Source organism: Gavia stellata, chromosome 16 (assembly GCF_030936135.1).
Source record: "Gavia stellata isolate bGavSte3 chromosome 16, bGavSte3.hap2, whole genome shotgun sequence".
In the NCBI taxonomy this organism is placed as follows: Eukaryota; Metazoa; Chordata; class Aves; order Gaviiformes; family Gaviidae; genus Gavia; species Gavia stellata.
This window is the reverse complement of record NC_082609.1, coordinates 8269558-8330585: the sequence shown is the minus strand read 5'-3', so window position 1 is coordinate 8330585 and position 61028 is coordinate 8269558. Positions and strand designations below refer to the sequence as shown.

General features: G+C 53.1%; 2 protein-coding genes and 2 long non-coding RNA genes across 8 annotated transcripts; 2 read left to right on the top strand and 2 right to left on the bottom strand.

The window, feature by feature from the left end:
* Positions 1–23274: 23274 nt before the first annotated feature.
* Positions 23275–26605, top strand: LOC132318357 (uncharacterized). The gene is made up of 3 exons (XR_009484321.1): positions 23275–23326; positions 25117–25331; positions 25778–26605. It is a non-coding gene; the product is annotated as an uncharacterized LOC132318357 (long non-coding RNA).
* Positions 26606–26656: 51 nt separating this feature from the next.
* LOC132318356 (uncharacterized) lies at positions 26657–32786 on the bottom strand. Of its 2 annotated transcripts, XR_009484320.1 has the most exons (4): positions 32603–32786; positions 31713–31774; positions 30434–30615; positions 26657–29054 (listed from the first exon to the last, which is right to left on the bottom strand). It is a non-coding gene; the product is annotated as an uncharacterized LOC132318356 (long non-coding RNA). The 2 variants fall into 2 exon arrangements; XR_009484319.1 differs by lacking the exon at positions 32603–32786 and having other exon boundaries at positions 31713–31983.
* A 1611-nt stretch (positions 32787–34397) lies between these two features.
* Positions 34398–36137, top strand: HAND1 (heart and neural crest derivatives expressed 1). 2 transcript variants are annotated; one of them, XM_059825445.1, is made up of 2 exons: positions 34398–34929; positions 35482–36137. In XM_059825445.1, the coding sequence occupies exons 1-2, from the start codon at positions 34426–34428 to the stop codon at positions 35578–35580; spliced, it is 603 nt and encodes a 200-aa protein (XP_059681428.1). In that variant the 5' UTR covers positions 34398–34425; the 3' UTR covers positions 35581–36137. The 2 variants fall into 2 exon arrangements, with proteins under 2 accessions (XP_059681428.1, XP_059681427.1); XM_059825444.1 differs by having other exon boundaries at positions 35479–36137.
* A 9979-nt stretch (positions 36138–46116) lies between these two features.
* SAP30L (SAP30 like) lies at positions 46117–57187 on the bottom strand. 3 transcript variants are annotated; one of them, XM_059825382.1, is made up of 4 exons: positions 57002–57187; positions 54979–55101; positions 53160–53258; positions 46117–51203 (listed from the first exon to the last, which is right to left on the bottom strand). In XM_059825382.1, exons 1-4 carry the CDS (start codon positions 57185–57187, stop codon positions 51075–51077), a joined length of 537 nt encoding a protein of 178 aa, XP_059681365.1. In that variant the 3' UTR covers positions 46117–51074. The 3 variants fall into 3 exon arrangements, with proteins under 3 accessions (XP_059681365.1, XP_059681366.1, XP_059681367.1); XM_059825383.1 differs by lacking the exon at positions 54979–55101; XM_059825384.1 differs by lacking the exon at positions 54979–55101 and having other exon boundaries at positions 53160–53243.
* Between the last annotated feature and the right edge of the window lie 3841 nt (positions 57188–61028).

The window sequence follows — 61028 nt, the reverse complement described above, 5'->3', positions numbered from 1 at the left end:
TCAACAAAATCGCCTACCCCTGTAAACAGGCTCCTCTGAGCACCCTGGGGAGGGGGTGTCCTTGGCCCCCTCTTGGCATCGCCCTGGTAATGGGTGCCAAGGGAGAGCTCCGCCTGCCTTGGTCAGCCATGCATCCCAGTGCACTCTGGCTGTGCTCCCAGCCATCAGGGCAGGTGCCACGCAAAACCCACCAGAAACCTGTTCATGGCTCTCACAGCCTTGTGTTTTGCCTTTTTTTAATTTTCCCAGAGAGGGTTATTTTGGGGGGGGGGGGGGGCGCCTTTTCCCCTTCTCCCCATCCCCCAGGGCTCTCTCTCAAGGGATCAGAAACCACTGGTTGATGCAGTGGGAATTACTTATCCTTCCTGGGAGGGATGAGACCCCAGGATGGGGAAAGGAGAGAGATGTTTGGACTGTCACCGTGCCCCACGAAGCCCTGGCGAGGTCACGATGGTGGCTTTGGGATGGATGGGGACAGGGAGCAGTCCAGAGCCGGCCTGAATTTCCTGCTGGGAAAGGAGCCAGGGCACGGCAGAGCTGGGGAAAAAGTCCCTTGCCCTTCAAGGAAAATCAGGAAAGGCTGCTGTTGGCTTCTTCCAGCCCAGGCCTGGAGCGGGAGAGCCGCGGTGCAGCCCCAGCCCGGCTTTGCTGCCATCTGCCGCCCGGCGAGCCCGGGGCCAAATGCCGCCCGGCTCCGGGGAGAACCCAGAACACCGATTTTCTCAGCTGGCGGATATCCCTTTCATCCAAAAAACATTAAAACAAACCCTTTCCCTCTTTCAAAAGGGAGGCGTTTGACCTGTGGGGACAAAAGGTTTGCTTGAAAAGCAGCTAGCCGGGGGCAGGGAAGCTCTGCTGGCAGGCAGCTGCCTGCAGAAAGCCTCCTCCTGCCTGGCTTTGGCCCAGAAATAAAACTAAGGAACACGTCGGGATGTTTGCAAAGTGTCCTCAGAGCAGTATGTGTTGATACACCCTGGCTCTGGCTGGAACTGCCAGCTAGTCCCCGAGATAGCATCTCAGCTCCCAGAGCCGGCATCCCACAGCACCGGTGCCAGGCGAAACAATGGCGCTTTTGCAAGAGCAATAGCCTTTGTGTACATATAGATGCAAATATCTATATATGCAATAAATTTATATAGAATCCCATTTTCCACAGGTTCCCAAAAGAGGCAATTTTTTGTTTCTGTGTCCTCTGCCAGTGAGAGCTGATTCCTTCCCCCCATTTCCCCAAATCTCAGCTCCACAGACACCCCAGCTGCCACCAACCCCAGCTACACCCCAGAGGGGTGGGCTGGCAGAAACGCAACGGTGAAAAAGCCCAGAGGTTTCATGCTCTTTGCAAATTTGGAGAGAATTTAATGGAACGGTTCATAAACCCCGCTGCTCCCTGCGGTGCCCTGCACTCCTCAGGGACAGGAGAGCCGAACCCCCCCCAAAGCAGTGAGAGCCTGGCCGGGAGGATGTGCCGAGTGCTGGCGGGACTGCGGGGCGGCGTGGCTAAGTCACCCCACGGCACCCCTCGTCCAGCAGTCTGTCTCTGAGCCCTGGTGCCCCTTTGGGACCCGCCGTGCTGGGAGGTGAGTCCCAGGGGTGCCAAACATCTGGTTTCCCTCCAATGGCAGCCAGGCCTGGAGCTTTCTGCCACAGTGGCTTCCAGTCGTTTACGCCGAGTGTCCAGGGGGTGGCACATGTGGACTGTGGCCAGTGGCTCCGCTCAGGGCTTGGCCCAATCCAGCCCTCCTGGCTGGGCCCTGCGGCCGGTCCTGGGTCAATCCCTGCCCAGGGGTGCTGCTGGCCAAAGTCCCGGTTGGTGACGGTCACCCGTGGGTGGGAGGTTCCTGCAGCACCGGCAACACACGCCTCCCTCCTTGCTCCTTTGAGTTTTCCCTGCTGCGGACGAGCAGGCATGCCGGGCTTACCTGCTTGGCCTTCAGCTCCCATCACCTGTGGGTCTGGCACTATCCTGTGGATGCATTCTGCTCCTGGATGCATTCTGCTCCGCAGGCATCACGGAGGGTGAAGCAGAGCCCTCTCCCTGCGTCCTGCCTTCCCACCACCAGCCAAGCAGGCATGTACATGAAGGATGTGCTTGCTGCCAGCCTGCCTGCACTGCCTGTGCCCCGGGAGCCGTTCGCCTCCTGCCCTACACAGTGCTCTCACTCCAGCGCTGGTTCTTGCGGTGACTGGCGAGGATGAGCTGCCAGGATGATGTACCGAGTGAGGCGGGGGCTCTTCAGGGGTTTGGCTGTCACCGAGCAGCTGCCTGAAAACATGCTCAGCTGGCAGCTGCCAGACTGGCAGCACAAATCCTCGATGCTGGGTTGGTTACTCCCCTCCTGGCTGCCATACAGGTCCCAAGGATGTTTCCCTTCTAACGGAGGGTGGCTGTGGATTACAAGAGCTCAGCCTGGAGCATTCGTGCTCGACTGCCTCCCACGGGACAGCTCATCGACAGGGCAGGGATGGCCATCTCCTTCCCTAAGGAAACTCTTATGGCTGCAAAAACAGGATCTCTCCCCATAGAAACTCCCTTGAGCTTCTCTCCAAATATCAAACTACTCCACTTGTTCAGGGACCACTCACCTGCCAGACAGATGTCATAACCCCTCTTGGTTGTTGTGTTCAGCAAGGCACCAGGGTGTTAGCTAAGCGCACTCTTGTCGACAAGTCCATCCAGCTCCCAGGGTCACTGTCACTCTCCTCTGAAGTCCTGGTGAGGATAAATCTTTTGGGGGGATCTGTGTGGCATGGTGCCATTTGCGGATGGTGGCATTGCCCAGGGAAGGGCTGTCCCCAGCACATCACGTTGCCGCCAGCCTGCAGCAGGTGTGATCCCACTCTCGGCACTGGAGGGAAAGGGCTGGGCTGGGGTGGAGGACGTGCAGGTTGGTCCAAAAAGAAGTGGGGAACCATACAGGTAGCAAGCTCACAAACATGCCAGATTGTGGGGTTTGTGCTGCAAGCTGCTGCCTCTCATGGTAATTGGGAAAAGCTTCAAATGGATCATCAGCAATAAGCATTAGCCCATGGGATGGAAATCATATGGGGGGAAGCCACCTGTGGGGACACAAAGTGAGGCCGAGGAGGCTGAAGGGCAGGTCCCAAGGTGGCCTCACAAGCCACCTCAGTCACAGGGTAAAGGGATGTGGCAGCCTCCCTCCCAACCCCTCTCCAACGCACCACCTCCAGCCAGGGAGTCAAGGGGTGCGTGACAGGGCTGTCCCCAAAGCCCATCCCCTCCGAGCCCCGCAGGGCTCCGCTCCCACCACCCCCCCGACACCTCCTGCGGGAAGCTGGGTCACCCCACCTTGGCCTTCACCACCACAGCTTCTGCTCCCGTCGGCTCCTAAAGATGGCTGTAATCCCAGGGAAGCGCTCCGGTGCCAGGGGAGACTGCACCCCCGCGCTGCACTGCCCTACATTGCATTGCATTGCACTGCACTTGCCCTGTGTTGCACTGCACCGCATTGCAGCCCAGCACTGCACTGTCCCGCCCTGCATCGCATTGCGCTGCCCTGCGCTGCATCGCATCGCATTGCACCACACAGCACGGCACGGCACTGCAACCACACACCAGCAGTGCGGAGAGCAGCTCTCCCAGCCCGCCGCTGGTGCTGTTGGCTGTATTCACCTGTCCTGCCTGGTCCCCCGGCCACCCTGCACCTGACCCCCGAAGTGGTGGGGCCAAGGCCGGGACAGGGCTGCGGGAGGGCTCGGCGGGCAGCCGAGGGCCTGGAGCTGCCCGCGGCCAGGCGGGATGGGAGACTCGGCAGCCGGAGTGGCCGCATCCAACACCTCATCCCCAATCTGTCACACGGCTGCGGGATGAAACATCCTGTCGGGCTCCTTTTGCGTGAACAGCAACGCCAAATGGACCCCCAGCCCCAACGGGGTCTAGCATGGGAGAGCTCGAGAGAGCAGCCCAGAGGAGGGTGATGGGCGTCAGCGGGAGCCACGAGGCCGGGCCAGGCTGGGGGTGCATGGAGGGTCCCGTGCCAGCCCAGCGGGGGGCTGGAGGAGCCAGATCTCAGGTCTCCTCCGTCTCAAAAGGTCGGGCTCCTCCGTGATTAACTGCTGGGCCACGCTGCAGATTAGCCGCGGGACCGCTGCGTTTGATGTATGGGGCAGGAGGCCGGCAAGGGATTTTCCTCCCCTTCTGGGGTTAATCCTACCCTGCCTATCGCAGCCCTTTGATTGCAAAGCCCTGCAGATAAACCTCCTTAGTCACCAGCAGACAGCAGGCACCAGCCAAAAGGATGCAGGCAGGAGCGTGGGCTTGGGGAGATACAGGATTTGGGAGTTTTCCTGCATCAGCCGGTGGCTACGGAGCGTGCGTGCTCCTTGCAGCCTCAAAGCCACCCTCCAAAAAGGGAGGAAACTGCTTTTCTTTTTACTAATCTTGATTAATTCTGCTTATTTAACCAGAGATCTAACTTCAGGTGAAAAGAGCCATCGAAGCCCCAAACATGCACAGTTCCCCACCCCCTCTGTTTGAATGAAACCTTTCCAAAGTCGGAGTGCTTCAGCAAATCACTAACACACCCGTGAACATGCGGTTTGGGATATGGCAATAGCCACACCACTCTGCTGCTAGCCCCAGCCAGTTTTTATCACACACGTTTAACAGCCGTAAAAGCCCGCCTGGAACAAGCAGGGTTGTTTTTGCAGGAGTGGTCGAGTTTTGGATTTTAATAAGCCTCAGCTCCCTCATAATTTTTCTCTTTAAAATGCCAAAAGGCACCAGCCCAAAACAAGGCTTAGAAAATTCCTGTAAAATAGCTTGTAAGTGTCTAAAAGCCTCCGAGCTTCCCTCTCTTGGGCTTAGAAATGCCACCTCTGGAGCAGTGCCACGGGGCAAGGGAGGGCTTGGAGAGGTCTCGCCGGTCCCCATCCCACCGCAGGGCAGGAGCTGCCAAGGGAACACTGAATGGTCCAGGCTGTGCTGTGACGGAGGGTTGGATGGTTTGGGTCAAGCCTGTCCAGCCAATTTGGAGACAAATGGAGCTGCTGGAAGCGGGACAGCCAGGGATGCGGGACAGGGATGCCCTCTGCTCACGGCACCGCTGGCTATCCCCTGCCTGGCCACTGAGCTCAGGGGATTAAAGTCCTTCCAAGCCCCACACCTGCACCTGACTGCTCCCCACACAGTGTCATCCAGCTCAGTTTTAAAATACCCCTCATATAACCTGGCCCAGGCTTGACTGTCCTCCTACAGTGCCTGAATCATTTGTCTTAATATCTAACCTTTGAGCTTTCTCATTGCAAATTAAGTTGATTACATCTTGGCCCAGCTCCAGCAGACCCCGAGACCGATTGATCACTGTTGTCTCAGAGGTCTTGGGAGACTCTTATCATGTCCCCCTCCATCTCCAGCTTTCCAGAGAAAACAAACTCCATCTCTTTGGCCACGACAGGCTGTCCCCTTCACCATCCCTGCCACTGCGCTGACTCCTTGAGCCGTCTGCATCCCGCCCTGAGTGAGCAGCCCCGAGCCCCGCAGGGCTCACTTTGATCGGTGTTCAAAGGAGGAACCCCAGCATCCCAAAGACCACCCTCGGTCGCTTGCTTTGCCTACACACTCGAGTGCACACGTGAGTTGAAGCCAGGCAGATGAGTCTCAGGCTTCGAGCGAGGTTTGGTCACCTGGGCTCCCCATTCGGCACACGCTGGCCCCAGTGTGCCTCTCCATGACGAGGTTCATCTGCTGCTGGATGTGGGGCATGGGTTCCTCAACCCTTCAAGCCTTGAAGTTGAGGCAGGACATCACGCTGCGTTGCGGCTGGGGCTGGAGGGACCAAGCTGCCCACGGGCTCCAGGCTGGGGGGGTCTCGGACCCTCACCCTCCCTGCAAGGGGCCACCAAATGCACATGCACATCTGTATGCACATCTGCACACCCAGAGCCACGCGCTGCCTGTCCAGCTTTTCAGCCACGGATGCTCTAACCTGAAGGTGGAGTGAGCTAACCCAGCCTGATGGGAGAACACTGTGCTTTGCCCAGCTGCCTCTTGGCTTTACTTTTCCCAGTGATCAACACCCCAAATCCCTCCGCATTTGAGGTCAGCAGAGACCCCTCTCCAGCTGCCCAGACTTCAACGCCGGGAATACAGCATTTTTCACCCACCCCCTGTCAATCATCCTCCCCTTCCCCCTGCTCTAGGATTTAAAGAAAGAAAGATCCACCGGGCGAACAGCTCGAAGCCGGCATCTGAGCAATTAGAAAAGTGCTTTCTGCCAGCTGCTAGACTCCTCGTCACCAATCTGATCAGTAGACTAAACAGCGAGGACCCGGGCTGATCCCCCCCTGCGCCACTCCAGCCTGGAAACAGGGGGGGCTCAGGGGAGCGCAATGGTTAGCATCAAAACTGGCAGCAACGTCCTAACAGAGAAGGCCAAGGGGATCCTGCGGCTGCTTAATGGAGGCTGGAGGGAGGAGGCGGAGGAAGGGCTGAAGGGACCCTGCAGGATGGAGCCCAGGCTGTGGGAAACAGGGACCCCCCGGGCTGGGGGCTCACTCCCCCTGGAGTGACCTGGCTCTCTGGCCATCATCCTCCAGCTTTGCATCATCCTTCCTCCACTGCCAAACCTGCATGTCCAAGCCTGGTGTGCCAGGGCTGGGGTTTCAAAGGTGGTTTTTTTTCCCCTTCAGTTGCCCAAACCCTCCTCTTCCTCTCACTCCCCGTGCTCTGCTGACGGATAACACAGACGGTTTTCCCCGGGGCGCTCGTACCGAGCAGCTGGCGCCGTTATCTGGGAGTCACTCCCTTATCTGGCCGCTGATTTCGGCTCTGGGGAGTCAGCACCTCTCAGGTGAGGAAGGCTGGGTTACCAGCTGCCTGCGCCGGGCGCCGGGCACCCACGGCGGGGATTATCAGCCTGACCGCCTCCTCGTCTGGCCAGGCCCCATCAGATAGCGGCACTCGGACATCCCTGGGGGTGACAGGGTGGAAATGGGACATTGCAGCCAGGGAGCCCCGGGAAAAGCCTGCTGCTTCCTAAAAATAAGGAAAGGAAAAAAAAATTGGGCTTGGGTTCCTCTTTCTATCTGTTAGTGGCAATGCGTGATCACGCCAAAAAAAATGAAGTGGTAGTGGTGCTGGAGAGCGAGCTGCGGCTTTTATTGCTCTTATCTCCCAGCTTCTGGAGGAGCGCACTGCCTGCGTGGGGGTCTGGGCAGGGACACGGTGCACACGCCACAGGGAGACCAGCTCCCCTCTAAATCACGGCTTGCCATGATTTACGCAGAGGCTCACAGGTTAGGTAACTGCAGTAAACAGAATAAACAGGCCTCTCTCTGGATTTATGGACCGACAAAAGGACCTTTAACCACAAAAGAAATGTGCTTTCCAGCCCTCTTCTATCACCAGATCCCAAGCAAAGGCTTAAATGCTTATGTCAAGCCCACAGAGCTCAGGATTTGGGCTGGATTCAAACTACTCCTCCATCCTCCCTGCTACTCGGGTAAGTCATCTCACAGTTCATCTCCCGTTCACCTCTCCGCTGCCCACCGACACACACGCACACATGATGCCAGAGGAGCCAGAGGGAGCAGGGAGATGATATTTCTGTTACTTGGGCTTAAAATAAGTGACTAATAAATGCACAAGCAGGAAAAGGGGTGCAAGTGCTCTGCAAAGAGGTTGCTTTCTCCTGGAGCTTCCTAAAAGCAGGGACATCTTTTTGGGGTGCTGCTGGGCCCTTCCTCCCGAACAGCTACCCATGGTCAAGTGAGGAGCTTTGACTACTGTCACTGAGATAAACCTTCCCAGCAAGAGAGCTGCTGTCTAAAGAGCAATTAAGGGTTTAGTTTTCTTTTCTTGGAGTAAAAGAGGTGTTACATTTTCATGTGGTTCTCAAATATCTGATGTGTTTCTCTCCATAGATGTGGAAACTTGTATGATGATGATATTACCAACGTTTCATGCCAAATCAAAGGGTGTGTATAAAGGCACGGTGCCCAAGGAGTCCTTTGTTATCAACCTTTACACTGTTATTTTTAATGTGGCAAGCCAGCAAAAAGGCAGCTGGAGAAGAGGAGCCTGTCCATCCCCAGACAGTCCCGGCTTGCGCTCGGGGAGCCGGTCCCACCGGTGCAAGAGTATGGTAGGGAGTGCAGGAGATGACCGTAAAACCAGAAACCAGGCTGAATAACTTCGGAAAATTTGGCATTAATAGGACTTCTTGCTTTCCTATACTCATCAGCTGAGTCAGCCACAGCATCAGCCGCAAGAGCAGCCCAGGGAACACACTGCTACCAAACAAGTTCTCAGAGCCCAGTGTTACCCCTTCCCTTGATAGACGGAGAGGGAAAAGCATCCAGGAAAGCTCTGCCTACCCTCCATGTTGCACATCTTTATTTAATTCCATTGAAAGCAAGCACACATATTTGAAATGGAATGATTTAAATCCATGAATTCTTCTAAATCCAGGAGAATTGCCAAACCCCCTGTTTTAATACATTTTCAAATTGCCTTTTTCTCCTGTCTTTAGGAGCCAAGATATGGCTATTTAATTACAAGCACAACCTCCATTTAAGAAACCCTCGTAATGAGGCTGGCGTGGAAAGGCATCCGATTTTTCCATTGTCTGACCGAGGCACTGCAATTAGCGTGTTTTATCCCAGGTTTGCATTTGGCACAGCTCGGTGAGCGATGCTTTGGGGACATGGGCTAGCAGTAATCTCCGTGCTCTGGGCTCTTCGTTATCCTGCATGTTAGAGGGGACCGAATCCAGACTCCTGCCTGGGGAAGGGGATTTGGGCTGGCTGCTTTCTGCAGCTCGAACCTGGAAGCAGAGTTGTTTAGTCCCCCATGGAGCAGGTTGGGGGAAAGGGAATGGGAAAGAAATATAAAAGGGAGGGAGGTTTGGATCAAATGGAGGCAAAGAAAAATCGTGGTAAGGGAGAGAAGCAAGAATGGCATTGCAAAGAAACTACAACGTGGTCCGTGTGGTAGCTGCACAAAAATGTTTCCCTTGGATCAGAGGGTGCAGAGCCCGCTCAGCCCTGCTCCACCCCCAGGAAGCCTAATTTAAACAAAAGCACCTCCCTGGCATGACAAGTGAGGACCATCTGCTTGCAGGTCTCCCCATGCCATCAGGCTGTAGGTGCGGTGCCACCCTGGCAGCACGGTGGCTGTCCCCCCCATCACCTGCCAAAGCCACCCACTGCCCTCATACCACAGAGGGGACCAGGGTGGGCTGCAGAGCCACCCTGGAGGTGATGGAGCAGGGTGGGGGACATCTCCGCCCTCCACCTCCCTGCCAGGCTGTGGATTTGTGTCTGCGCTGCTCACCCTGCTCTGTGGGCAAGGGGGTACAGAGAGGACCCCGGCTGATGTGTGGGTACCCACGTGTGGTACCAACACCCACTGTCAGGGCTGGTGGAGGGCTCAGCTGGGCAGGGAGCCGCTCGCATCCCGGGCTGGCTCTCCATCCCTCAAACATGCATTCCTCTGGGCTCAGGGAGTGCTGGGCTCGGCTCCGGCTCCCAGGAAGCGGCTGGGCCATGGTGGAGCCAGCCTCCTCCCCATCCATCATCCTTATCAGCCGGTGCTGGCAGCCCGACGGTCCCTGGCAGCGGGGCTGCACGGACGGCGGGCCGGGGCCGTGCGGCAAGAGACAGGCAGGAGGCATCGCGGCGATAAGCCACGCCGCAAACAAAAACAACAACTCTCCTTCTTGGGGACTTCAAAGCGCTGAGCCGAAATTTATGCAGCCACAGAGCCCGCATGGGTGCTGGGAGGGTGGGGGCAGCCCAGGGTGGGAGACATGGGCAGAACACGGTACCGGGTCCACGGTTTGCCCACATGGAGCCACGGCTCCGACAAAGTCTCCTGCGGGATGTAAATGGGATGTACACAAGGAGCAAAGCAGGTTGCCCTGCACTGCAATGGGCACAGTACGATAAAAGCAGCAGCTCAGCCCCAGGCGGGGCTGTGCCCCGTGGCCGTGGGCTCTCTGCACCGTGAGCTCCCAAAATGTCCCATAAAAATGTATTCTGAGTGATTTGCCAGGAGCAAGGAGGGCCATTTGATTTTCACATGCAACTGTCTCACCAGGCATAAAGTAGCTTTGGAGACCAGCTCGCAGGCTGTCAGGCAGAAGATTTAGGGCTGTTCCAGAGGAAAGTAAGATCCCAGACACAACCACGCTCCACCTGCCTTGGAGAAGTCCCACGAGCGTTACCCCTGCTTGCATTAACGGGGATTTTATTCCTCTGATGGTCCCAATGAAATCCGTGAGACCTCTTGTGGCACGAGCTGAAACTCCACACGCGTCCGTCAGACATCGCATCGGGGCGTCAGGGCTGTAGGATTGTTGCCATCCCATGGGCACTGTCACCACGCCTTTGGGGACGGCATCTGGGCAGCACCAGGGGAAAAGACATTTCAGGACTAACTGGAAGAAGAATTGTGTTGCGGTTAATGCAGGGGTGAAAGCATCTCACACCTGAGATGGTGTTTGGATGATCTACTGCTGCAAGCTGTGGGGCAAGAGACCCGGAGAGGAGATGCGAGGCAGGTTAAAGCCAGGCTGCAGCACAGCAGTGGCCTTGGGGAGAACAGGAGTGCGGTACGGGGGGGATGATGTGTAGCAACATATATGCACTCACAAACATGTACACATATATTTATATGTGTATTAACTTACAGCTGTACATACACATATCTTAGTTTTCAAGTGTAATAATGCTATTGAAACAAAATGACACACACCTTTGCTGGTAATTGCCTCTTTTTCTCTTTATAGGATTCAATTTCATTGAGCTTTGTCTGTATGCCGAGTCATGTTGAAAAATTAATGATCATTAATTTTTTTTGAAGTCTCTTAAATTTATATAAGAATCATTCATCAATGATTCTTATTTATTTGTCAGCAAAATGACTCAAAATTAAAATTGTTATCTCAATTTTATTTAATTTTCTTTCCCCCACATTTAAGAGCCTGTTCTTTCTGTTTCCTTTCTCTCCTCCCTCCTCATTTTTAATAAATGAGAGGAGACTTAAGGAGTAAGGACATCCCCATCATTTCACTTGAGTTGCATTTAATTGAATTTAAAGTGGAAGGATTACATATTTATTTTTTTACTTAGTTCATCACAAATCAGACCCATTCCAGGTGAAGGAAGGAGTGTACCTTTTGTGGAGGAAAGGCCGCCACAGAAAGTGTGGAGGAAGGGTCCTGTCAGATGCACTTTGATGAGACACATCCTGACGTTGGAAGAACCACATTCCCTACTACATCTGTTGCATTGGGGCAGACCTTCTTTTGCCTTTCTCTTCCTACCATGACTATGGCCTGGGCCTTCCTTACCACACTGCTGCCCTTCCAGAGTCCTCCCCTTTGCCTCCAGCAATGACACCACACACTAGCCCCATGTGTGGGCACCAACCACCACGCACCAGGATCATGGATGTGACCAGCCACCACGCACCAGGATTATGGACATGACTAACCACCATGCACCAGGGTCATGGACATGACCAACCACCACGCACCAGGGTCATGGACATGACCAACCACCACGCACCAACCACCACACACCAGGGTCATGGACACAACCAACCACCACACACCAACCACCACACACCAGGGTCACGGACATGACCAACCACCACACATCAGGATCATGGACATGACCAAACACCACACACCAACCACCATGCACCAGGATTGTGGACATGACCAAACACCACGCACCAACCATCACACACCAGGATTGTGGACATGACCAACCACCACACACCAGGATCATGGACACATCCAGCCACCACGCACCAACCACCACACACCAGGATTGTGGACGTGACCAACTACCACATACCAGGATCATGGACACATCCAACCACCACGCACCAACCACCACGCACCAGGATCATGGACACAAGCAACCACCATGGAGCAACCACCACCCATCTACAGCAGAGCTCACCACCTTCACCTTTTATAGCAGAGCTGGTGATGTCAAAGCTGCCTGCCACAGCCTGATTGGCTGGCGAGTGCTGGGGGCGTGGTCTCCCTGCTCAACCCCTCTTTAAAGGGGGCAGAAGCCCCCACCCCAGTGGAGATGGTTCAGTTTTTGCTGGGAGCAGCCTGGCAGCATCTTGCTCCCTCCCTGCCGCCCTGCCAGGAGAGAGCGTGCCTGCACATATACATACTTACATACATTATGATATCTTGTTTTAATTACATTAGAGCAAATGACTCCTTCCCCTATGGTTTATATCAGCGCTTCGGGTTTGTAATTTATCTTGGCACAGTCTAGACTGGAGCCACTTTGAAGCTGTTTCAAACAGGATGAGAACAAACAATTTCTCCGAAGTGGCTGGATTAAGAAAACTGGCAGCCATTCATCTTTGGGGGAAGGCTTGTGGCAGCGCCGTGTCCCCGCTGGAGTCCTGCCAACCTCCTGCTCCCTGCCCTGCTGGGACAGAGAGGTCCTACCCCTGCGGAGGGTGGGAAATAGCACCGCCAGCTACTGTGTGCGGGGGGGTTGGCAAAGGGCACCGTCAGGGGGGGTCTGTGCAAGGAAGACCTGATTTATTGCTAATTATTTGCACTTAGTTTATCCCCAAGTGTTAGAGACGAGGCGGTTGTGCTGAGCAGACGGCACCGTGGCGAGAGATGCAGCGTCCAGCATCAGGGAGCATCGGCTGCGGCCGGTCCTGCTGCTCCTCCAGCCCGAGGGGCCGTGGTCACCCCATCCCACACCCACCGCGCGGCTCCTTCACCCACTCACCAACCCCTGCACAGTTCTTTTCCTATAAACCTTATTGACATCTTTAATGCAGGAAATCTCTCCTTATTTTCTTCAGATAAAAGTAATCCTGAAAACATCTTTACTAACTTCTATAGTTTCCCCAAGATATTTCTTTCTTTAAAAACCCAAACCAACACCAAACTCTTTCACTGACTGGGAAAGGTAGTTTTATTCTAAATCACTGTCTTCAAGCACCCCAGAAGTTGGAGGGCTCATTTTAGAAGCACAGTGTAGGGAATATGTCTCCTTGAGCCCTGCACTGAGCTTATACGGATCTTCCGCCATGGGCAGAGTGGGGGTCCCAGGAGGTCCTCAGGGCCACGCAGACCTATTAGCGCCCTCGGGCCCTGGTCCCCCATCCCTGCCGGGGATGGCCCTTTGTCACCTCGGGACCTAGCAGGGACCTCTCCCCCCATTGCCACAAATCCAGCTCTGAGCAGCAGCAGAACTCTCATGGAAACACATGTGTTTTCTATATTTTTCCACCCAAATGCTGGGTTTTTAAATATTCTAGCAGCACTGTTTGCTCGGCAAAAGCTGCCAGGGTTTATGACAGATCCCTCCTCCTTAAGGCTTTGAAATAAGGCTGTAAACATGCTCGCCAGGCTAAAGCGTTGCCTGTAAAGGGGGTTGCTCCCCTCATGATGTGCCTATTGGCTCCAATTAGCACTGGCAGGAGTCAACCGCAAAGAGAAGGCAGAGCTTATCCCTGGGAGTGAATTGATTTATTTACAGCATTTTCAAAGCAAGATGAATATGGCCTTTTTTTTTTTTTTTCTTTATGAAGCTACCCATTTGCAACAGGGAAAAAAAACCCTACCATCTCCTAAATAGCTGGGAGCGGGAGGACGCTGTCTGCTTTCCTCAGGATGGAAATTCAGCTTTGTTTAATAAAAGGTGGGATAAGATCGCCTGGCATTTTACTGAAGCCTTGCCCTGGCCATCACCAGAGTGGGGGACCGGGAACCTCCCAGCCATGCCCGGAGCAGGAGACCAGCACCTCGGCACTGCAGGGTCAGGAGCCGAGGGCTGGTTTTATCTTGTTTTGGGTGCCTCAGCGAGAGGAGCTGGGTTTTCTTGGGGTGCCGTCTGGGTGCCACTGAAGTTTACTTGGGCAGGAGCTGGAGGAGCTCAGCCTAGCTGGATTTCATACCCATCTCATCCAACCGTCCCATCACAGCCCAAAGGTCCCTTCTCCAGCAAAGCAGCTGCTTTCTGTCACGGCACCGTCGGGAAGGAGCCGGGACGAGGAGGTGTTGGTACAGGCAGGAGTTACAGCCATCGCCTGCTACCGACCGTGTGCTCTGCTTAGCCAGCAAGAGCTAAGCGGCCCGGCCATAACTCAATGCCGAAGCTGCCCGGGCGAGGTGGCAGCTGACAATGGGGGGTTTATGGACTTTGGAGGGGACTTTGTTAGTGGTAACCTCAGGGGACTTTGCTGCCTGGAAATGCTGGAAGCTTGTTGTGCTCATTAAAGGAGGGGAGGCGATGCAGTCGGCAAAGATGGAACTGTGCTGCCGAGCTCTGCCCCCGTGGCACATCCCCGCAGGACCCCGTGCCATCGTGGTGGGCGGCAGCTCCGGTCCTCGCTGGGGCCTGGGGTCCTCCGAGGGGACCGAGCCCCCCGCGTGCCTCGACCCCCTTTCTCACTCTTGCTGGTGAAGGGAAAGGGAGAAGCATTGCGGGAAGATGAAGGAGGATAAAATCACGACTCCTTCGGGTCTACCCAGGGATAACGCGTGCCTCAGTTTCCCTGCAAAACCTGCTTGCGACACGCTGCCGCTCTCAAGGCAGAAGGGCAGCTGGGGCTCGGGCACCGCGCTCGGCTCTGCCTCTGTAGAGAAAAGAGGCGACGCCGAGCCCTGAGCACCCCCAGTGCTGACAGCAGGCGTGGGCCAAGGCCCCGCTTTGGGGCTGGGCTCAGCTCGGCAGCTGAATCAGCAAATAATTAGCAGCGGCCAGAGCCGGGGGGATTAGCATCCCTCTCCTCTCCAGCCGTCCAGCCCGGCTTAACCCTTTCATCCACCTCTCTCCGAAGCCCCGAAGCTTTGGGGTCCCCCGGGGGGAGACGCTGCCCTGGGGCCGGCGCCGCTGGGGCGAAGCCCGGGGTGCTGCAGCCGGTGTCCCCGCGCCCGAGCGGCGTCCTTGCCGCGGTAGCAGCCGGGGAGCCGGCGCAGGGCTCGGGGCGAGCCGTCAGTCCCGCGCTTGGCGGCTCGTTTGTCCACCTCCGGGCAGCCCGATGACAGCGCTTCCCTTTACTACCAGCTGCAAAAACCTGGCAGCTGATTTAGGAGAGCTCCCGGGGCCCAAAATGTAAACCGTTTTTCACCAGGAATGTATAAGCAAGCCATAAAATAAGGGATTTGAGTCTGGTCACATGGGACAGGCCTCCCATAAAATTGAAGCATTGATCTGTATTTTAGTGAGCAGCTTCGAAGCTGCCCGGATGATTGAAGACCTGAGCTTTAACAAACTCTGTAATCTCCCACCATACATCTGAAGTGGCATGTTTGAAGTCCGAGGACGAGTTATTTATATTATTTGTATAATACACGGTGAAAGGACATTAGCCACAGCTTGAGCACCAGTGGCGGGTATTGCTGCCAGGCAGAGGGAAGCAGTGGCTCTGCGGTGCATCGTCAGGGCTGCCACGCATGCGGGCACACACGTGTGACGGCCAAGGTGACCCGAAACCACAGCATCCGGCCATGCTACTGCACACCAGTGCCATCCTGGCTGCCCTGTGCCATCTGCAGCTGCTGGGCTGGGACATGTGGTCCTGCCCTGCTCTCTTGGTGGGGGTCACCCCCTTCCTGGCATGTGTCACCCCCTTCCTGGCATGTGTCACCCCCTTCCCAGCAAGTCACCCCCTTCTTAATGTCTGTCACTCCCTTCTTGATGTCTGTCACCCCCTTCCCAGCAAGTGTCACCTGTTGCTGGCATGTGTCACGCTTTTCTCAGCACGTGTGCCACCACCATCCTGGTGTGTGTCACCTCTGTCCCAATGTATGTCACCCCCATCCTGGTGTGTGTCACCCCTTTCCCAGTGTGTCACACCTTCCTGGCATGCATCACACCTTTCCCAGCATATGTCACCCATTTCCAGCATGTTACCCCATTTCCAGCATGTCACCCCCTTTCTGGGATGGATCACCCTGCTCCCGGTCTGTCCCCACTGCGGGTGCCGGGCTGCGCTGGGACACACCACTGCTCATGGGGTCCCCCCGCCTTGGCAAAGCCATGCAAGGAAAAAAACCCGCTGCCACCCTTTCATTTCCATGGCCCAAACTGGCCTCACCCATCAGCAACAAAAAAATAGTTGGAGAAGTATATATTCACTATAAAAACTGTAATTTTGGGTGTAAATGAAATTATTTATAAATTCCAATCAAACTCCGAACAGCTCTGGCGAAGCTGGAGGGATGCCTGGGGCACGGGCTGAGAAAGGCCAAGTGCCATTTAAAAACATGATTTGGTTTTCCATGTCTGGGAGATGTTTCCTCTGCGCCCTAAGTTTACTTTCTGTGATTTGAAGGGGTTAAGCCAAGAAAGGTTAAAAGCTGGAAAGTGTCTCCTCCAAAACCAAACCAAATCAGAACTATTGGGGTCACCTAAAGCACATTGCAGCCTTTAAATGAAGCTTCTTGGTAGTTTTCCTGCGCCAAGATCTCCGCATTTCCCCATTATATATTTTTGGGGACAGCTGTGAACTCAAACCATTCAGTAAGAGTGTGGGAAAGGGGAGCTCTCGGTTTTGGTGGCAGCTCCCAAAACACAGGGCTCCGTGAGATGCAGCTGCTTCCCCGCCATGCTGGAAGCCCCCCGGGCGCTGCAGGGGTGCCCAGCACGGGGCTTCTCCAAAATCTAATTTTTCTACTTCCTGCTTCTCTCTCTTGGAGTCTCACTAATCACAATAGTTTGCCCCAGGACGTTATCATCCAAATAACGAATAACCCCTGGTAAACCCCACAAGCCCCCCACCATGTGAGCCACAGTCGGGGCAGGTGCAGCAGCTCGAGCTCAGCCCGAGTTTTCCACTTCAGGCTTCAGGGGTAGGTGGAAAATTGTGCAATACTCAGCCTCCAGCAAGTATTTTCCGGCAGCCAGAGCCTGGCTCCCATGCCCTTGGCGGGACGATGGGAGGCTGCGATTACTAAATCCCTTGCCCACTTAAGGCAGGCTCGGTGCTCCAGCCCACGGTGAGGCATATTTGAAATGCTTCGGGCCAGATTCGGACTCCTGTGCCATTCAAGCTTTCCAACGGCGGCCCAGAAAAAAACCCTCCCCAAAATAGCCCCTGCCCGTGCCGCTGAACCCGTGCCGTCGGGGGGTCCTTGGGCTGGGTGCTGCTATGCCCATGGGAGACCTGGGATGGGGAGGACAGGGGGGAAAAGGGGAACGGGGTCTGCTTTGTCTCATGGAGGCAGCCCCGAGCAGAAAAGCCAGGACGAGACGGCCGGGGCCGGCTGCTGCCGGGGCTTCGGCAGCCTCACACCGCGGTCCAGGATGGAGGGGCCCAGGTGGGACACCACCACCCTCATGGGGTGCATCGCTCCTGCCCGAGCAATGCCCCTGGAAAGGGACCCAGTTAACTCGGTGCCACTTAAAAGAGGGATTTAGCGTACAAACCTGATAAAGGATTAGGAGGGTTATTTCTCACTCCTTCCCCAGTTACCAGGCAGGATAGGGGCTGGGGCTGCTGGCGACGGGGCCGAGCTGTGGGACGGGCAGGATGCGCAGCCCCCCATGCTTTCTTCGGGGGGAAGGCGGCAAAGCAAAGCCACCATAAATGCCCGGCGTTTCGCCCTGTGGAGATTAGGATGGATTTTTGGCAGGGGTCAGAGCATCGCTTTAATAGCGCTGGCTTTAAGAGAGAGAGAGAGAGTGTGTGTGTGTGTGCGCGCGTGCGTGTGTGTGTGTGGTGGGTGTGCGTGTATGTTTGCAAGATGCCTGTGAAGTTCCCTCCAGTTACCTGCTTGGCTTTCACACACTGGGAAAGTAGGGGTCTGGAAAGGACCGAGCCCATCGCTTCATCCATCCCGATGACCAAAACTTCCCACAGTCACTTGCTGCTTGGTCAGAGTTAAGTCTCAAACCGCATCTTGCAGGGAAATAAGACAAATCAGCTCCTGCTTTGAACCCTTCTGCAGTAAGGCACAGTCCAGCCTCGGCCGCCCGGCATGACCTGCCCTCCCCACAGCCGGCTGCGGGGCAGGTTTTACACCAAAACTGCCAGAGTCCTGTGACTGCGTGAAAAATCAGCTTTTGTTAAAAAAAAAATACATTTTGAAAAGCTTTAGACGCGATCACTTAAAAAGGGGGGGGTGTGTGTGTGTGTGTAAATAATTTTAAGTTAGTCTCAGGAGCTTTTCTTGCCTGCCTCATGATTAGGGTTTTTTTATATATCACATCAGAAAATACTGTAAAACATAGTTTCAAAGCCTCAGAGGACCCCGGCCTCCTTGGAGTATTCAAAAGCATCAATTACATGAGCATTACGGGCAGGATAGTTTGTACGAACCCTGTTAAAAAGTCAACCTGAGACTTGTGCCTCTAAATCCCCTCGCTGCCCCCAGGGCTGGAACTGATTTCTGCCCGAGCTTTGGCACTAGGAAATGTTTCAGTTTAAAAAACATTGAAAAACATTAAAACCAGGCCGTATGCACTTATTATTGAGAAAATCCCACACAGATGGACTGCATTGAACCGCGAGCAATTATTTTCTGCCGTTCTCGTGAGTTAATGAGATGATCAGAAGTCCCCGGAGGCCTTCCCTTGCCTGCAGACCTGTGCATCAACCTCCTCTTCTGCAGCCTGGGGCTACGCGGCGCTGGCACCAGCCCCTTTTTGCCAGCCCCGGGGCTCCCTGCCAGGGGAGTAAGGCGGCAGTGAAAGCAGACCCTTGGTTTTTACAGGGCTGGCAGCTATAAAGCCCAGGACCCAGCGTTTTTTGGTCCTGAACGTGTTTGGGTGTGCCTGCGCATCAGAGACCCCCACGCTGGCAGGAGCTGGTATCCTATGGCAAACCCACGGCTGAGCGGGGGCTGCTGGGGTTTGGCACAGCACGGGAGGCCAAGACGAGAAAAAATAATTTTTTTTTCCCCGTACTAACTCAGGTTTGACGTTACACTGCCAGCGGGGACCTGCTTGCCACGACAGGCTGAGCGCATCCCCCTTTTGCCAAGCACGGGGTGCCGGTGCCGAGCCGGGCTCCGGCTACAGCGGCTGCCCCCGCTGCCCCTCCGGCCAGCGTTAGCCGGTGTGGCGGCGATGGAGAGCCCTGGCCCGGCCAGACTGCGGGTTGTTTACATCCCCCCGTGCCTCTGCGATGTGGGAGCCCTGCAAACAGCCGGGCGTGCTGCACACTCACTCCTCTGGCATGAGCAGAGCAGAAGGTGGCTGAGGTCTGCACCCTTATCAGCACCAGAGCCCTAATTACTGTCCTAATGTCTAATACTCCAGGCTTGGCCGGTACCTTACGGGCCTGATTCCCTTAGACAGAAGCTGTTATTGTCCAGATGAGGGGTTTGAAGTCTTGCAAACACAAACCTATCCTCAAAGGGAATTTCTTTCACTGACACTTCCCAAGACAAAGAAAGATTTCTGCCTGTGTTTTCGCAGATGGATCTGGCCTTTTTTTTTTTTTTTCTCTCTGGATATTTCCAGGGCTGCCTGCTTCTGCTTTCAATAAGGAAGGGATACGGGCAGGGGTCGGGACGACCACCTCGGTGCGGGGCAGGGGGGGAGATCCCGCTGCTGGTGGGGCTGCAGCCTGTTTTACCGGGATGCTGGGCTCCATTTACCGGGACGCTGGGCTGGGCTCCATCCCACAGCTCTGGGCCGTGAGCCCTGCAGCTGCAGGGAGGACGCGATGCCATGGCGGGGGCTGCAGGCTCGTCGGGGTAGCAGGCGTAGGACGGGGCAGGCGGGCACCGGGCAGCTGCCAGGCACGGCACAGGGAGCCGCTACAGGCTGCTCTTTGCAGGGCGTGGAGCTGGAAGCCCCAGCGCTGTTCGCATGGACCTGGGCTGGATGTGGCCCCGGGCAGCCACTCGCCAGCCCTCTTCCAAAATCTCTATTTATAACTGGGAAATGGCCGGATCATTTCCTTGTACCGGTCACTCGCCTCCATGCCTCCAGCGGGACGCGAGGCCGCCTTCTCCGGCTGGGGTCGGCTGAGCAAAGCCGCGAAGGGAAATCCCCTGGCCTTTCTGCAATGTGAGTTAATCAAATTGTGCCTTGTTAGCGGCGCGCAAGGCGAGAGCCCGGCACTCGCCGAGCCCAGAGCAAAGCTCCCGCTGCCTGTACTAGGATAAGAGCAGGCTCTCATATGCCAGTGGAATCAGCGATTTAAAGAAGTAATCTGATCAGATGTAGCTAGTTATTATAACGGACTCGGTGACTTTAATGAGCTCCTGCACAGACTGGATTACCACGGTCACTCATCCATAGTTCATTAGAGCTTCAGGAAGGGGATCCACGAGAAGTCATGAAATACGATCTCCTAATCTCGCCTAAGAGGGAGAAGCCGAGCTATAAAGAAAATACCTTTTAAAAATACCCGCGGAGAGAATAAATCTCCCTCGTCCTAAAAGGCAACGAAAGCAGACCCGCAAGAGAAGGGGATCTGCTCACGGGATGCGTTTTCCATGCGCACGGTTAAAGAGACTTTGCACAAGGGTGGTACGCTTGGGTGGAGGAACAGTGGTCCTTCTGGTTTTCATTGATTGAAAAATATCTTTCTAATGGTTTTCTTGGGGTTCCTGGGGAAAATAAATAAATAATGGCTGGGTGGAGGAATGAGACGGGCAGACCTGCTGTCCCTGTGGGCGGCAGCAGGCAGAGAGCCCAGAGGAGGAAGGTCTGCCTGTCCTGGAAAGATGCCCAGTTTCTGGTGTCCTCAGTCCCAAAAGCCCTCACCCAGTCTGGGGCTGGAAACATCATTTATGGCCAGTGAATGACAGCCAGCTGGCACTCACACCCCTGAGGGTGTCCCCGACCGATCCCTTTCCCAGGAAGGGCGGGTTTGGCATCACCCCGGGTATCTGCCCACCAGGACAGCTCGCCGGGGCGAGGATGTTCCTCTGAACGTGGCATGTCACCTGGTGCCATCGGGCCGTGTGTGCGCATCCCTGAGGCTGAGGGCATCACCCAACCCAGCTGGCAGGGCAGGATCCTCTCTGGTGGGATGAGGTGGTGGCCCAGGGCTGGCTCAGGGCTGGGAGGACAAGGTGTCCCCTGGGACCTGGAGAAAGTGGGATGGGGCAGCTGGGGCTGTGGTGTCCCAACAGCTAGCAGTGATTTCAACAGCTGGTTCTGCAAGATGAGCCACGTCCGGCCCCACCCCATGGGCGATGGGAAGCGGTAACATCCCTATGAATGGAAGAGAAAGCAGAGCTCCAGAAAATGCGGGGCCAGATCCACGACCCCTGCACGATGGGTGCAGGCAGCTCTCTTAACTGGAAAACCCACATCGCTCTGTGGGCGAAGGAGGTCGCATGGCAGCGACGATGCTGGCACGAAGGGATGCCCACGCAGGACTTCCTGAGCAGGACACGCAAAGAGAAGCCCCAAGAAAATCCTCTGTCCCCTATAAACCACCCTGGCCCTTATCAGGGAGAGCATTCAGCAAGCGATTAACTGAAGACTTCATTAATACTGCTGCAGCTGGGACTGCTCAGGGGCTTAACCTGAAGCATGTGCTCCTCTGGCTGAGGGTCTTAATGCACTTAGCGAACATCTGGATACGGCCCGCCCCTTCCAGACCTTTCTTCTCTCCACAGGCAATCGGGTTATCTGGAGGGGAAGGAAGCCTGAAAGCTGACTCTGTCCTCCAGGGCCGCTTTCATTCCTCGGCAGCCCCGGGGGACGATTTGGCAGTAAGGAGCGTCGCGTAAAGGAATGTCCTGTGATGGACAGCGCTTAACAGGACACCTCTGCACGCACCCCTCGGCAGAGTGGCCGCGGGCGCAAACCCCGACCCATCCCCAGCAGCCTCTTGGTGTGCAGAGGTGCTGCCGAGGCTGAAGGATGCCCGTGCTCACCCTCACAGCGGGGCGGACGCTCTCCCTCCAGACACCTCCGCGCAGGCACTGGTACCTCTGGACGCGCAGGCTCTGCAGACTCCAAACGCCGAGAAATGTTTGACAGAGCAGCATACGTATTCCAAACATTGTTTGATTCATGTTTTAAAGTCTCACTTGCAAGCATACTTCCCCAGCTCAGACATCAATCACTGCAAATATGTTCTTATAAACAAAGCAATACAGACTGACTGTCTCTTCCACCCCTACCATATGCAGGTCACCGGGCAGCACCCTGAGGAGAGGCGCTTCCCAGCACATCTGAGCCCCCCCGGAGGACACCAGCACAGGTAGCTGGGAAAAAGCAACGGGAAACCTGTTACCAGTAGCATGGTACCACCCAAGGGCATGTATCCCAAAGGAAGGCAGCCGACTCCTTCATCGCTGCACCGAGGATGACTCGCTCCTGCTGCACAGCCGAAGGGTCTCTGTCCTCGCGGTGACCAGCCATCCCTTTGGCTCCTTATCTCCATCTCTCTGCCCCCCCAAACACGTATCCCTGCCATTACAGCGATGAGCTCTCGCCAGGCAGGGACGGGGATGCCACGGTCAGGACAGAGTATTTCCCAGCACCCAGGGTTCCTGCATGCAGCTTCACACTTACATGGGTAATGAGAGGAGGCACCTGATTTACTTTTATGTTTTAACCCTGAATGTCTGATTATCACATCAAATACCTACAAGAGAGCCCCCTCCTCAGCATTAGAGACCTGCTGCGCGTGGTGTGGGCATGAGCACGTCATGGCTGGCTGCTCCCCATTATCACCACACTGTCACAACCAGCGCTTCCCTGCCTGTGCTGCCTGCAGGAACATGGGGCCATGCTGGGACGTGGTTGTACGTGCTTCCTCCACCACCATGGACATCCCAGACCCTACAAGCCCCAGCCCTTACCACGACACTGCAGGGTCCCAGAAGTGCACCCAGCTGTGGGGCCATCCCTGCCACTGGCTGGGCACCCCAAGAGTCCTTACAGAAACAGTGAGACAGGGCAGGGAGGATGGTAAAAAAAGTCTGCTCCAGACTCATGAGTTTTGGAGACTTTTTAAAGCAAAATTCCTTTCCTTAGGACGCTCCAGCAAAGTGCAGGATCCTGCTGGTAGGCGACTCTTGCACTCCTCAGCCCTCTGTTTAGGAAAAATAAATAGGAAAGAATCCAGCAGCGGCGCTTTCCTCCTGCTGCACGAGATGGATCGGCGCTCACCACCGCAGGAAAACTGTCCCACCGTGATCTAACCCAGCACTTTGTCCTGAAATGCTCTGCTACGGCTAAATAAATGACTCCTCTGGCGGAGGGTGACACATTCCAGCCCCAGACAGTGACACTGACAGATGCAATCAGCGGGCAAGGTTTAATGGGAACATGGCGCTGGTGGAGCCGGCAACGGGAAATTTATGAGGGATTTGGGAGAGGAAGAGGGAAACCAACCACGTTTGCGGGAAGGAAGAAGGTCCTGACAGGGCAGCGGCCAAGCCGTGGCACGGTAGTATTTATTGTGGGCGATTCAGTGGCAGGGGCCTGGCTGCGGGGAGGGTACCGCAGCGTGGAGGTGCAAAAAAGGGTTCCTGGCTCTTTGTAACCCATGAGAGAGCAATTGGGAGGTGATGTTGTGGCCATCTCGTGCATGGGAAATGATTAGCCCTGTGGTCCCACCACCGCTCCCGAATTGTGAAACACCTATCCCGCCACCGAGCACGCACAGAGCTGCTTTTTCAGAGCAGCAATGTTGCATCCCGCCCGGGTTTGAGCAGGCTCAAAGTCTCCCAGGTCAGTGCCGTGCATCCAGCCACAAGCCCCGAGCCACATCTAGCAGGTGACTTGGGTTTGTACAGCCCAGCACTGAGCACCAACCCACCGATGGGATCTTGCTCACCACCCAAGCTCCCAATTTCTGCCAAAGCACTAAGGCGAGGGAGGCTTTGGACAAATATACTCCGGGTTTTCCTCCCCCGCCCTTCCCCTGCATCCCTGCCGGTGCGGGGCAGAGGGGCTGTATCAGTCTGCATCTCACCTGAGTCAGCCCGGCACCAGCCGCCATGGCCCGAGATATCAGCAAGTGCCTCGACCACAGGGCTCTGGGGGGACAACTAGAGAGGAGACAGCTCCTGCCTGCACCCGGCTGCCTTCCCACACCGCAGGGCAGGGCTCAGGGGCTGCCGGAGCCTGCCAGGACGCTCAGGGGGCTGCACTGCTTTGGGGTATTTCCCCGCAGCGAGGTGAGGAGGGCACCCCTGCCTTGGCTCCCGCAGCCAGTCCCCTCCACCAAGGCGCTGCAGAGGAGGCAGGAGAGGGGAGGAAAAAAAAAAAAGTCTCACTGCTGTAGGGAGATTTACGGGGCTCGTTATCAGCACAGGAAGAGCGGAGCTTAGGGGCAAATGGGAGATGCTTTGCCTATTGCGGTATTTTTTCCTACCGTGCTCTGAGCCTGCCGGCTCGCGCGGCACAGGCAGGCGGCACGCTCAGCTCCGCTCATGCCAGCAAGCTTCGCATGAGCCCCTTCGCCTCCAGCTCTCTGCTCGCCGCGGCAAAGGCTGCTCAGAGCCCAGAGCAACCACGTTCGTTAAAAAAAGCGCTTTGTGTTCAGGTGCCGTTGTCCGTAAGCCCAGTAGTGTGGCCAAACGCTGCAGCCCAGCTCGCCCGGTCGGGGCTGCTCTCCGCATCCAGCACGCTTGGGTGTCAGCAGCTGCTTTTAACTGGGACCGTGGTTTGTAACCACAGCTGGGACCAAGAGATGGGTGGTTATGTGGCTTTTGTGAGTCTTCCCTGTCCCACTGCCCACCTGCAGCTTGCACCAGCCTCACCACACTACCCCTGGGTCAGATCCTGGGGCTTATTCCCAGGAGATCTCAAGGCTGTGGCCAGCTTGGAAATGAGAATTTTTCTCCTGGCAAGACGGGATGCTACCCGAGGGTCAAACTTTGTGCTTATTTGAACCCCCTGCAAATACTTGGGGAGCACAAGCGTGTTGGGGAGCTGGTGAGTTACAGGGGGTACATTCACTCACTATGAACAGATGTGCAAGAGAGGGGTAGAAATGACTTCCTCGTCCCCTGTGCTAAATAATAACATCCATACAAAGAAAAACAAGGTCTGAGCGAGGGAAATGCACCCGCAAAGGCCTTTATCTGGCAGAATCGGAGAAAGATCAGCTGCAGCGCGGGAAGCAAGCGCACTGCACACAGGAGACCCAGCCCATCTAGGGTTTCGGCTCTGGTTAATGACACTGCAAATTAAGCCTGTCATCTTTAGACATGATGTTTCTTGTCGTTTCAGATCAAGAAAACAACAACCAGTCTCCAAAACTGTGGTTTCATAGTGGCGTGCCCCCTTCTCCCCCCCATCCCCTCCCAAGGAAAGGGGGGGGTGCACTGGCCCTTGGGGCCGTGGGGACGCTGCACCGGGCGCTCGCTGCAGAGACCCTCTGCCCTGGGATTTCAGCATCGCTTGGAGTGGATGAGGCTGAGACAGCTTCCTCCCGGAGAGCCGCGGTGAGAAGTGGTGCCCATCCAGAAGGATCCCAGTTCCCCTTATAAACTGCCAAGTTCTTGCAAATCCACTAGTAATAATTTTTGCCCAATTGCACGAGAGTCGGGCTGAGCACCTCAGCAGGGTCTCACTGGGCTGCGCTTTCTGCATAAGGGGGGCAGCTGCACATCAAAAATTCATTGCCAAAACCCTGGGATAGAAATATTTGTGCCTAAATTGCAGTCTGATGCCACTAGCAGAAAAAGCAACACCATATATATACACACACACCCCATATATATTTTTAACATATTTTAAACATATTTTTATTTATTTATATATACAAATATATATTTTATATCTATAAATAGATAATATATATAAATAGATAATGTATAAATATCATATCAGGTTTGCTGGTGTATACTGCTGGCTTAGGAATTACTGGGATTTTTTTTCTGTGCTTTAGGTGTAATATGGAGTCAGTGAAAAAAAAGGACTTTACAAAGGGCCTTGATACCTCATTGGGGAAAGGTTTTCATTTGTCCTGGGGTGAGTTTCCTCAGCTCCTGCATGGGATGGGCCCTTTGGAGAGGCCACGGGAGCACTGCGGGGCCAAACACTGGTCCAAAACCTTTCCCTGCCACAACTCACCCTCTGCAAGCCTTCATCCTCATGGAAAATACACGGTGCTGAAGTCGGAGATACTCCACCGGCCGGGACAACTGGCGGTGAAACGCTGGTGGTGGCCCTCGCCTCGCCAGCGCCCGCCGGCTTTGGCCAGCTCCTGCCAAACATCTCCGGAGCTGCTCCGTCACCAGTGCCGGCGGGCAGGTTCCACTGCGCTTCCCTGGGAGCTTTTGGATTTATGGTGTAAAACAAACTTCTTTCTTTGTCCAAATGAGATGCTTCCTGCAGAAATAGCTATTTTGGGTTGGGTTTTTTTATTTTAATGGCTTCTCAAAGGGCAAAACTGGCTCACACGAAGCTGCTCCAAATGTTTCCAAGCAAAGTTTAAGAGAAAACTGGAGTTTCGCTTAAGCGTGTTTTAATAGGGAAGGCTTGTTTTTCCTTCATGTTCACTGCTCTTCTTGGAAAACAGAGCCAAGAGCAGAAATGTCTTCAGCTCAAAGCAAACTATTTTGTTTCAGTTTTGAGAACTGGGGAGGGATCAACATTTTTACAGGAGAAATTTTTTCCTTCCAATAAGCTCCATTTCAAACATTTTTTTTTCTCCAGAGCATGTTAGGAAGAGTCGCGTGTTGACATACAATAAATAAAGTTGTTATTCTCTGCAGGTCTGGATTCACTTTTCACAGCATGTCCCCACCCTGTGACCCCCCCCAAAAGCAATGCAACACCACAGACCACACTGACATGGGACACCGGGGCCTTTCCCCCCACTCCGCAACATCCCCGCTGTGCCCCTACCCTCATGGGTGCCCTGGAGGCATTGGCACAGCTGCACCAGGTGCTGTGTCCCAGCTCAGGGGGGGGATAACAAGCCTTGGGGAGGCAAAGGGCTGGCAAAGTGCCACCCTGAACCCAAAACCCGAGGCTGCCTGGAACTTGGGGAGCGGGACGGCTCGGCTTTGAAGATTTCATCAAAAAGACGTTTTCTCGCCCCAAATCACCTGCACTCGGAGTGCTTCGCTGCCGGATAAAAGGACAGAGCGGAGGGTGGCAGGTACAGGGGGGTGTCCCCCAGCGCGGCGTGGGGCTGGCAGCTCTGCAATGCGTTTGCGATTGTGTATTTCGGGAGCACATTCCAGAGCCGGCGGACGGGCCGGTGCTGGGACAGCGGCAGCTCCCATTGAAGAGCTGGGTGGCTCAACCACCCCTCCCAGCCCATGCCATTCCCCCCATACAGCATGGTCTTGCACGGGCTGTGCTTATAAAAGCCGGTGTGATGAGGCAGAGGGCTGGATACGACCTGCAGCCGGCAGCAACTTTGCGTGTGAAAATGTTTTTAGCTAAAGAAACAGCTGCCTTATGGATCTCCAGATTCCCCTTCTTCTCCCTGTTTTTTTTTTGGGGGGCCATAAAGCAAAACCCAAGGAAACAACACAAATAACTGATCCCTAGCTCCCTGTCATCTCCTCTCCCCAAAACTTGCATCCTAAAAAGGAAAATATTTGCAGCCCCGGTCTGATGCCAGCTGCACTCCTGCTTCTGCCACCTCCCATTTATAAAACAGGGGAAAAAAGGGTGGAAAAAAGCACTAAAATGGTTTAAAACCCCCAGCCCCCAAATAATTTTCAGTTGCAAAAAAGTTGTAACAGACGCTTGTTATTTTTTAAAACCATCTCAATCTGCAGAAAACGAACCCAAGCTTGAAAACACCATCTTGCAACTCTCGCCGTAACCTGACGGCCGGCTGGGTGGCTGCACGGACCTCTCGGGATGTGGCAGGGGGAACTGGGGGAAAACCAGCCCCTCTGCTGCCCTGGGAGTGGAGCAGCAACTCCTGAACCCAGGGAGAGAGAAGCCCTGGGATTTTGGGAGAACTGAGGATAACCAGAATAAGGCACCACTAATTGTCCTTATCCCCCTACCCTGGCAGCGCTGGGAAGGCACAGCCGGACCTGGCACGAGGCACTGTGCGATGAGAACTGGAACTGCCCCGAAAAACTTACAGACAAAATGAGTTAAAAACCCCAGGTGGATCTGCATGGAGAGGAGGGTGGGAAGTACGGATACTGGGACATGGTTCCACCTCAGGGAAACATGGGCAGGATGCTGCTCCCCGGCTCTGGCTGCTCCCCGGTGCCAGCACACCCCACTGAGCCTGTGGCACAGCACCGCCACGTTAGAGCATCCCAACCTATTTTGGTAGCCTGGGACACTGTCACCAGCCTTCCACTGCAAAGCCAATTACCTGCAGTGTTACGCAAACATGGTGCAAGCTAGGAGGAGCACCCAATGCCCAACCAACAAGCCAGGTCAGTCCCTGCACAAGGCGCGGTGCCGACGGGACAGGAGGGAAGACCCTCTTCCAAGGAAGGCTGGATGGCGGCGTGACCAGGGACCAGGGGAATCCCTCATGCACGTGGGGCATCATGGTACTTGGGGTACCTGGGGTGGGAAGGGCACCGAGCTCAAACCATGACTCCTCCTGCTGAACATTGCAAAGCAAGAGCTAATGGAGCAAAAGGTGTGAAGACAAGTCCCCGCGGTGGCACCACCGGGACCGGAGGGAAAGCAGAGGGAGAGGGAGAAAGACACATCTCATGTCATGACCCACCTCCCTTTTCCCCACTGGCACGTATGAGATAACCCAAACCTACAACCACGTCCCAACAAGGGGAAAGTTGGCAGCAGGGAGCCCAGCTCTACCCCATCCAGATCCAGCAGTTTGTCTCCAGCCGTGTCCCAAACCAGATGCTTTAGATGAAGACGCCAGGAGCAGCCTTAATAAGCGCTTATGCAATCCTTCTTGTGCGGAGGAAACGTCTTTCCCAATCCCCAGCCACTAGCAGCTGGCTGATGCCCTGGAGCAGGACATTTTAGAGCCCTTGTAAATTTGCTTCAGGAGTGGAAAGTGGACGGAGGAGGGGAAGGTACTGGTTTTCATCAGGGACCTGCATCAGCCGGGAGCTCTTTTCCGCTTCTCCCCACGGGCGGGGACCCAAACCCTGCCCAAGCCAGGGGATCGGGGACAGGGGGATGATGGTGGCACCTCCTGCCTCGGGGTTGGCATGTGGTCTCCGGGGCTTCGGGGGTCAGTGTTGGTCTCAGCAGGGAATCTGAGTGGGGAAAGAAGAGGATTTAGGGCAGAAGCATCACTCCTGCTTCAGTGCAAAAGTTTCTTCTGGATTAAGACAGGTCAGCCAGGGAGCAACTGGACCAGCTCTCCGTGCACGTGGGTCACCTGGGCTGCCAGTCGGAGCTCATGGACTCATTTTTTAGCATCATCTCCAATTGCGTGTCCATGACGGGTAATGTAATATAAACAGAAAATTCCCTTTGTGGCAGGTAAAGCGTCCTTCCTCTGATTTCCGTGGCAATCAGATGGGGCAACAGCACTGTTTTAAGTAAGACTCAGGGCACCCACGCCAGCTTGGAGGAATGATTTTGGGGCTGGGTCCAGCGGTGAGCTGCGAGGCTGCCGTTACCTTCCCTCTGCCTATTGTTTGCACCCAAACCTAATTGCAAATTGACATGAGCCGTCTTTGGGGAGCGGCTGCTCCGCTCTGCTCCGTCAGCACAATGAGCCGTTGTTGATACGGCCGCAGCAATTTTCCAGGTTAATTTATGGCCGCCACACCCCATTAGCGGCAATAAATGTGGAGCCCAGTTTTGCCGAAATTGTGAGTTACGATTTTTCAAATAAATACATTTTCCTATAAAACAGCGCTCTGTTTAGTTTGAATGTTCCTCACAGACACATCCATCTACATAAAATACACAGGAGAGGAAGCTGAGCTGTGACTTTGCTCTGATGACATAAAAACTTTTGTAAACACAATGTCATTTACAGTACGAGCAAGGAGAGAGGACAAAAAAATAAACAATGAGTGCCTGGCGCATCCCTTCAGGAGCACATGGAAAATTTAATAATCTTTTTTCCATAAAGCTTTGTTTTCCTTTTGATTTATCCAGACAGGGCAGTGGCTGCTTGGCCATAAATAGATTGTATTTCTTGAGAGGCAATGGTTGCAGTCATCCTTTATGTTGCTGGAGGAGCAGCGCGGGAGGTGTGTGTACAGAGAAGATGCCGCGGATTGCTGCTGAGAACAGGAGCATCCTGTTCTGCCACAGCGGACACCGCCACAGCGGGTGCCCCGCTCACCCCAAATTCCTCCTGCTCCTTTGGTGGGGCTTTGACAGCTTGAACCCCACTTGGGCTTGTGTGTGTGATGTTGTAGGATCAAGCAGCCCAGTGACATAGCCTGGGGGACGCGGGCAGCGTGTGGGCGCAGGAGTGCCCGAGCACCAGCACGCATGAGCTCCCCAGTGCCCCAACGCTCCCCCCGCACCTACAAGACCTATGCTGGCGCAGCAAGACGTGTGGCAAACCCTCCCGGGGAGGAGGGATGCCCCAAGTGGGCTTTCGCAGCCGTGGCACTCGTAGCCCAGCCTTGGCCATGACCGCGGGGCTGGGGTCATTGCCAATCAAACTGACCTGATTTCATTCACTTCTGCAGGTTCTCTCACTCCTCACATCACCGGGAGGAAAATAATCCCCCCAGAGCAGCAACACGCATGCAGCCAGCCTGATGCACCTCTCCTTGAAGCAGACTCTGCTCGTGCCTCAGTTTCCCAAGGCTTTTCGCAACCATTCCCTCCAGGCCTCCAGGAACAGAACTGCTAGGAAGGTGCTGAGTGATTATTATTGCATTATTTCAGGCGAGTGCTATAAATACCCAGGGGCACCTTTAGACACAACCCAGCTGCCCAGGGGAGCTGGCTCAGCCCTGCGCTGTCGGCAGCTGTCGGAGGGGGGGATCGAAGGAAGCGACTGGGTGCAGAGGTACCTCGGGGCACAACCTGATGGGGGGACACGGTGGGGGGCTGCAGGGTGTTGGGTCTGGGACCGTCCCGGCTGCACCCCGGGGCTGCGGTGGAGCCCGGGGCAGGGGGGATGCGGGAGCAGGAGGGTGCCGGGATGCTAGCAGGGAAGACAAGGGGAATATTTTACGGGGCTGCAATATAAACAGAGCTGGAGCAGAGCCCCTTTTTATGGAGTCCCTGTCCTGCCAGGGCATCTGCCAAGGCCCTGATTTACGCTCCTATTTAGATAAGGGAGACGGAGGGGGGGTAGAGCTGGCGTCAAAGTCACAGGACACCCCGGGCTGCCGCTGGCTGGGTGCTGATAAGGAGGTGGCCGAGGGGCCAGGACCAAAACTGCAGCCCCGTCCCAGGGCAGGGGATGGGTGTGGAGCTGGGTGGCTCCTGCTGGGGTTGGGGTGCTGGGGGCTGCGGAGACCCAGGATAACCTCACTCCCCACCCCAACAAGCAGCACCAGCCCCCCTTCACCATCGCCCGGCCATGAAGGCAGGAAATCTTTCTCTGGGAAGGATTTGAAGGAAAACAGGTGGAGAGAAACGTGGTTCCGCCCGCCATGCCAGCCATAAATCGCCTAATCCGAACAGCTCGGCGTTTCCCCCCTGTGCGAGCAGGGAGACGTGAAATTAAAGAAACTCGCCAAAAGTTTGAGAAGTGCTAAATTTGGATGCCATGACAAAGGCAGTCTGGTTTGATTTAGAAGGTGTCGGCGTGAAAAGGGCTCCGGTTTTATTATTTTATTAAAACACGAAAGATTAGAACAATTTTCCAAAGGAAAATCAACCCGCCGGTCCTACTATTTGCTCAGCTGAGCACTTCCAAAGTGCGCAGGGTCCAGGGACCTCCGGCGGGGGGGGATAAAGCAAGATAACGCCCAGGCTCGGGCTGGTCTTACCTGGCTCCGCGGCCGGAGGCTGGAGGTGGCTCTGGTGCATGGCTCGAGGCGACGGCACTGAGCTGGACAAGGCTGTGAGTGGCCTGTGCAATACCAGGCTATGGGGATGGAAAGCTTTTTTTTTTTGGGGGGGCGGTTTCTAGGGCTGGGGTTGGGTGGCACAGACCCCAGCCTGGAGGTTTGCTGGATCAAGGCTTTAATTGGGTTGGGGAGAGGCTCAGTGAAGAGCCTGGCTGGTTTGTAAGAGGGTGCAGGGCGTTGCAAGTGATGCTGTGATGGCATGGGGGGGGGGGCGGGGGGCAAGGCATGAAGCGGGACCCCTGCCCCCTCTCCCAGGCGGGCACTGGCCCCCACCGGCTCCAAGCCGGGCTCAGAGATCCCACCCAGCCCCGGGTGTTTTGGAGGAAATCAGGGACACGACGCCCTACCCAAGGCCTGACTCTAACAGGAGAGTAATCACTAGCAAATGTTTGCAGGGCGCTTGTTTAAAGGGGGTGGGGAAGGGGGGGCTTTGCAGCAGCTAAGAACAAAGCCGGGGGGAGCAAAACGGGGCAGATCCGGTACGGCAGTCCCCCACCCCGCTACCAGGGCGCAGCAGAACTGGAGACCCGCTTGCACCCTGCCCCGGCCCCCCCCCGGTCTCTTGCCTTTGCAACTCGCCTTGTAACAACTAACGATGGAAAATCCGAGGCATTTAAGTGGCTCCCGAATCCGCCCGGGAACCGTGATTGAGAGAAGTCAAATAAAATTTGTCATCTTTAAAATGCAGGAGGACGTTAATGGTGTGTTAGCCCGGATGATTAATACAAGCGCCTGCAAACAACCCTCCAACGTTTCCACCCTCCGCTGCAAGATGAATCGCTGGAAAGCGCCGTTAATCGCTAACATACCTTGGGCCCAAAGCCCCTTCCTGCCCCGCCGCGCTGTGATCGCCACCGCCGTGCCCAGGCTGTCCTCACTGGGAGTAACTGGAGCAAGAGCAGAGGTCGGCCCCAATGTCACCCGGCCGGGCTGGCGGCGAAGCGCGGGGTCTGGGAGCCATCGCTCTGGGGATCTGTCTCCCGTGGGTGCAGAGGCGAGCGGGACACGCTGTCCACTGCAGGGCCCCATGCTGGGCTTGGGTTTGGGGGCTGCGATGAAGTACAAGATCCCAGCCCCAACGAGAGCCGCCCCCCGCCCCCCCAGCCCTTTTGTGGCCAGGCTGGGACCGGGAAACGCAGGGCAGGTCCCCACTGTTTGTGTGTATGGATGGCATAATTTTTATATATTTATATGTATGTGTGTGCAGTGTCTGTGCATGGATGTACAGCATTTGTGTGTGTGTGTATGCAACGCATGCAATGTATATCTCCATATATACAGTATGTGTGTGCAGCACGTGTGTGTATGTAAAATATATATGGTGGCATTGTGTGTGTAGCATATGCGTGCTGCCAGTGTGTGTATGTAACATATATGGGTGCAGTTAAGTGCATGTGTGTAACCTATTTGTGATGCGTGTGTGTACAGCACAGATACGTGTGTGGTGTATGCAGCATCTGTACGTTTGTGATATGTATAGGCAACATGTCCAGCATATCTATGTGAGCAGCATATGTGTGCGGTGCAACCGCGTGCGGGTGCAGCATACCTCTGCGTGTGCAGCTTATGTCTGTGCAACGCATGTGTGCGCTGTACATGCATGCAGCGCGCCTGAAGGCGTGCAGCACACATCCGTGTCCAGCGTGCATTTGTGCAACGCACGTGTGCGCCCAAAGCACGCGTGGGCAACGTGCCCCATGTGCAGGGAGCCCCCGTGCCACCACCGCCGCCCCCGCCATGCCCAGCCTCCCTCCAGTGCCTTCTCCTCCTCCTCTCCCGCACCCCCCAGCTCCCTCGGCGGGGGCTGCCCGTGCCCCGGCTGCGGCACCGAGCACCCAACACCGCCCGGCCGGCCCCGCCGCCTCCCCGCGCTCCGCTCCCACGGGGCCGAGCCCTCCCCGCGTGGGGACGGGAGGCGCTGGCCCCGGGGCCGGGCGCTCCCCCCGCCAGGGACTCCGGCTCTTGGGAAGCAGAAAGCCGCCGGGTCACTGCGGCCCCGGAGCGCCCGCACGGCCCGGCCCGGCCGTCGGGGCTCCGGGCACCCGCGGCTCCCCCGCACCCGCTGCCGCCCCTCGTCCCCCCCGCCGGGCGCGGTGGGTCTCCGTGGGGGCTCGGACACCCCCCAACCGGGAGCGGGGAAGCGGAGGGGATCGAAGCGCGACGGGGCGGGGCTGGGGTCCCCCCCTCGGGTCCCTCCTCACCCCCTTCTCCCTGCGAGCAAGGAGCGAGCGGGAGGCGAGAGCAAACAGCGGAGGTGTGAGCCCAAATAAACCGAGTCAACAGCGCGGCGCACGCCCCCTCCGCCGCCCCGCTCCCCCCGGGGCCCCCGAGCATCCTCCCCTGCCCATTGGCTCCGCAGCGGGGGGGGCCCCGGCCCTATATAAAGGCAGGGTTGGGAGGCTCCAGAAGGGGTTAAAAAAAAAACCAACCCAACCAACAAACGCAAAACCCCAAACCCCAACCGCACCAACCCAAACCCCAAAGCCAGCCACCACCATCGCAGCCCCACGCCGGAGCCGCGCTCCCCGCCGCCGCTGCCTGCCGCGCCCGCCCGGCCGGGAGCGCTTCCCGGGCGGCCGCCGCGGCCATGGTGCGCTGCTGAGCGCGGCCCCCGGGGCCAGCGGGGCGGACCATGAACCTGGTGGGGGGCTACCAGCACCACCACCACCACCATCACCACCACATGCTGCACGACCCCTTCCTCTTCGGGCCGGCGGCGCGGTGCCACCAGGAGCGCGCCTACTTCCCCGGCTGGGTGCTCAACCCCGCCGAGGTGACCCCCGAGCTCGCCGGGCAAAGCCCTAGCTACGGCCCCGCCGAGTACGGCCCGGCCGGCCAGGGGCGGCTGGAGGCTCTCAGCGGCCGCCTGGGCCGGCGGAAAGGGGTCGGGGGACCCAAGAAAGAGCGACGGAGGACGGAGAGCATCAACAGCGCCTTCGCCGAGCTCCGCGAGTGCATCCCCAACGTGCCCGCCGACACCAAGCTCTCCAAGATCAAGACCCTGCGCCTGGCCACCAGCTACATCGCCTACCTGATGGAGGTGCTGGCCAAGGACAGCCAGCCCGGGGACACCGAGGGCTTCAAAGCCGAGCTCAAGAAGGCCGACGGCAGGGAGAACAAGAGGAAACGGGAGACGGTAAGAGGCGGGCCGGGACCCCGCTGCCCCGCTCGCACCGGGCGGGGAAAGCCCCGGGGCTGGGGGGAAAAAAAACCCACCCAACCCTTCTCGGCGCCGCTAGAGCCTTTTTTTCCCAGCCGAAAAATAAAAAAACCACCCGTGGGGGGCACCTCGGCGGAGAAAAGCCCGTCCCGACTTGCCCAGCGGGCTCCCGACGGGCCGGGCGGGCTCCCGGGCGCTCTCCCCGAGGGATAACCCCCGGCACCGGCCGCGGCGGAGCCTCCCGCCCCTTCGCCCTTCCCTTCTCCCGGCCGCTTTCCCAGGACGAGCGGGTGCGTTTCCGAGCAAGGACGGCCGCTTGTCCCCGTGCTGCAGCGGGCGGGGTGAGGGGGGGGAACCCCAAAAAACCCTCCTTATCCTCGGACTGACAAAAGCCGCTGGCAGCCGCGGGGCTCCCCTGCAGCCCCGAGGCGGGCGCAAGGTGCGGGCGGGGCGGCCCGGGACCTCCGCTCCGCTCCGCTCCTGACCGCTCCTTTCTCCCCCCTCTCCCCGTCTCCTCTCCCGCAGCAGCCCGAGGTCTACTCGCAGCCTTTGGGCCACGGCGAGAAGAAGCTGAAGGGCCGGACGGGTTGGCCCCAGCAGGTCTGGGCTCTGGAACTGAACCCCTGAGGGCTGCCCCGCCGGCGCTCCCCGCTCGCCCCTCCATGTGCAATGTCGGAGACAGCCCGGCCCGGCCCCCGGAGCCCATCCAGGCGCAGGATGCGGGTACCCGGCCCGGCTCCCCCCCTCCCCGCCGAGACGGATGCTCCGCGGGAGACAAGCGAAGGGCGCCTTGCGGGGCCGGATCCTGCCCGCCCCGTCGGCAGCGGGGACCGGCCGGGCCATTTCCCCCCCTCGCCCCTTCCCCCGTTTGCAGTACTCGTTGCTCCTTCCCGCTGCCAGCAGCGATCGGCGGCTCCTGCCCTCCCGGGCCGGGCTGAAACGGTTTGATTCGTTTGCTGTTGTAAATACGAGCCCCCCCCGACCCCGACCCCGTCCCCGTCCCCGTCCGCTGCCTGACCGACGTGTGGCTGCGGTGAAACTACCTAGAGGTGCATTTGGGAACACTCCTGTGCCGGGTTTTCTACCTCAGATCTGCATGACCACTTCCCGAGGGACCGGGCGCGCCACACCACGTATTTAAAACGGAATAATTAAAAAAAAAATTAAATAAAATTTAAACTTTACGCAAACAGCCTCGGGTCCGACCCCTCCGCCTTCCCCTGCTCCTGAGATCGCGCTGCCGTGGCCGGGCCCCCTGCCCTCCTGCCCGCAGAGGCGAGGGGTGCTGCGGGATTAAGGACTCCCCTGAAGTCAGTGCCCTGCTGTGGGGCCGATCCACGCGAGGGAATTCCTTCCCGTGGGTCTCGGGCAGCTTCGTGGGATCCTTTGGGACTTCTTTATGCCGTGCTTGCTCACCCAGGAGCTGGCAGGGCTGAGCGAATGCGGACCCGCAGTCTGCCCCGGGGCACAAACTCTGCCCCGGGGCACAAACTCTGCCCCTGCCCTACAGCCCCTTCTCTCCTGACCCAGGAGACCTGCAAGAGGGACTGGACTTGTGTTTGGCTTGGGGAAGGATGGCAGGATCAGGCCTTTGCAGCGTTTGGATGGCACTAGCACCGTAGAGCTGCGGAGCTCCAGTTTTACTGCTGCCACGCAGAGAATCAGGGCTCAGCTCCCCTTCCCTGCCCAGGCAGCCCCCCTGCACGGCTCTGGCACCCGCAGCACTTTCTCAGAGGGATCCCCTCTTAGGCACTGCCTCGGCCACATTTTGAAGGAGCAGCATCCCCTCGTCATCCAAACACAACGGATACCACCAGCCTCAGACACACCAACACTCATGCAGCCCAAAGTCGTCTGTGTCACCTCTCAGGCACAAATCCTTAATAATCCTTAATAATTAAAGCCAAATCCTCGTTCCTTAATTCTGTGCACACGCAGCTCTGTTACCGAAGGGTGGCATCCAACACGCGCGTGCATGGGCTCAGGGCCCGATCCTGCCTTCCCAGCCTGGCCACGCTGCTGCTCTCAGAGACACCAGGATAAACCCTGACGCTCGGCTGGCTGCTCGGGGCAAAGGAAACCAGCACGGGGAAGAGTCACGAGTTATTGTAGGGTTAATCTGAGGGCTCAGCGGGGAGCACTAAATTTTCCATTTGAAACCAAGCTTTTGCTTGCAACTAAAGGTATAGAAATAATGATGCAACATCTATAAATCGCTGACACATCGATCAATTTGTGCATGTGCAGCCGCACACACCAGAAATACACCAGCTCACCCCAGAACACCCGTGGGGAAGCAGCGTGGGTTTTATAACCAATTTGTGCATGCATACAAATACAGATGGACAGCCACACTAACACTGGGGGTATGGCCGGCATAATTAAAGCTTGCTCAATGACCAGGCTGCGTGAATCAACCTTCCCTTGCTTCGGAGCCTCTGCACGGTTGCCTTCCCAGCCCCTGATCTGTTTTCCGATCTCTTTGAACAAGGCTGAGATGAAAATTGACTGCCTGAGCGGAGCAATGCCCGCAGTGGTATTGTTTTGTTCAGGCTATAAAAAGTTTAGCATGGCACCAAGTCAATGAGTGAAGCTAGAATAGGGCTTTTCTAAAACCAAACACATTCAAGGAAAAAAAAAAAGAAAATTTACAGAAAATCAGCCCCAAATATTGTATGAAGTAGCTATGTTTCACAATCCCGTAAAGGGCTGGGTTTTTACGGGAAAGCTCCCAAGCCATCACTAACACTGTAATCCAGCGCCCCATAAATGTGTGCAGCCCCAATCCTGCTTACATGTGCCAGCCCATATCCCTGTATCCATACGGCACCAGTCGGGGCTGCACCTCAGCATTGGATGAGAGAAAGGGTTAAACAAGGACCTGGGACTTGCTCTGCTTCATAAAGGCAGGGGGGACTCTGCACAGGAGTCATGTCCTCGGCAGGCACACCAGGCTCTCTCTGGAACATCGTTTGCAGCCTGGGGACCCTCCCCTACCCCACCAAAAACCTCTGGTGGTTTTTTTCTTCTGGGTTTCCAGCTTTGCTGCTTTCTGGGAAGGGGGCACCCTGCACAGCCGGGGCGATGCTCTGCCTGCATCCGCAGGATTGTTGCTTTTCTTACCCCAAGGTTCCGGTGGTGGTACCTGCTGGCTGCAAACTTCTGGGAAAGGTGTCCCCGGCGCCAGGCTCCCTTGCTGCTTCGTGATTTTCCAAGTGAAAACGCTCTCCCTTTCCACGCCTGCACAGGGTTTCCCTGCCCAGCAAGGGGATTTTCCTACGAGATGGGCTTAGTGTTTTGGGGGAGGGTGGGTGAAAAAAAAGCACTAAACATTTCCTGTACCCCAGGGCTTCACTGCTTCCCAAAACGCACCCTTTGGAAGGGGTGTATTTGCAAGCAGTGAGCTCCGTCCCCACCTCGGCACCGCACAGGCGGCTCTGCTGCTCCAAGGCCGGGAAAGGGAGTCGATGCTGAGCTCAGCGCTGGTTCCAGCCTAGGATGGGGACACCCCCTTCACCCCCAAAGGGAGAGGAGCTGCAGGGGGGTGGGAGCCCTGCACAGGAGCAGCGTCTCTTCCTCAGGCAGCAAACCTCAGCGGCTGGGAGAGGCGTCCCGGCAGCCTCTGGCAGGCAGCAACAGGGCTCCCGGTGCCGGCTGCACCAAACCTGGGTGGAAGAAGAGTGGTTTGGCCACCAGCTTTGAATTTTTGGCCATCTGAGAGCCTAGCTCATTGGCCAGGGGAGGTGGCCCTGCACACACCTACGGCTTGACCCTGCCATGAACTTGATGCTGTTGGGAAGCAGCACGCTGCTGGCACGCAGGCTTGAATCTCCAGTTGTCCGGACAGAAGCACACGCACGCAGGGATCGCTTGGCCCCAGGGCGACATCATACGTGCTGTGTCCCCTGCCACTGGAATCCAGCCACGAGGGACGGTGGAGGGGACCCAGCCGCGCTGCTGCCTGCCCTGCCCGGCCCCTCGCTCCCCTGCCTGGCCAAGGGGGCAAGCGCTGGGGGCAAAGGGGCTGTCGGGCGCTTCCCACCCCACAATCTGCACCCCTGGGGTTTGGCGTGCAAAGAAATGTCTCCTTTTTTTTTCTCCCTTCCTGCCAAGCCCAGACCCTGCTTGTTGTTGTTGTAGGTATTTATGGGCCTGTTTATCTGATCTCGGGGGAGCCTATTCTTATCTCAGAAGCAGCAAGGGAAGGGTTACACTGGACAGCTCGGTAGACAGTATGGAGCCAAATAAAATACCAATCTGACAACAAAAAAAAAAAAGGGAAAAAAGAAAAAAAAAGGGAAAGAAACACCCAGCTTCAGCCACCCGCTCACCCAGGAGTGCAAGGGTACCTGGAGCAAACCTGCAAGGCCAGGGGAGCGTCCGATATTTCTGCACAGCTCCACTTCCCCGCTCCCTGAGCCGGATCCTGGAACGGGACCTGGCTCCGCATGCACCCGACACCACCTTCCTTGGGCAGAGGGACTCGGGCAGCAGCCCCCAGATGAGCATGGTCCAGGCTGCGGGCTGGGACCCAGCTCAGCATGTGTTGGCCCCCAAAAGAGCTGCTGGTTTCAGGCGGAGAGCACAACCCCGGGCAAGAAATGCCCAGGCACATGGCAGAGACGAGCGCGCTTTAAGGTCACTGAAAGAGGGGAAGAAAAAGAAACTTTTTAAGTTTCAGGTCAGTTGTTAGGGCAGTTCGGCCGTGATGCTGCTGCTCGCTGTTTCCTTGGGGTGAGCACCGAAGTGTCCCTGCTCGGGAGGAGAGGCACAGCCGGTTCCCAGCCCCGGCAGCCACTCGCTCAAGGTCACCCCGAAGGTCACGGCCAGAGGCAGGGCTGCTGCCTCCTGTCATGTCACGGGGCCTCTCTGGCCTGGCCCCAGCCAGGGACACAGGGCCGGGGGGGGCATGGGGCAGGAGGGAACCCCCCGGACACTACGCTGGCGGGGAGCAGCGGGGAACCCCATCTCTGCCCTGGCCTCTCTGGAACCCAAGGGTGCAGCAGGGCTGGGCCAGAGTGAGTGGGACTGGGTGGGATGGGATGGGATGGGATGGGATGGGATGGGGCTGGAAGGGATGCCTCCTCCTGCCATGCCAAGCAGGGGGGCAAGGGCAGCCCCATGCCAGGGGTCCCCCCAGTCCTTGCCCCCCTCCCCTCCCCGCACCCCACACTAATTACCCACTCTTAAGGTAGCGCCTGATAGTTCTGGCCATTTAAGGTAGCCCCAGCCCCTCGCAGTAAGGGTAATTGGGCCATAATTTGTTTTCGGTGTCAAGATGGCGTCAAAGATAAGACAAAAATCTCCAGGTTTGGGGGCCAAAGAGACAGGAGAAATCCTGACCCGGGGCCGACCTCAGAGGAATGGCCACAAGCCCCAGTGAGTAACATGGCAGGTGAAAGATTTACTGCCAGGGGAGCTTTTTGATCCTCTCCCAACACTCGGAGCCTCTCAGCCCAGTTGCTGGCTCCCAAGTCAGACTGTCTCCTGGGACTACCGCTCAGGTGGGAAGGTTTTCTGTCCAACAGAGGCCCCCTCAGCTGAAAAGTTCATGACATGCAATAGTTCTTCCTCAAATCTCCATGCATCCGGAGTCACGTGATTCTGAGACCCATTTAAAGAGAAGATGCATTTCCAATCCATAGCTGTAGAAATTATGTCCAAGCATGGGAAGACTCTGGAGCCACAAGGCAGATGAAGGCTCCAACTTTTTTTTTTCCCTCCTTTCTTTTATTTTTTAAAACAAATCCAAACTCTCTGGGTTTTCACCCCTATGGTTGTCCCTGCTTGGGTCTGCTAGCCCTGAGCTCTGCCCGGGGTATATTTCTCCATGTAGCTGCCTGTGCTGGGAGAAGACCAAGAGCCTGGGCCAACCTTCCAAGACCGTCCTTCAAACCATGGACAAACTCACCATCCACCCCACGACCCTACCTCTCCAAAGCCAACCTTCATTGCTCCACTCCATGAAGGACCTTTCCCCAGTGAGGGGTGTTGGGAGAAGTGTCTATTTATTCCTCTCACAAGACTCACGTGCTTGGTGTGGGGTTAGCAAAGTTGCTCATCGTGGCTTTCTGCAGAATGACCCATTCTTGTCCTGCTCAGAGGTGGAGCAATCCCATTAGCAAGCATCTTCTCTGGCAGCAGCAACACTTTGCTGCCAATTTCCTGCTGATCTTCTCACATGACATCTCAGCACAGCCCTCAGGGGAAGCTGGATGGTGTGGGGTGGCACAGCAGCCCACTTGCGTCCCACACAGCAGCTGGATTTAAGGTCCAGGATAGAAGTTGGCTGTGAGCTGGGTCTATCTGGTGGAGGAGCAGTGCCGTACAGCTCAGGACAGGGGGTAAAAACAGCCAGGCACTTTGCTCTGCAGCACTCCATGCCATCTCCACAGCTGTGTGATGCGGGAAAGCTCTGTCTCTTCTGGTTACTCCAAGGCTAAAGTGCAACCGCAAACCTGGAGCTGCCGCAGCTCCAGAAGCCTGCAGATCAGAGGGACCAAGGAGCCAGACGGACCTGCTGGAGCACAAGCAGGACGCGCAGGCTGGTACGAGGATATTTACCGGCGAGAAGAGAGTGAGACAGGCAGTTACCCAAGAGACTTGAGCCGAGGGACTGCAAGGTAAGAGACATGCTTGGAGCCTTGCCGATTCCTTGCGACAGATCCCCGAGGCGGGGAAGGTCCTTGCTTGCAAAATTTCCTTTTTCCTTGCTTGTTCTTTTGCATGAGGAATTCGGGTCCTGACCACCCTGAAAGACTTTACAGTAACCAGAGAAGTAGGGGAATTTATGGCGTCACTAGCGGCTGAAAGCTGAGGAATTGAGAGGAAAAGGTTTTTTTTTTTTCCTTAGACTGCAGCTACCTTGACAAAATTCTCATGGCCTGTAACTGACCTGCAGGAGCAGCCGGGGGGGTATGGGGGCCAGAGCAGGCTGGTTTAATTGCCTCAGCCGGGGAGCTCCTTCCCAAACTGAGAAGCTGGAAGGAGTTACGAGTCTGAGCTGGTGCACAAAGCTTGAGTCAACCACAACTCCCTCCTCTGCTCACCTTCACTATTCAGTTTCCACTACTTTGGTCCTGTGTCTGATGGAGAGTAGAAGGGCAGGCTTTGCGCTGAAGCTCATCAGCTTGCCTCGAACTTGAGTCTGGCTGCTGTGTGCAACAACTCACCCTACAAAACCTCCAGGAACCAAGCCAGCTGCTTAGGGCTAAGCCCACGCAATTCCACACCCAGTGCTCTTTTAGGCTCCTATTTCTAGGAACGTGGCATAAAGAGGTGGGAAGGCCCTTGGGGAGATACCTTTGTTGGCCTGCTTTGGGGACATGAAGGACTTGGAGCAGATGCGCAGCAGGGAGGAGTGGGGAAAACAGGATCAGGAAAAGGAGAGAAGGGAGGAGGACAACGAATAGCCTGGTGAGGGACAGCAGCTCCCTGGCACTGTAGTTTGCGCTAGTCTAATAAGAAAAACTCTGTCTATACCCAGTGCTATCACTGCACCAATGAAGAGCCTTCAACCTGCTTTTTATCCCCACGAAAAGAGAGACAAAGAGGGCTGAGATGAGTCGAGGCCAGCAGTAGCTCACCAAGGGCTCCACTTTTTACATGAGCTTCGAGGTTTATGGCCAGTAAACCAGTGGAAATTTCAGGAAGAAATTAAACAACTTGGTTCTGTTCGAAAGGCGGCTGTGGAAGGATGAGAACATCAACCTGCAGGGTACAGGGATCCTTCCAGGGCAGACTGGATAGGGAAGAGCTGAACAGTCCTGTTTTGGGGGACCGACAGGGATCCTGGTTGCCCTTTGTGGTTGGGCAGAGCTGGGAAGGTGCCGGGCTATTTCCCCCACATCTCTGTGCAGAGGGGCTGGATGTGGCGCCTGCCTTTCCCACCCCAGCCCAACGAAGGGCCTGCAATTTGGACGGCAAGCCACCAAACAGGAGATCAGATTGCGCAGGGCTGCCTGCCAGGCCGTGGCTGCCGGCCTGCCGTCTGCTCAACAGGCGCAGGAGCTGGCGAAAACTCAGACACCAAACTGAGCTACGAACGAGCTGGCTCCAGGACCACTGGATACAACCCACCTCCTTCGCTTTTCTAAAGACGGACTTGCCCACACAGGCGTCAGGACCAGGAAGAGACAGAGGCAACGCTTACACACCTCTTGGACTTGGAGCCTCCTCTCTGCTTTGGGGTCACAACCTGGGTTAGCGAGCTTGCTAATGCGGTGCCCATCATTGTGCTCTCTGGTCCCTGGCAGTCCATACATGTGGTCGGAGAAGCAGCAGAGCCATCTCAGTGACCTGACACTTCCCTCTTCCCCTGTCTTGCAGTCTCTGCTCTTCCACACATGGTGCTCCCTGCTGAGGATGCTGCAGGATCACGGAGTACTCCCTGCAACATGTAAGGGAACGGATCTTGGAGAAAGTTCCAAAAACAATTAAGTAAAAGCACATTAGGGGTCTTTGAGGTACGTAGGGAAGAAGCCAACACCGCCTGCAAGGATAAGAGATGTGAAATCGGCTCCAGCTCCTGGCAAAGCGAGATTAAGTGCTGGCAGAGCCATGCAGTCATCCCCTATTGGATACAGGGGAAATAAAAGAAAAAAGAAAAGCAAGCCCTAAGGCTCTCCCCTGCACACTCAGCCTGCTCAACCACATCTCTAAAACATAAAACCATTAAATCCACATTCACATTTTTCCCCAGCCCTCTGCACTGCCCTTTTTGCTGGGGAGTGGAGAACCGAAGCCTGGTTTCCATCAACGTTGCGAGGACGCCATAGGACGGCTCACGCAGAGAATCGGACGTGTTCAATTTCAATGTCCAACCAGGGGAAAAAAAACCCCAAACCCAAACAAACCATTTTTATGATCTCCATATCCCACTACAGCATAATCCCGCTTCCGGTATCTGACAAGTACAGCCGGCTCCTACCAAGAAGGCGTCTTTGGACGGGAAAGTGGCTCTGGTCCCCCGGCCAGCTGCCCTGGGCTCAGAGGTGCAGCTGCGGAGCACCCACCACCCGGGTTACTGAGCTAACACTGCCCTCGCACGGCAGCAGGGAGCGGAGAGAGGGACGTGTAGTTTTAGGCCCATCAGATCAATCCGCTGGTTGCTCAGTTTCTCGGTGTAAATGTGTTAAAAAATCTGAGCAGATTCCTCCTTGGTTTTCAGCTTGAAACCTTCTGTGGGTTTCTTGGCAGGGAGCAAACATGAGATTAAGCAGCGTTATTTATTAGCCTATACAAATAACAGATTAACTGGCAGACTTCATTTGTATCACCGGAGTTTCCAGTATACCCTCTCACGTTAAAGATGGAACCTGCACAACAGGTTCGCACTTACAGCTGTCCTTCGGCCTTTCTGCCTTTCCTCCCTGGGCAGGACACCTTCTCACAGTGCTGGCAGAAGAGTCCACACTCACCAGTTTGGGAATGCAAATGACACAGCTTTTCCCCTTCCACTGGGCTATACTGCCCTTGTCCTCACCTGAAGACTTTTCCCTGATACCTCCTAAAAAAGCCTGACAACAGGCAGGTGATGTCCTGTGAAGTGACCCACCCTTGCTCCTTGTTTTGTGGTGCCCACCTGTGTCACCTCTGGTCTTGCCCTCTTCAACTGAGAGCTCCCAGAGACAGTGACAATACTCTTGTAGCACGGCAGCGTGCTGCCTCACGCAAAAAGATCCTGGACCATTGCAAATGCCTCCAGACACGTCCACAAATGCAGGCACTGAGGACATTAGGATCTGTTTCTGATGGGCCTGCTCAGCCTCCCCCAGCTCTCCGATACATCAAGGTCAGTCTTTAGCCAAGAGAATATTAGGCTCAAACATAACTACCGGTCACTGATTGTTTCTCACAGCTCAGTAAAGCATCAACACATTCAGCTCTCTAAGGTCTCTTCCCTGCAGTCCCCACTCCCTTGCTATTGAAAGCTAATACCCTGGGACATAGGACAGGGGGGACCAAGCGTCTCCTGCATGCATCACTGGCACTATAAATGGGCACGTTCTCCATGGCTGGAAGTCACCATACAGTGGCGACACAAGCTAACACCCTCCTCCCAGCCCTTGCCCTGAATTGAACGATGATAAGCAGACAGGCGAGTTGGCTGTAGGACAGCACCAAGGAATAAAGATACAGAAGATGTTGTGGGATTGTTTCAGGGAGAATTACCTGTGCAAATCTTTACTGCACATCAACAGTGCAATTTAATAGTGATAAATTCAGGTCATGTATTTTGAGTGGAAAGCTCTCAACATCCTATCACCCTCCTCTGCAAGAGCCCAAGTGTCTGAAGAGCTACACTACAACCTCTTTCTTGGTTAAAAATCAAGGCTAAAGCATGCCTCAGACAGTGCCAGCAGAGCCTTAGGAAATGCCATGACAGGGTTCAGGAGAACAAGTGTTCAAGCTCCAGTTTCTGGCATCGCTCACTTCCTCACTGCAGCAAAAAAGTGAGGCATCTTTGCCTGCAAGGCTGATGGTCAGGAGGAAGAGCAATATGGGAAAAAGAAATGAAGCAAAGCACTACATGGAAAAGGATGTTGCAGCTCAACTGATTGGGATGGTACATGTCAGCATTGCTCTGGGGTAGCACCCACCTTGTCAGCTGGGCATGCAGCTTCGACTCTGGACAACAGGAGCTAGAAGTCATGCATTAAACATAGCCAAGGCTGTACTTGAGAAGGAAGCAGAAGCACAGGGTTGAACTAGACATAAAGAAGATTAATTAAGAAACATGAATCAAATGAGACACTGCACTTCATTGACACGTTCATGATAGAGGGGGGAAAAATATCCCCTTCATAGAAAAGCCCAATACTTCCCAAAATGCAAGGTCACGTGGCTCTCCAACAACATCCATTTTTCTTGTGAGGTCTTTTTGCTGCATTCAAAAGACTCCATGATTTGCATTTATTCAACCCACACAGGTTTGTCACAAAACATCCCATCACCTGAGTTTTCTACTTCAGGCTTGACATATCTGAGTCAGCAGTGGCGTGCTCCCCTTCACGTCTGCAATATTTTCGGCCCTGGGGAGGTGGGTGGGAAATGACAGTGAATCAGAGAAGCCTGGCACAAAATACCCATGCAAAGCAAAACTCCATTGGCTCTGAAACCAACAGTGCTAAGGGCAGAAAGGCAAACAGAAGGGAATGTAGGTCTTGTTGCTAGATAGATCATTTATTAAAGTGAAATTCAGTATTTTATCTTTGTCAGACAGTACAGAGTTAAAGTCTCATACACAGTGGAAGCAGGACATTTCCTACACCTCAGAGAAATGAGTTCTACAGTTTTTGCTATAAGTTACTAAGTTGCTTTAACAATACACAGCTATATTACACAGTTAAAAATACAAGGTGTCCAAAACATTTGGCATAAGATCAGCACAATACATGGAGGCCAGAAACAGAAGAGGGAACACAGTTTTTCTCTCCCAGTAAGCCTGCTAAGACTCCAAGCCATTCTGCAAGTTACCTGCTCTTCCCCTGCCCTGCACTCAAGCTGTGGAGCAGAGAGCTGCGGCTAGGACAGGAGCAAACCCAGCCCCGTTAGGGCTCAGCTAAGAGGCTCCTGGAGTCTGCTGATGTACAGGACGGCCTGCAGAGTTGCTTGCAAGGGAAGTTCAGGTTTAAGGCAGGAGCCCCCCTCCTCTCCCCACTTTCTTCAACTATTTAATTCATTCCAAACAGATGTATTCACAGGCAAGTCAAAAACGCAAGACCAGGGATAGCTGTGAAAAGTGCAAGGAGTATCTTACATCGTAACAGTTCATTTGCACTTTGAAAGTGGAAAATGAGAACTCCCTAACTTGATAAGCTAGAGAGGGCTAAAGGTCATCAGTGACAAGAGGAGTGAGGCATCAATAACATTCCTTCACCTTTGGGACTCTTCAGTCAATACTCTGGGCAGTACAAGGACTCCTTTTGTACAGGCTAGCTTGTACTACCCGCTCTTTTAAACTTGTAGAGGCAAAGTGACTCTAGTGCTCTGGGGAAGTACAACGATCTGCAAATTTAAATAAACAGTCTCCCAGCAGACCATTTCTCTCCCTCCAACTGCAGTTACTGCTGAAGATCTCCCATTGGTATTTACATTTGGCTCAACGAAAAGACGTAAAGTGCACAGCTCCCCCCTTCTTCCCCTCTCATAAAACATCCATTACAAGAGCTAACACAGAACAACTCTTCCTCCACGTTGCTATCTGTGGAAGCCTGTTTTGTTCAGTCTCTCTGTGGGCCATGTCCTGTTTCATCTTCTCTGTGCCATCATGACCCGCTTGAAAACTCACACTTACTGCGGATTATTTTGGCTCTTGATTTCGAAGCCTCTCTGAAGCCAGCTTGCACTTAAGACTAATTTTAAATGCCAGACTTGATATGTTTTGGCCAAGTCTTGCACTCCAGGCTATCTAGTGGTTTACAGCCACATTTCTAAGGAAAACTGGAACACCAGAGTACTGGGGACAAGCGGTACAAACCTGCCTGCTCTGCTTTTCTCAGGCTGAGCATCTGAAGTGCCTGGCAAAAGAAATTAGCTTTTAATGCAATTGTTTACTTCAGGTTGATATACAATATTCTTTGAGATGCAGAAATTTTTAAAAAACTGCATTCTAACACAGCCTCCTTGGATATATTTGCACTTCTCAGCCATCAGATTGCCACCGACTCAAGTCTTCGCATGCTTCCAACTCCCTTCAGTTGAGCTCAAGCCAGTAACTAGCAGCAATGATTTCTTCTTCTTCCCTTAAAGTGAACTGAGGGTCAGCATACAGGATGAAATTAACCCCGGAAGAGATATTTCCCTATTATTTGAATTTCATACTAATGGCTTTGAATCTATTCAGAAGTCTAATGAATTTAATGCAACTCTTCAATGAGAATTGAATTAGGCTATGTAATTGAATTAGGCTATATAATGGCTGGAGGGCTTCAAAGATGATTCCTTTGCCCCAAGGTGAATGTCACCTATGCAGGCTTGTAAGAAATAAGCTTCCACTATTATAAATGGAAGATGACATCTGGTCATCCTCCAAGCCCCCAAGGCTTGTGCTCCATGGTTCAAAGCTAGACAGAATTTAAGGCCCATCTGTGAAAAGCAAAATGTAAAAGGAAAAAAAAAATCTTATCATACCAGCCAAAGCGATTTGGGTCTTCCACCTTTCCAACAAGTCCCATCTAAAAGTGCTGAGAAAACGTCCCACCTCATGGCTTCACAAGTGTGAGGTTCAAACACATTTACTTTGAAGTTTAAAACAAAAAGTTGGAAAGTCTTTTTTAATTGGCATGCAGCATAAGGAATCAAATACACAGAATGGTATTATACAGACCGACAATTGCATTGTTGCGTTTTCTGGTTATTAGATACTAAATGCTTTTCAAGAATCACAGGCACCCTGAACATGGATATTGCTACTGAATTGACGTGTGATTTCAGTTTATAGCATGGGAGCCATAAAGTGGCTAACCCTTCCAACAAGACATCGGCTTTCTTTTGCTCAAGGCGTTTTTCTCTAGCTAAGTTGAGAACAAGGTAATAAGGCATTTGCAAGGGTTTATAAGGCCATGGGGTCCGACAGCCAAAGATTCTTCTGTTTCTTTGGTGTCTTGCCTCCAAGCTTTCCACCTTATAAACAACTGCTAATGGCTGGTAAACATCTCTTCATCATCACACTTCACTAAGAATGTTTTCAAAAAAGTATAATTGCTTTAAGAGTGAAACCAACAAGGATCACATTTTACATCAATTGCCTATTTTCAGGAAAAAAAAAAAAGCTTCCTGGATACCACCTCTGCAGAAAAGCATTCCAGTGAATACACCTGAACAGATGGAACCTGCCACCATATTTCCTTGAAAAGAATCATTTTGCTGCTGGCTGCTAAAACACCCCAACAGATTTATTTACTCTTAGAAATAAAACAAAACAAAATACAACAACAAAAAGTAAACCCCAAACAAACTACATTTTTACAGTTTTGGTCTAGAAGTTACAATGAGGCATAACCCTCTCAACTCAGAAATTCATTTTCCCTTGGTAATATCCTCTGATAACATGAGCACTTCGAAGATTAACATGCAGTCAGAGAATGTACCCTTTTAGCTATCTGTCCTGAATGAGAGAAGCCAGATCATGTTGACTGATGTGGGAATTACTCCATCCTTTCAATAAGGAAAGGACCAGTGTAATTAGGAAATTTTTAAACATTCATGAAATACCGACACAAGACATTCTCTCCTCATTCCTTGAATCTCTCTCCTGGCTGATGTTCTTAAAATCCACACTGAATCGAACAAGGAAATGCTGAAACAATCACACTCCCCAAAACTTCACAAATGGGATGTGTACCATAACAGAGTATTTCTGCCTATGACACAGGACTTAGACATGTTGAAGTTTGTTGAACATGTCTTTGGAGTATTAGCAAACACTTCAGAGCTGACGTGAACAGCTCGCTTTAAATTGTGACTTGATTTTTAAAGAGACCCTGGGAGAGTTTCAACAAGAGCTTGACTATGTGAACCCTTCATGCCTTACGAAACATGATGCAGTACTAAGCTGGGATTGTAATCTGTGTGTTTAGCTCTTCAACAAAGCTTCGTCCAGTTTTGGAATATTAAAACCTGCCATTGACAAAATGCTAGCCAAAGTTTTCTACTGTTCAATTCCTCGATTAAGGCTTGTTGAGAATATACTCTCTATGTGGAGTCTTGGCATCTTGTAACAGAATGGAGACACTGGTTAGGACAGCAATGAAACAGAGTGGTGCTTTAAATCATGAGATCCCCTTGAATAGAGTTTGAGGTCACTGGAGAACAGTCAGTCATGACCAACACTTTTATAAGCTCCTTTTGCCAAAACAACCACTGTGTTATTTGTAAGGACACCATGGCTTTAAATAACAAAATCAGAGCAATCTCTTCCTACAGCGCCCAGTTGGAGAGCACCAGCATGCCACCCTCCACTCACACACCTCTTATGAAAGCACATGTAATGCTCACAAAAGGCAAGTGCTTTGTTACTTTTTGCCCATTGCAAAGACAGATGAAATGCATCATGCTCCAGTCAGTTCGCTACCCTGCTTATGGTGATACACCCACTAGCATAAGTCTGCTTTATACTAAACAGAGACTGCCGAGCCCACTAATCCACACAGCAGTTTTGTGACACCTGCTAAAGACTAGCTTCAGTATAAAATTCACATCACTTGTGATTGATACCTGATCTGACACAGAGATTAAGAGACAGATGTCTTAAGCCATTGTTTCACCTACCATCACTGAGCCTTGAATACAAGGGAAATACGCATAAGTGAATTAAATAAGCATTTCTACCAGCATGATCAAACCCAGCAAGTAAGCTGTATTTGCCTTAATACCACATTCTGAGGAAATACGGAAGTTTTAGAATGCTTACAGACAATCAATTAGTGAGTTCTTAAATAAAAGAAATTAGAAAAAGAGATTGCAGAGAGTTGCTTGGCATCCATGTCGGAAGGGGGCGGGAGAAAAAATGGTTAAAAAAAAATTTAAAAAAATCAATTTCAAGCTAGTCAAGTAGTGTTCACTGGAGTAGATCTGGTGAGCTGGAGCATTTGTAGAAGTTTGGGACTTGAAGCACTGACTCAAGGCAAGACAGAGCATGTGTAGGTGGGAAGCAAGCTTCAAACAAACTTCTGACCCATGCACCTTAATAATGAATTTTATCTCTGCCGCTATTCCGGTCCTGTGCCAAGACAAACTGCACGGTGGTTTGTGATGCAGTCTGAATTCAGTGAAAAAATTCCATCTGTGATCTGAATTGCACTGAGATGCAGATTTCCAGAAATGGTTTAAAACACTGAGTTGACAAACTCCACAGTCCTACAGGTTTACTTGGTTTCCCCATTATCCTCATTTCTTTATTCCAACGTGACTTTGAAATGAGGGGAAGAAGTCTTCAGAAACATGCTGGGCACATGTTTTCAAATACTCCTGATAAGAATGTCTGTATTTTTTCTGTCATCCAGACTTACTGCATTTAAAAAAAAATTTACAATATACGTCAACAGTTTTTATATACCTAAAATGCACAATACCATCTGTTCCTTCAAGGTCTCTCTTATTCCAAGTCTTGTTAATCTTCATTCTAGTTGCTTGCTACCTTCTGATTTCTGGTCCAGCCTGCTCTTGTTGTTCTTCACCATATAGATGAAATACGCAAGCGTCTCTTTCTCATTCACAGGTATATTCCTGAAGTGACGACTGACAGTCTAGAAGGACAACATGTAAAGAGACAGAAATTCTGAAATTAAAAAGTAGAAATAATCAGAACAGGGTTTCTCTTCACTTTTCAAAAACGATTTTATGGCCACTGAGCATAATATACTTTTAGTCAAACATGCACCAATTCAAACTGTCAGTCCTCATTTACCTCTCTCTCTCTTTACAGCTGGAATGTGCGTATGAACATAGCATAGCCTTGCTATATCAGCAGTATTTGCAGCCAACCTACAAGCGGAATTTGGAAGCCAGAATGTCCTCCTGCCAAAGCAGCATAGCCTCTCCTAAGCGGCATTTCATGCCGAGATTTTTTGGAGGGCAAGCTTTCTCTGCACCTCAGTATTTTAAAGGAGAGTGTCAGAAATATTGAAACACTTTGCTGTGTGAACCAGATGTAGCAAAAGTCCAAAGGAAAACACACTGGATGTGCTTGCATCGGAAAGAACACCAGGGGATTTGCAATGGGAGGGTTAGGATTTGGTCAGGGCTACCCCTCTCTGACACTAGCATAAGCCCTGAACCATTAGCTGCTTTTTCCTCAGAAAATGAATGTAGAAAACATGCTGGAGCTGGATGAGATCCGCTTCTCATATGGAAGAAGCTCTTTTTTGGTACCCAACACAGCTCCAGAACTGGATGTTGATGCAGGCTGAGCAGTAAGTCACTCCAAGAAGATTTATGGAAGTTTGAGTTTTCCTTACGGTGGGGTAGCAGCAGGAGTCTAAGAGCCTCAGGCAGCAGTGTTTCAAGCATGGGAGCTGGACGAGGATCCAGCGTAGGGTCAAAGCTGCTCAGACTTCACAGGAAATCTGGGAAGTGTGTGACAACTTTAAGTTAGGCTCCCTTTATTTTCCGCTTGCATAGTAGTTTTTTTTTTTCCTCCTGGGCACATTCATGGTAAATTCCCTAAATAAGTAGTCCTTCACGGCAGGAGGTAGGTGAGAGACTATGAACTGGTTAGTTAGAACACAACAAATCAGAACTACTAATGAGGACATACATACACCCACCCTGCTTCATTCACCTTACTCCTACATGCACTACACTACACATTCTCTGTATTCTGTATCTTCATTCCCTAGTTGACTTTGAAAGAGAGCAAGACAGTGCCTTGCTGGCTTTTTTGGTCTGCTGGTTGTTGTTCTTTAAAGCAAAAGCAAAAAGTTTTGGGCAGCCCGTTGTGAAAGCTTCAGCTTACAAAAACAACCTTGTTACCATTCAGTAACTGCTACAGTTTTTTCAAGTTTAGGGAAGACTTTTCCCACAGAATGCCTTCAGATCAAGTCAGGAAAGAGAGCAGAGCAGATGCACACCAAGCACAACTAGCCCAAATAACAAAGAGTTACAGAGAATTCTTTCTTAACAAGTACCCCATATGGTGAGAAAGCAGCAGTAGAGGCCCTTAAGGAAAGAGCCTTTTATTGACCTAATACAGAATCATTAAGACATCAGGACAAGGGAGGGAAGGAATAATAAGGAATCTGAAGTCATGGTCAGTGATTTTGCCTTTAATAAGAAGCAATTCCAACCAGTTCAAGTGCCTGTGAGGAAAGAAAAACTAACAGGGGCCCTTAAGGTGACTAGTAGTGTGTAAGTCTGAGCTTCAGTACAACAGCCGTCTTCAGTTAACACCTAAGCCACCGGAAACTAGGTTCTGTTTCTGCTCCCTAAAGGTAACGGATTGTGACTATGAACAAGGAGGGAAAGGAAGCAGAGAAAAGCAAGTTACTAAAACATGCTTTCAAGAGCCAGCTTCCATGTACTCCATGACTGTCTCAGGTGAAAGAAAGCAAGCAGTGTCATCCCCTGAAACCTTTCGCAGAGCACACGGTATGTATTAGCGACAGAGTCACTACAGGTATCAGTGTCCAAGAAATGTGCACTTCAGCAGAGGAGACAAAAAGTTTTTTAATAGCAGAGATGATACTACCTCTGTTGTCACTTACTTCTGCTAGCTGAGCCTTGTTGAGTCCAGGCCTAGTCTGCAACTTATAATGTCTCTTGTAACGTCGCAGAGTATTCACTTGGAGCTGGAACAAGTCAACCTGGAAGTGATGCAGAGAAGAGGGGATGAGCATTTCCTTTAGCTTCTGTTAGGCAGAAATGTAGAGTTATCTAAAAATAATTATTTCTTCCTCAACAGGACTGCTCCTTGCTTGCATTCAGAACCACATGGGCTTGCCTTACTGACAAATCTAAGTATATTTTGTATTTGTTAATGCTAAAGGACCAAAATAGCCTCAGGGAAATACGAAATTTTGTTCTGGTTCACATGCTGTCAACAGAATTGCTGGCCAATTTCTGCTCTCAATTACACCTCTGCAACCTCCAAGCAAAGGGGAACCTTTTGTTCCCACAAGGTTTAAAAAGCTCACACATGAAATATCAATTTAGCAGGCACTGAACAAATGGCTTGTGACATAAAACAGAGTACAGAGACAGAGAAGAAATGAAATTCAAATACTTAAATGGGAAGTGCACAGTTTAAAAGCAAGGGTGGTGGAGGTTACAGGAAGGAAGATGAAGATGAAGATCATGTGGGAAATGCCATGTTTCAAAGACAAAAGGAATCTCTGCTGAAAACCAAGAGGAAAATTACATTAAAACTGACACACTGCAGAGCTCCCTATTCAGTTAGGTGATGTGCATCCCTCACTTTTTAACCACCAAATACCCTGCATGCTCTACAGTGCTAACATTGTTAGATGCCAGCTGGGTCTTCACCAAACATCCTGGCAACTAACGTAAAGCCCGTACAGGAAAGTTTTGATGGAGAACCTTGTAGAATGGAAACACAAACAGCTACAACAAAATGTCAGGTATCCTTACAAAAAAAAAAAAAACCACCACCAACAAAAAACCCACAACCCAAAACTTGCTACTCTTTCAACACCTCCACAGAGAAGGTATGTGGACACAGCTTTGCAGTCAAGACACAGCTTGGCTGGCAAAACAATTCTTGGTGGCTTTTTTTTTCAGAAATAAAATGCTTTTTGCCAATACGGGTGGCATTTCCAGCAGAGGGCTCTGCTGACATGGCCAGAACTCTGCTCCTCCAGGAACATCACCTCAGCACAACTTTTTGCAATGTCAACAGTACCAGAAACATCACCAAAGCAAATACAGCACACAATGGCACAGAGAAGAGATTATTCTAGAGCTCTGTAACACAGAAAACCTCCCGCAGGCCTATTTCCTGAAAATAAAAAGATGTTACAAATTATTTGAAGGTAGTTTTAAACAGTGCCAAAAATACCATATATGCAAAGGTCTGGAAGAGCTTAATATCCCTGGATATCAAATACCCAAACACAGAGAGAGTGGCCTATTGAATTCTCTAGTGTATTTGCAAAACATGCAAATATGTTTTGCAAAATGCATGCTAGGTAACAAAGAACCTAGATAGGGGCCTCAGTCACCATCGAAAATAAGTTGTTTTTACTTTTAAAAAATAATTAATATCAAATACTGTTTTAACAGCTCTGTTTGGAAGCAGTACATACATGAAACTGTGCAGTTACCTTATCACACCCCTTTTTTAGAAAACTTTACATGGGCAAAGAACTCATACAGGAATGAAGAAGAAAATTAGGATATTACACATCAGAAAAAAGTCTCTCTGAAAAGTGAGAGTAACTCCATAGCAGTTTCAGTGGAGTTGCAATTTTAAATTTAAATATTTTGCGATACATGAAAACATCCAAGTGAAATTTCAACATGCTCAAAATTGGTAAAGCAGCCTACACCCACTTGGCACCTACTAACCTCTGGGACATCCGTTTCATGCTCAGGAGAATCACCTCCATCATCGCTTGTCTTCCTCTTTCTTTTGTTTCGGACACTTTGAATGAAGTTCTTGTGAAAATCACAAATATACAGATGTCTCACCTAAGAATCAGAAGTGGTGAAAAAGCAATCAAAACAGGTTCTGTAGAAACAGCATTCAACAGCAGCCACTTAGACACCAGTATTAGAGAGTGCACCCTCATGACTGGCATGACTGAATGCCTCATGACATTAAGGAATTTCTAATCTTAAACCCCAAGCCTGATATCGTACTCTTGAGTCAGAGATAATTTACATTACAAAGACTACAGGCAAGGAAAATGAAGGACTCAAGAGCTCCAGCTGAACCTGAACCTCTGCAGGTAATATATTTCTTTTTTATGGTTGCAATCATATGTCAGAAAAAAATAGGTGATTGTCTGGAGGAAGTGCATTTGCTTCAGGACTTACTACCAGGTAACTATCAAGAAAAATATTATTCTGTTCCACTCTTGTGAACTTTCTGGTTTGAATAGTACAGAAGATTATTAATGCAAGTGTTTCAAAATCTAGACCAAGTAGAAGTTGGCTAATTACCTCAATTAAAATAAGCAAACCAAAACCAAAAATGCCTCTTTCCTATAGCTTATCCTGCCACAGAACCCCCTTTTTAACAAATGTTATCTCACTAGAGTCAGCATATATACAAAAAAGGACTGCAAGTTAAAAAAATTATTTGGCACCTGCAAGGAAAAAAAAGTCTTCAGATGACACAGGCACCCTACATTCAAATTTACTTTATGCAGCCTACTTCATATTTTCCCTTCACTTTGAGTTCATTAGTCTGATTTCCTCTTTTTATTTCTAAAGCCTTTCATCTGGCAACAAAGAATTAATTCTAAAACGAAAGAAATTACTATACCACTAAACAAATCTGCTGAGGACTGCAGCCAGGAGAAATACTCTGTTTTTTAAGAATAAGATTATATTTCAAATTGAGTCACTCTCGTCCCATGACATGATGTATTTTGGCTGTGCAAACGCTGACTGCAGAAGCTGCCAAACAGACTGACTCAAAACTTCACCTTTTTATTTGTTTTTAATGCTTTTAATCTTTAAAAGATCAGGTAAGAAAAGGATGCAGAGCAGAATTGCGTTAACCAAGTCACTTCTGAGAAATTCCTTCTGTAATCTTGAGGGGCTGCTCTGCTTTACCTATTTCTCCGCTCGGGAAACGACCGGTTACTATCTTGAGCTGACAGCTGTCACTTAATGTCATTAAGTGGCCAGCAGCAAATTGGGCTGTTTAGTGCCGACCAGCGAACAAGCGCGCAAGTGCCCTCTTTAAGAGGCTGCGCACCTCGCCTTCCGAATTAGATGCAGTGGTTCATTTTTAATAATCTGCTTCACTAGAACACGAATTCTTACTCATTAAATAACATCAGTGACACCTAACTGAAATAGTCACCCATAACATTGATTTCACCTAGTAGCATCAGCAGTTTTCAGTATGAAACCGAAATTAAAATAGCACTATCGCCTCCAAAGCAAAGACGGCTCGCTCCTTAGCTCCCCGCGAACATCATCTGCTCCCCACCGTATGAGCGCTTTCCTCCCAAACACGGTTTTTAGTGCCGCCTCATTAAGCCTCACGAGACGATCGGTGCCATAAGGAAAAGCCGTATCTTTACCCGGGCATCTGCTTCTCTTACCCTGGCGCAGGAACACCGAGGACGGGAAAACGCGGTCCAGAGGAACCGAGTTGGCAACACAAAGCATCGCCCCTCGCACCCCCTCTCCCCGTTGCTTGTAGGGGTGAAGTGAACCCCCCCGGGCAATCGGAAAGCTCAACTTGCCGGGCGGATAAGCAACTTTCCGCCGGCCGCCCGCCCGCGGCAGAAGGGAACGCGGCCTCCCCGGGAGAGACCGCACTGCGGGCCCGGGCTGGGGACGGCGAGGCGCGCCCGGCCGGCCCCTCAGGGGGGCTCGGCGGCGGGCAGGACCGGGGGAGGCGGCAACTCACACTTTTGTCGATGTCCAGCTTCAGCTTCTTCTGCGAGATGCTCTTCTGGATCCGCTTGCTGAAGGACGCGTTGCCGGCGGGGCGCACGCAGCGGTCCCCGTCGTCGATGAGGCAGCAGCTCTGGCCGTAAAAGGGGGCGGCGGGAGGCCCATCCCGGCTGTCCTCCTCGGTGCTGAAACCATTCATCGCCCACCTGCCCGCCCCTCACCCCGCCCGGGGAGCCGAGAACCGGGGATACAGCCGCCGCCGTCGCCGGGCCGCCCCGCGCCCTCGGGGGGACCCCGGCGCCCCCGCGGGGGCCCCCCACTCTTGCAGGGGCCCCCTCAAGGGGGGGACCCCCGTCAGCGCCAGGGGAAGGGGCCGCGCCGCCGGGAGGGCCGCCCGCCGCCGCCCCTCAGCGGTGCCCGCGGAGGCCGGGCCGGGCCCCCCAAGCGCCGCCGCCCGCGGGGGAGCCGGGACCCCGCACGCACCACTCACACACACAAAACGGCCTCCCCGGCAGCGGAAGTCCCGCCCCCCGCCTGCAGGCGGGGCGCTGGTTGGGCGGAGCGGCTCGCGGGGCGGGGCGCGCCGCCGCCGCTCCGCGCGTCTATTGGTGGAAGGCGCTGCCAGTCTGTCGCCACCGCCCGGCACCGGCCCGCCTCGGTGTTCGCACGGCAGCCGGAAGGTCGCCGGGAGAGAGGCGCGCGAGCGCGGGGAGGGGGAGGCCGCGCGCCGTTGCCAGGGCACCGCAGTGCGCCCCCCCCCGCCCCCACTGTGACGGGCGCTGACGGGGAGCGGCGGGCCCCGGCCTCCCCTCAGCCGCCCCCGCCGCCCCGCGGGGCGCTCGCTCTCTTCCCGTGAGGGGGCTGAGGAAACTCGGTGTCTCCCTCGGCCCCGGGCGCTGCCGGAGCGGGTGCCCGGCCTTGTCCCTCGGGGCGGAGGCGGGGAGCGTCGCCGGCCCCGCCGGCCTCCGGGCTTCCTCTGCTCCCCAGGGACCCGCATAGCGGAACACAAGCCTCTCGCCGCAGCGCTCGCCTGCCTCAGCCTCCGGCCCACGGGCTCCTAGCGCGGGTTTCTCCAGCCGACCAAAGCTGAAGCAGCATCGCTCTAATAACAGCGCGAAAGGAAGCAAAGGGCCAGGCCGAACCGGCGGCTCTCGCCCCGTCCCTTGTACGTAACTCACGTCGACATCCTCCACAAATGCCTGTTCTTGGCTACCTCCTCACATGAAGCTCCTCATGTCGTGTAGGCAGGAGTCCCTGCCTGAAATATTAAAGAAGATAGATTTTTTACTAATGACAAGGCAGGGATAGTGAAAAGATTGGACCTGGGAAAGTGTTTCCCAAAGCAATATCTGACTTGAAGCCTTGCATTTCCTTCATCTTCAGGGGGGAAAAAAAAAAAAAGCTGGGGGGGAAGAAAAAAATTCCTACTGATCTGTAGAGAAAAGATATTACTTCTGGAAATGCTGTCACCTCTGTAATACCAGACGGCATATGCTATTGTCAAAGGTGTGTAGGCAGCTGTAAATGGAAAAGGATTTCATCTTCCTGAAGAAAAGGCTTTCTGCACAACCAGAAAAAAGGTTCTATAGACTAAAATTACTTTAAAGTCTGAAATCCCACATGTGGAACAATGTGCGTTAGCATGGGATGAACCGTGCTGAATCACACACACGAAATACCTTTGCAAGAAAGAGACCCCTCAAAGCCCTTGGTCATCAGATCAGCCGGCTCCACGGTAACGCTGACACAGGCGCCTTGCAGCCTGTTCTGCCTGCTCCCCACAAGAAGACTGAGAAACACTAAACCATCTATTTTCCAGGCAGTCCTTACAATACCAAACATGTCTCAGAATAAATCTGGAGGGCAGGGACTTAATACGCTTCCTTAACAGTTCTGCCTCTTGTCTTAGTTTTTGTTGCTGGCGCACTCGGGCAATTACAAATTCCTGTTTGTCCGTGTGACTACTAGAGAACCACAGTGCGCTCTCCTGGGGAGACTGCTCCCAGAAGCCAGCCACTCCAATAGGAAGGTGGTGGAAACAAATGACTTTACCCGCAGGCCAACAAGCAGTTAGTGAAGAGCAAAGAGATTTAAAAAAGCAAGATGCTGCCGCTTATAAAAGCCCCTGGCCAAATTGTCTGGGATCTGCCGGCCTGAAGTAATACCCTCCTGGCAAAAACCATACAGATATTCCCTTGGTTTTGGGAAAGGGAAAACACCAGAAAGCTGACAGTGATTTCAGAGCTCCTGATAGCAAGCTTTCTAGGTTTATCTTAACATTACAAATAAAAATCAAATGGTAGACTGAGGAAATCTTGCAGAAGGACATTTGGGAAGCTGAAAGCACAGACTGTAGGGACAGATGATAATAGCAGCAAGTAGATAAAAGGGAACATGATCATAATAGGCAGGACTTCCTCCTGTCCCTGTGAGGAAGAGATTCCGCAGGTGCTCCCTGGACTATTCTATGGGAAGCTGGGAGTGGCTGGAGAAACAGGCACCATCGGTGCCAGAACAGGTTGGTACTTACCATCAGATTGTATTTCATCTTTGGCTGCAAACTCTCATCCCATGCAAATGAAAAGATTTTAAGTTGTTTTGGAATGCCTACTGAGAGGGAAAAAACCCTGCTTTTGTCACTGTCTGTTTGCTAATTCAATGCTAAGTACCTCCAGCTCAGGCTAACACAATGACCCCTTTTTTCATTTTTTTTTTTTTTTTAAAAAGTGCATGGAAGTGTTCATATAATTGCAGTTTATTTCAGCATATTTATCCTCATGGGAACCTCAAGATTTCACAGTCTGCTAGTCTGGAACTAGCTTGCTGTGAAATAAACTGCCACATAGAGACATTCTTTATTAGGTATCTATCACTAACCTGATCTAATAATTCTTTGTGGGAGCTGCAATGAAGTGAGAAACAATGTTTCATAAACCCATCAGCACCCAGGCAGCTTTACTGCCTTTGAAGCTGTAATAGCCTGCCCATCCAAGCCAGCCCTCTAATCAAATTAAGGGAACCTGCACAGGCCTTTAAATCTCAGCTGGAGCAGCACTACCCTCTAAAGAGAAGTCTGCAACTTAGCTGTCATCTGGAACTTACTGTTTTAATGGAGCCATTTGGGGTCCTTGGGACAGAAATTCTACTCTCCAAAAGGTCTGTGCTGCTAAAGATGTCCTGGGAAAAAGCCCTTTTTATTTTTTATTTTTTTATACCTCCAGTCAGAAATCAGACCATTTCCATTTTCTGTATCTTGGAGGCCAATGCAGACTCTGCCCTAGCTCCTCTGCCAGAGTCCTACTCTCCTCAGCATTTTTCTAGGGTGGCACATATTGAACCTGCTAAAATGCTTAAACTGTCACAGCTTTTGGCACATACTCCCCCTGGAAATGTTCCGGTGGCCAAGAATCATGGCACAGTATTCCCTTAGGAGCATGCTTGCAGTGATCTGCTGGTCTCCCAAGAAAGAGCCTTTCTATTCCTTCACACATGCCGATTTTCACACGTGCAGGTTTTCGCACATGCTACTGTTTATCTCCCCTCCATTTATTTCACTGCTTTTCACCCCATGGAGTTAAGTAAAAAGAAGTGTTGGGAAGGCCACAAAAGAAATGAAGTGGTGACAGTGGAAAGTGCTGAGGGTCCTAAGTGGGAGCATGGGATAGGGCCATGAGCAATGCCTATAAACTTACCTTGTTTTGGGCTGAAAGACTGCTCTCCCCACCTAAAAACTTAAACACAGAAAGGGCAGTGAGCTGTTAAAAATTCTCCCCTGAAAACCATGGTGCAGGATGGATCTACCAGTGGTTGCTCTCAAGGCAGACACAGAAAGGAGAGTGACAGCTTCATCCTGCCCTAAGCTGGGAAACAGTTGTGTGATGCTAAGCTCCCTCAAACCACAGGAAATGGTAGTTCAGACAAGATGCATGTATAGGCTTGGGTGATTTTAACATTTTATTCTCATGGCCATGTATCTCAGCAGTAAACAGACAAACTGCCTTTAAGATAAGCTTTTTGTGTTGCTTTGAACATGTGGCTTG

Coding starts and splice junctions, on each gene's coding strand:
- SAP30L (XM_059825382.1), bottom strand. CDS start 57,187: ATGAATGGTTTCAGCACCGAGGAGGACAGCCGGGATGGGCCTCCCGCC. Junction 55,102..57,001: donor AGCTGGACATCGACAAAAGT/GTGAGTTGCCGC, acceptor TCTGATTCTTAG/GTGAGACATCTGTATATTTG. Junction 51,204..53,159: donor ACAAGGCTCAGCTAGCAGAA/GTAAGTGACAAC, acceptor TTGTCCTTCTAG/ACTGTCAGTCGTCACTTCAG.
- HAND1 (XM_059825444.1), top strand. CDS start 34,426: ATGAACCTGGTGGGGGGCTACCAGCACCACCACCACCACCATCACCAC. Junction 34,930..35,478: donor ACAAGAGGAAACGGGAGACG/GTAAGAGGCGGG, acceptor CCTCTCCCGCAG/CAGCCCGAGGTCTACTCGCA.